The 72,089-nt window shown below is 47.9% G+C and overlaps 1 protein-coding gene across 1 annotated transcript; it reads right to left on the minus strand.

The window, feature by feature from the left end:
• Positions 1-1,279: 1,279 nt before the first annotated feature.
• Positions 1,280-22,605, minus strand: LOC141050791 (up-regulator of cell proliferation-like). The gene is made up of 4 exons (XM_073547446.1): positions 22,535-22,605; positions 20,337-20,636; positions 2,108-6,835; positions 1,280-1,770 (listed from the first exon to the last, which is right to left on the minus strand). The coding sequence occupies exons 2-3, from the start codon at positions 20,617-20,619 to the stop codon at positions 2,127-2,129; spliced, it is 4,992 nt and encodes a 1,663-aa protein (XP_073403547.1). The 5' UTR covers positions 20,620-20,636; positions 22,535-22,605; the 3' UTR covers positions 1,280-1,770; positions 2,108-2,126.
• Positions 22,606-72,089: the final 49,484 nt, after the last annotated feature.

Consider the following 72,089-nt stretch of genomic DNA (forward strand, 5'->3'; position numbering starts at 1 on the left):
TCAGCTCGCAGGGTGGAGAAGATCCGCGTGGGGTTACAGTCTCATTCGTCACTTCCTGTCCAACGGAATTTTAGCTTTTAGCTTACATTTCTGAAGATATAATAACTCCCCTTTATCCTGGATGTAGTATTTGTGGTGAGTAGAAGAAATGAAGGCATTTTCCAGGAGTATTTTTGGTTTTCTCTGAATGGAGGAAGAGCTGAGGTGTAATAATTGTGAAGCTGCGCTCCTGCTGCCCGGACTGAGAGGTGACAAAGCCACGCGGGGGAAGCCGGACATTTACTGCGATGTGTCCTCCTCTACAGACAGAGCTGATCCAATTCATATGGGGTCGATCTCACCTGTGAACAAGCCTCCCTGGCTGACAGATGTAGCAGAGCTGAGGTTTCCTTAATCACTAACAGGTAAATACAACATGTTAGTGATTCAGGAAACCTCAGCTTTGCTACATCTGTCAGCCAGGGAGGCCTGCTCACAAGTCGACACTTAAAAGCAACCCGCCATGTTTAGTTACTGCCCTCCAATTGCCACCGTGGCTCAGTTCCGAGTGACGGTTCTCTTCCCCCCCCCCATGTTAGAAGCCACAGTGTCATGTGGAGAAGAGCAGTAGAACTAAACCACACCTTCTCTTCCTTTTCTGTGCTATGGGATAGGACCGTCAGGGAAGGCATGGCTTCAACTTATCACTGCTCTCCACATGACATTGGTTATTTCCTCAGCCACAAAATGCGTGAGAAAGTTACTAGTCTGGCCCAGAGTAGAGTACCCCTTTAAGCAATAGCTTTACCATAAGGGCATGGAATCAAAACACTGACCAACAGCACGTCTTCAGATTGAAAACCGCTCTTGACATTAGTTCTGCTTCGGCACTGAAGTATACCCTGAATTAAAGTGCTTGGCTATTTCTCAATGCCAATGGGTTTTTAGCTGAGAACAGTGTCTTATTCTGGATGACCAGACCTTTACCCATCTAGTGTTAGTTCATAAAAGCTTTAGTCCTAAATCCTCATTTAAAGATTTTGTAGCAGACCCAAAATAGAAATTGAAGCCAGGACATCATGGCGAACAGCTCCAAAGATGAACGCCTCCTCACCAACTTGCCATAATTCACACAAGTTATGGCTAAGGATAGAGAGAGTATCCTCCAACACTTGGAAGAAAATACATTTTGAAAGTGGAAACCATTTTGGGTTCAGGATGCTGTGCCAAGCTTCAAATAAGATAAAGAGCATGGTTTCCAACCACCAAGATTTTCAGAATTAAAGGATGCACAAACTGCGAGTTTTTAAATATGCATTTAATACATTGGTGTAAAGCTTACATCATAGGAACATATTACCAGACATCACCAGAGACCTTAGAGAGCCATCAAAGCTTAGAAGTGCATTTACTATAATAGAGCAAAACTACAGAGAAGATGCGATTAGTGGAAAGTTAAATGGTTGGTGGAAGCACAGATCATGTCTTGCCCCAGTATCACATTCATAGAGCACCAAGAACTGGAGGAACCAACACTGATCTTCTGCCAATGAGACATCTATAGCTGGGACCAGACCATTGGCGAATACTTGAACTTGTCACAGAAGTAATAAGGATCCCCAGAACACCTGATCAGTGGTCACATCACTGCCAAACAAACATCTTAGTTATGCTATTGACCAAAGAATGATCATCCAGGAGACGAGTTCATGAATTCTGAGTTCAGAGGATGGCTTTGTAGGACAGTCCCATGTCCTCATCACAATATGCTTTCAGTGAGACTGATGGAGCCTAAAAGAAGGAAGGCAAAACTCAGTTTCTGGATTATTACATAGGAGCTCTCAATAGCAGTTTGATAAGTTAGATGTAAAGAGGAAAGATGACTTCGTATAGAGGGCAAGACGAGGCTTAATTATATACTGCATGGATTTCATTGCTGGGAGGAGCTATGAGCCTGTGAGTCCTACTGACCCCACCCACACTGCCGATTGGCTGCTCTCCTCAGATGAGTATACATGTGACGGGTCAGCAGGACTCAGGCTCACTAGTGGTCCGGACAGCAATTTAGACATACACATGGATTCACCTGATTAAAGCTGTTTATTTTGTTGCTGTGGAAATTACTTACAGTTCTTGTGTTGCTGATCCTAGGAGATATTAAACATTTCCTTTAAGCTGTTGAGGGCATCTTCTCCAGTCATTACCTTCCAGTCTTCAGGCAGTCTTGCAGGTTCTGCATAAAATTCTTTAGCAAATTCTCTGTTAAATTTGGCGAAAATGAATTTCCAGTAATCTGAGGACTTAATGCTGGGGTCGGGTTGGATGGTCCAGTCTGGATAGTACGTGCGATACTCTTTGTATAGGTGAAGTTTACAACCAGTGTCTAAATTACTGAATGAATTTTCAGACACAACAGATGACGTACAAATGTCGGTCACTAATTTTTTTCCTCCTTCCCATCTGTAATGTCCTAAACCTTGAGGTCTATGGACAGATGCAAAGTGTTCGGTATGGTCAGCACCTTCAGCCTCACAGGGGACTTTACAGAATGGACACTGATGTCCACATCCAATCACCTTACTGAACAGCTCATCCTGAGGCTTCAGCTTGAGTTTGGAGAGCAAGTCTGGGAAAGTCATGGACTTAAGCTGTGCCAAGATCTGTTGTTGTGTAGATGCAAGAAAATCCTGACTACTAGTGGAGAACTGACGAACATCAATTGTGTTATTGAAAGCCGTGATTGCCATTGCTTCCGGTGAAATCACAAGCTTTTCATCCAACGCCTTCTGGACATTTTCTAAGAATCGAGGAATGTCTTCACTCTCCAGAATGGTCTCATCTCTAAGGACGTCCTTCACATCTTTGAGGACCGAGCTGATGAGAACTGCCTGTAATGGTTGTAGAGTTGCTCGCTCCTCATACATTTCTTTAATTTTATTTTGGATCCATTCTTTACAGAAGGTTTCATAAAATTTTGTATATTCAACATATTTTTTCAAAGACAATTCATCCAGTAAGTCCTTCAGTAGACTGTACTGGAAAAAGCTTCGACTTTTGAATATTTGGTTGCTTGAATCCTCTAAAATGTCATCCACCATCTTCTTCCCCAGATGACTGTAAACGTAATCGATTATTGCGGGGCTTAGACACTTCGTGCAGAACTGTTTGACTCTGCTTTGTGATTCATCTTTTGCTTTGAAAACATCAAGAAATACAGTCAGATAATCCGGCTTCAGGTTGTCCAGACACGTTTTAGGGTCGTTCCTTTCTATAAAGCGATCGTGCATCTGTTGAAATCTGGTTGATGCTTTTCTAAAAATAAAGAGCTTGATGTCCAACTCAAACTGCAATGTGAAGTGGAGATTTTTATTCTGTTCATCTTCAAGTTTTCTATTAATCATCTGCAGAATTTCCTGGCAATAAGTGTCATCATAGTCCTCATTGGTGTTCTCCATCTCGCTGACGTTTCTGTCGCACATTTCTATAAGTGAAGTAGCAAGATGATCAAGCTCGTCATAAGATTCTTTTTTTTCCCCAGCCATTTGTTCCCATATTTTCGAAAACCAATGCTGATCTATATGGCTTTCATAAATAATAAAGTTACTGTGTTGATCAGCCAACGTATTCTCAGCCAACAACGCTTCATTTATATCCGGTCCTTTGTGGCTCATGTCATTTCTAAGTTGTCGGAGAATCGCATCACTCACTTTACATCTCTCCAGTTTCTCAATTTGTAAATCTGACAGAGTCTTCTCCCACATGGCATTAAATTCACGTTTTACTTCTTCATCACTCAGCTTACGGTCCTTCTCTCTGCAGGTTTTCAAGAGTCCATCGATTTTCTCTTCAATCAACGCCTGGTACTTCGTCTTGATGTCCCGAATCTTTAGGTTCCCCTTTTGTACAGAAAGTGTTTTTCGATACTTGTCTATCGCATTTCTCCTGAGCTCTCTTCTTAGACCTGTAATGCTCTTTTTAAAATCTTCCCGATGTTTTTCTATCAAATTAAGGTTTTCCAAATCCCCTTCATAATATTTCTCCAACCGATCGATCATTTTCTTCTCCTCTTTATGCAGCAGTTGATCCAGATCTTTGATTGTCTCGTTAGTGTTTTCATCAAAATTGTGAGTCGGTTGATTCTTAATGTTCGTTTCTTTCCTCATTACCCAATTATGGACCTCTTTAGTAAAATTCCATTCCCACTGAGAGAACTGCATCGACAGCTTATTATAAGCTTCAGCCACCAGACTGTTCCTGAAGCTGAAGATGAATTTCTCATTTTTGACAGCATTCCACAAGTTTTTCACCCACTTACAAAAGTCTGGTATTGTTAAGGCCTTGTCTAGTGTTTTGGTTTGTAGGAATTCTAACAGATATTTTTTAAGTTCTGAAACGTGTTCACTGTACCCAGAGTTTACAGGAGCCATTGGTGGGACCCCCTTCCACAGCCCGGGGATGTACCAGCTGTGTTTGTCCAAGTCATAGTCCATGACATCACTGAATTTGTCAAAGCCACTTTTCTTTTCCATTTTTGCAGCCACTTTTGTCATTTCATTTAATTGTTCTAGGAGTTTCTTCCGGTCTCTAATATTCTTGTCATGTGCGGACACGTCGCTCACGTTCTGATGGACAAACTGGCAATTTGGTTTCTTGCCAACTTCTTTCATCCTTAGAAATGCATGGACAACTATCTGTAAAATATCCTTCATCTCTGTGGTATTTTCCATGGCCATATTCACTATAGTGATGTCACTCAGCCCAACCACGAGTGTGGCCAACTCATTGTCATGTTCATAACTGTCCTCCAGAGAAAACAATTCAGGAGCCTTCAACCCTTCAGTGTCGATCACCAGAATAAATTCACAACCCATCATCTCCTGAAAGTTCTCCTTCACTTTAATGAGAGTCATGAAGGCTCCTCGTGTGCATCGTCCACTGGCCACAGGGAACTGTAGACCAAACATGGTGTTCAGGAGGGTGGACTTCCCTGTACTCTGCACTCCCAGCACAGTTATCACCCTCATCCTGCATTGTCCTCCAGTCTTCTTGTTCAGCTTAGTCAGGACATCAGTTATCCATTTTAAGGGAATATTGGAGGCATCTCCATCAATCAGCTCCAATGGAAACCCATCCAACAAGAGATCCGCAGCAGTGCCTGGAAGGTGACGGAACCTTTTAGCAGATTCATTTTTTACTGTAGAATATTCAGCTTCATAAAACTGTCCTAACTCCCGAATAAAATGCTCAATACCTAATGAACTCTCAGAAATTCTCTTGTCAAGCTGCTTCAGTTCTTGGGCATTGTCTGCTGCATAAGATTGGCTGCACATCTCTTTATATTCAGCCTGTAGCTTGGATACATTTATTCTTGCAATTAAATCAAGCTCAAACTTCATCCATTTAAGAAAATATTGTTTCTCATCTCTAGATAAATGTGCAAGTACATTAATAAATAGAGTCATGGCTCCAGGGAGAGCATGCTTATTTTGTTCACTATGAAGTAAATGACGTTTTGCCTTTATCTTTGACCGATATATTTCCTGATCTTCTTCACCTTGTTTTTTCATTCTGCAGAATTCCTTTTCTAATGTAGACAACTTTTTCCACAGATCTCCTTGCAGGGTTAAGCTTTCATTCTTAAACCTTTCTACACTTTCTATCATTGAGGTGATGTTCAGAGCATAGTCGCTTGTTCTCAGAAATTCGGGAGAAGCTTCGTCTATATGGATGTTAAGATCAGAGACTTCTTTAGTAATACCTTTTACTTTTACTAGTTTAGGATTTTTTCTCAGTAGACCATTAATGATTTTTTGAACCTTGTTCATGAACTCTGCATCGTTCATGGTGGATGATTTTAGAACAACATTAGCTTTCTCAATCTTTAGGAGAGACATTAGGTTTTGCATGTGTTGCTTTGTCTCTGGGTCAACACCTTTGTCTTTACCCGGAGTGACAATGAAATAAAACTTTGTGTCAGAGGGACTGAAGGAGGATAGTAACCTGAATTGTCTCTCACACATACTATCAATAAATATGAAGGTGGCCGATGAGATCCGAGTGAGGAAGGTGAACTGCTCCCAGTTGGACTCCAGGTCTCCACGTAGATTGGCCACAGCAATCGGCTCTGGGAAGGCATCAGATTTCCCACAAGGAAAGTACCAGGACATTTCCACCAGCCCGTCAGATATCTTCCTCTCAATGTTTCCTCCATCCATGTTGTCATGTATGAAAAACTCATGATGTTGTTGAGCTGGGTTAAGAACTTGGTTTAAGATCTTAGATTTGGATAACTTATTTGGCCCCAACCTGACAAATGAGAAGATTGGTATCTTAATATTCACCACGTTGTCTTCTCTGAACCCTTTACTATCTGCTAGAGACTGAGGTCTCCATTTCTTCACAATATCTCTCATTGCCCAACGCATGAAGATGGATCCTGAACCATCACCAGAGGGAAGCAAAAGAGGAACTGGAAACTGGCACATGGACATTTTGGATACGAGTTCTTGCTGGAGACATTCATCTGAACAGCTGAGGACAGCGCACAGAACATCCAGAGGGTGAATAGATTTCGATTTCTGATTTTGCATAGTTTTACTGGTGAACAAATCCAATGACTCATCATCTGCACTTGATCCCAGGTTTAATAGGTCATCAAGTTCTGTTTTTCTTGCATTTCTGTGCAAAGCTATAATATTCATTAGGAAATGTCCAGGAAGGTCTGCTGTGGTTTTAGGCTTCTGATAATGTAGATTTTCTGGACCGATGCTCAAAATGTCCCTCAGCGTAAACTTTGAATTTCTAGACTTCTCCATTCCCAGTTCAACCAGGAGCTCCTTAAATGTTTTTTGTTTGCCTATAAAAAAAAAAAAAAAAAAAAAATTACAAATCGTCTAAAGTTAGTATTTGATGCACCAAGTATAGAATAAAAAAAAAAAAAAAGTTATCCAGACCCCTTTAGTTTTTCTAACTCCATTTCTGTAGCTTACCACCATTTGTCATTTCAATAAGCCAACAGCAGAAAGGCTCGTCGTCCCATCTGCTCTGTCCCACAGACTAGTTCTACCAATACTGCCCCCACCATCTGTTCATTGCCATAAATGCGTTCAGAGCTCTCCTCCTACACAGTGTGAAGAGTTATGAACTTTGTATTTTTCTTGTCATTTCATTATTGCCCATCTCCATTCTTGGAAGTCCAGAGGGTTACTAAACAATATATAATAAAGCAACAGTTTTGTCTTGACAATCTGGGTGCAGAAATATTCTGCAACTAAAGTGTAAAGTTTCCATTTTTTAGAGAATAAGGAGCCAAAACAGCTCAATGAACAAAACCCATTTCTGACATTTCCACAGATCTCAAGATGAGAGAATATATATATTAGGAAAAAAACAAAACAAAATACCAGTAGTGATGATTGCCTTGGACAAGACTATTAACACTGTAGTGCCTACCTCAATAAACATGTGTCACGAATAAAGTCATGCCGGCTCAGACGATGCCCAGATTAACAAGGTCCGCGTCACATGTTGAAGAACCAGGACGATCTGATAAATGGGCTATTGGAACAAACCATTCATGGCCAAGGCACGAGAATCTGGATCTGATGAAATGCTACTATAACAGCAGACCAAGTGAGAGGATATATGAAGCGTATGAGGAAATCTGGATGTGGATACAAGACCTGCATGTCCACTGAGAAACAACTAGTCACCCAACATTTCAATGTCAAAGAAAAAGGCCATTATCACAACTTGAGATTGATGAACTGCACTGCAGATCCACCTAACATGAAGACCCGGAAGAACATGTGCAACTCCCTGAAGATCCTGATCCAAGCCTGCAACCAGAGAGGACTGCAGCCGATCTGAAACAGAAGATCTTAGATAAAAATTAATACCAAAGATAGACAATTGGGTCACCCTCCCAGGGCAGCGGGGTACTTGATACCAGGTCGGTGCAAGGGGGGGGGGGGGGGGAACGTGTCACAGCAGCGGTGACCCGGTCCATGGCCCTGGGCACCCAAATCAATGGTGGTTTTCAATGTAATAGTTTGTGACGCCACCTGTGGTGTTCGGCAAGCGAGATGTTAGGCCGACGCTGCATGCAGATCTGCTGGGACTGATGATATGGTGCAGCAAAGATGGTGTAGCTCCCCACAGGTGGAGCTGTAGTCCCAGGGCAGTGTAGCTGTGAGATTAGAGGAGAGGCACGAATGGTGTGGAGAATGGTACCCAGGTGTAGCAGTGCTGAAGGTTTTAGCACACAAATGAATGGAGGACACCAGGGCTTGCAGTTTCAAAGCTTTACTCACAGTCCGCGGTGCACACTGGTACCTGCTGTGTCCTCCGGGGCAGAGACTCAACCTCCCGGGCAAGTCAGGACTCTCCTCTCCAACACTCCGCCAACATGTACCCTTCTGAATGACTCCTCTATAGCGCCTTGTGGTGTGAAGCACCCCAGTACTTAGTTACCCTGGAAAGCCTCTTACTAGATGTTCCCTAGAACTCTCCTTGTACGGCAGACAGCTGTAGCCTACTTCGGGGACTCGCCCTCTCCCGAGCCCCAGCTCTCCATACAATTTCTGTTGTGCCCCAAGTCTTGGATGGGAGTAGTGCATTTACAGCCAACTACTCCACCAGTGTCTGCTGCAGAACCATAAGTGTCCATACAACCTCGGGGACCGGGCCCCAGCCTTGCACTGAGAACCTATAGGCAGGGTTCCTCTTCCAACCCACGTCTCCTCTGTTCTCTCTACTCCTTGGTTCTGTAGTGGTCTCTCTTTCCTATGGAATCTTAGGCTACAGTTCTAAGTCTTTCTCCTTCTCTCGGACCCGTCCTCAGACTCTCCCGACTGTCCTTCTCCCGCCTGACCTCCCAGACTGACTTCAGACTGAACTGTAATTCTAAACCTTCCCAATCTTTTATATGGATCTCAACTCCACCCACCTCCCAGCACATCCAGTGTTCCAAGCAGGGAACCACCAAAGGTGCTCTGCTACTCTAAACACTGAGCCGCAATGTGGTTGTGCAGAACTACCCTGTTGTGTTGGGTGTGAGTGTTGGAGCGTGGAAAGGAGTTTCCAACTTTCCCAGACGGTGGGGCACTACACCTTAGGAGAAGGTGCAGTACCTCTGTGGCGACTGAGCCTCAGGGGCACCACACTGCCAAGGCTCAGCTGAAACACCAGACAGTATGATAGAAGATGCGAATAGAGCATTTTTATCAATACCTACCACAACTCAAACTAATGTACTGATCTATGCTACTGCCTCATCAATCATGGAAATGCTTGACTATACAATCAGCAAGAAAAGTACATGCCCCCTTGGAAAAGGAGACTGGAGACAAAGATCAAGGTGACACAAAGGGAAGTCAGCCAACTAAGAAATACAGAAGGGTGTAAAGATCAAGAATAAGACCAAGCTGGACAAGTACAGAGGCCTGACCCCAACTGAGGCCCTAGAGACTGCTAAACAGAGGCTCACCGCACTCGCTGCAAGACTAGGGAGATACAATAGAGAAGCTGAGGCCAAGAAGATAAATGCTCTTTTCTCCAGAGAACTATGCAAGGTGTACTCCCAACTACAGAGGAACAGCACAAAAGCTGCAACTCCACCAATAGCAGAGACTGAATACTGGAGGAACAGATGGGAGAACACCAGTGCAACATGGTTGCAAGATCTGAGAATGAAACAGCAACCACCTAGAGCAAGTACCAGTCACCATTACAGAAGCGGACATCCAACAGCGGGTCAAGAACATGAAGAGCTGGACAGCACCTGGCCCAGACATGATCCTCACCTACTGGCTAGAGAAACATCAGTACATGAACACATGGCAAATCAGATAAACCAACTGCTAGAAGAAGGCCACCACACACAGGGGCGTATCCAGGGGGGGGCAGCCGGGGCATATGCCCCGGGCGCAGCTGTCAGGGGGCGCCATCTGGCCGCCTGATGCGGCAGTCCAAGGAGGAGAGTCGAGACTCCCCGTCAGCGGCATTCTGCCGCCCCCACACTCAGATGATTCTCCCGTTCTCTGTCTGAGCCGGCTGTCAAACTGACAGCTGGCGCAGAAAGTGCTGCGCGTCGGTGTACTAGCGTCTTCAGACGCCAGTACATACATGTGACTGTCTGTCAAATCACTTGTTCTGTAAGCGCCAGTGCCGCGGTGTCTCACCGCCGCTGGCACTTCCGCATCAATGAAGCACCAGCAGCGTGATCAGGTCACATGATCACACTGCTGACGTCACACGCCGGCGGCCGGCTCTTCAGAGGCGAAGACTCAGGCAGGGAGGCAGGGGGGGGACGCTAGCGGCTATATGGAGTCAGTGCAAGGGAAGATTGGGCCCAGACAGTGTGTGAGGAGCAAGGCCATGGATGGTGCAGACATATTCATGTGGTGTGGTGGAGAAAGATGAACATATGGGGGGGGGGGAAGGAGAAACCTAAGGACATTATGGGGGAACCTGAAGATCTTATGGGGGAAACCTGAGGACATTATGGGGGAACCTGAAGATATTATGGGGGGGGAACCTGAGGACATTATGGGGGGGGACCTGAGGACATTATAGGGATAAGGGAACATAATGTGTGGGGGGATTTTGAGTGGGGAGGGGAAAACAATGTGTGGGGGGATTTGGAGTAAGGATATTTAATGTGTGAGGATTTGGAGTGGGGATGGGGGATACTTGTGTGTGGGGAGATTGAGGACATAAATGAAGAGTATGTATGAGGGCATGTATGAGGAAACAGTATGGGGGGATGGGTGCAGGCACAGTATGGCGAGTGGGTGATGGGTGCAGACAGTATAGGGAGCCAAGCGGGTAAATGCATGTGGACACATTATGAGTAGCGATGGAAAAAAATCTATGTGGACACAATATGGGGAGTGAGGGTGATGGGATGTGTGCAGACACAGTATGGGGAGTCAGGGGGTATGTGTGAGCAGACAGTATAGAGTGTGAGGGGGTAATAATATGAGGAGACAGTATGGTGAACAGGGGGATGTTAGAGGAGACAGTATGAGGAGGGAGGGGAATAGTGTGAGGCAACAGTATATTGCAGATATTTTTATTTCGGAGCATTATAATGACACTATCTTTAAGGGCATCATGTGGAGATTTGCTGCAGAAGACCGGAGAAGATGGAAGTCTGCAGAGGCCGCTGTGGATGAGAAAACTCATCAAGGGGTCTGGACAAGAAGAAAAGAACAACTCCAGAGACGTCATCTATAAGGTACCTGGATGTAAATATTTGTGATACTAATTCTCATGTTTTTATTTGTCAGGAGCATTACAGGGGTTGTCCAGGTTTGTGCTGAGTCTGCAGACATTCTATGTGACTGCAGACTTCTGAATTCTCACAGTGCTCACTGAACGTGGTTAGGATTCTCTCGTGCCGGTAATTTACATACATGCGGTCACATGCTGACTAGACATGTGTGGCCTCACTCAATGATAATGACAGAGCGAGGCCGGGCACGTCTAGTCAGAATGTGGCCAGAAGTATATAAATCACATACTTGTGCTGACATGACCGTGTACTCTTGCCACCGGTACGGGAGAATCCTAAGTGTGCAGTGCATTTGTTGTGAGAATTCAGAAGCTGCAATGTCAGGATTCAGCTCTGCAGGCTCCAGTAGTTATCACATGGACACTTCACTATGAAAATCGCATACTTATGGTCTTGTGATGAGCTTCTCTTCCTGCTTCTTTCAGTTTTTCATTGAACATTGAGATCATTAGGGAGAACAGCTCGTCAGTACATGACTAAGTTTGGAAATCGCTTATGTACTGGGGAAGGGGGGGGGGGGGGCGGCCGAACCGACTTCTTGCCCCGGGTGCCAGAAAGCCTAGATACACCTCTGACCACACAGGTTGGCTAACACAAGGAACAGTGCTGATCATGAAGGATCCTCACGAAAGGAACAGTTCCATCTGGCTACCGCCCGATAACCTGCCTTACAACATGGAAACTCCTGTCAGGCATCATAGCCACCAAGATACAGAACCATATGAACCAGTACATGAATCCAGCTCAGAAAGGCATTGGGACCAACACCAGAGGCTCTAAGCACCAGCTCCTAGTAGATTGGTCTGTCTGGATCTTGAGTGACTGCTCTATCTCAGCACAGCCTGGACTGACTACAGGAAAGCCCATGACTCAAATGCCACACACGGATCTGTGAATGCTTGGCTCTCTACAATGTCAACAGGAAATTAAGAACCTTCCTCAAACTCAATGGGGCTATGGAAAAACATTGGAAGTCAACTCAAGACAACTAGCGCAAATGGCCATCAAATGCGGCATATACCAAGGTGATGCACTGTCCCCATTGCTGTTCTGCATAGGCTTGAACCCCCTCAGTTAGTTAATTACAGAGTCTGGCTATGGATACAAAGTTCAAGAGTGGAAGCACCATCAGCCACCTCCTCTACATGGATGACAAAGTTATATGCGAAAAACGAATGAGATATCAATATCTAACAAACCGAACATTCAGTGTCTGCCTCTCCCACACCACCTCCTCACCTTGCCCCCTGTGTCAGTGTTCCTCAAGGCTCAGTTCTAGGACCCCTACTCTTCTCCATCTACACCTTCAGCCTGGGACAGCTCATAGAATCCCACGGTTTGCAGCATCATCACTAAGCTGATGACACAGATTATTATTTATTATAGCGCCATTTATTCCATGGCGCTTTACATAATACATACAAGTACAGTAATCTTAAACAATACAAGTCACGACTGGTACGGGATGAGAGGACCCTGCCCGCGAGGGCTCACAAGCTACAAACGCAGATCTACCTATCTGCACTTGATCCTCACCTCCTTACCAAAATCCCACAGTGTCTGCTTTTTCAGCTTTCTTCTCTGCTCACTTTCTACAACTGAACTTGGACAAAACAAAAATTCATAATCTTTCACCCCCCACCCCCCATCTCACTCTACCCCTCCACCAGACCCATCCATCAATGTCAATGGCTGCTCACTTTCCCCAGTCCTGCACGCTCGGTGCCTTGGGGTGATCCTCGACTCTGCCCTCTTTCAAGCCACATAGCCAAACCCTTGCTTCCTCCTGCCATCTCAAACTCAAATATTTCCTGGATCTATGCATTCCTTGACACCACAAAAACACTAGTGCACACCCTTATCTCGCCTACCATAGAAACCTTCAAAGAGAACTTGAAGACCCACCTCTTCTGACAAGCCTACAACGATCCTCAGTCTACAGAACCGCCGTACGACCAGCTCTACCTGCTCCTAGAGAATCCTCACCCATCCCTTGTAGACAGCCCTTGCGGGCAGGGTCCTCTCCCCTTCTGTACTTGTGTCTTGTATATTGTACTTTTCTATATTTACCCCTTTTCACTTGTAAAGCGCCATGAAATAAATGGCACTATAAAAATGTATAGTTCACTGATCCACCTGACAAGGATCTACAGTGAAGACATCGGGATGTCCTTCGGACTGGAGACGTGCAGCCGGTGGGTAAAGTGAGGCAAGGTAGTCAAGACTGAGTGGAGTTACCAGAAGGGCATGTAGCAGATGTACAGACATGCTACAAGGACCTAGACATCCCACAGGGATACAGTAACCATGATGAGGAGGCAAGGAAAGCAGCAACATTCAAATATCAAAAGGTAAGACAAGTCCTGAAGAGCCAGCTCAATGGGAAGAATAAAATTCACACCATCAATACATATGCCATGCCAGTTATCAGATACCCTGCTGGCATAGTGTGCTGGCCAAAAGAATAGATGGAGGCTGCAGATGTAACGACACGAAAGCTCCTCACAATGCATGGAGGTCTCCACCCCAAGTCTAGCACCCAAAGATTGTATACCAACAGAAAGGAGGGTGGTCGAGGCTTGATAAGCATCTAAGCCACCATCACAGATGAAACAAGGAGTATTCAGGAATACATCAGAAGAATCGTACCAAAAGATGAGATGCTGATAGAAAGCCTAAGGCAACAACAAGTCTGGAAACAGGATCATGAAGCGCCATGGCTAGACAAGCCACTGCATGGGATGTACCATCGACAGAAAATGGTGGTGGTTGACATGGAGAAGTCCTACCAATGGCTGGAGAAAGCTGGACTCAGACAGCACAGAGGCGCTAATCATAGCAGCACAAGAGCAAGAACTAAGTAACAGATCCATAGAAGCAGGAGTCTACCACACAAGACAAGACCCAAGGTGCAGACTATGCAAAGAAACCTCAGAACCAGTCCAACACATAGTGGCAGGATGCAAAATGCAAGAACAGCATATACTGAATGCCACAACCAAGTAGAGGAAATTGTATACAGGAACATCTGCACAGCATATGGGCTAAGACCCCTCAAGACCAGGTGGGAGACCCAAGAGAAAGTGGTGGAGAATGAAAAGGCTAAAATCCTGTGGGACTTCAAAATCCAGATGGATAAGCAGGTGTTGGCTAACCAACCAGACATTGTGATAGTAGACAAGGATCAGAAGACAGCAATGATAATAGATGTTGCTGTCACTTGGCACTGCCACATCAGAAAGAATGAATATGAGAAGCTGGAGAAAAACCAGGGCCTCAAAGGAGAACTGGAGAAGATGTGGAAGGTGAAGGCCACAGTGATTTCAGTGGTGATAGGAGGACTTGGAGCAGTGACTCCTAAGTTGGAAGAATGGCTACAACAGATCCCAGGAGCAACAGCTGAGCTCTGTCCATAAAAGCGCAATGCTGGGAACAACTAAGAGCCTGTGCAGAACCCTCAAACTCCCAGGCCTCTGGTAGAAGATCTGAGAATGAGGAAGGACAACAAAGACCACCCCAGTGGGGGAGAGAAGGAAGTTTTTAATTATGTATTATATATTTCTGACCCTCCTCAGTGTGATATAGTATATAGTAATATGGCCACTTTGTTCTCTCTTGATATTCGCTTTGAGAAACTGCTGCGAGTCACCACTGCTGGTGAAATCACAGATCTGTGGTGATCGAGCTTTGAGGTGGACCTGCCCATCTGGAATCAAGTGGCTGACATATCACTTTCTAGCACCCTGGTTGAATACTTGTTTATACGCATCAATAACGGCCATTGTTGGGTTCAATAAATGCCGTGACAGACCTTCATCCAACAGCAAGGCTCATGTCATGAGTGGTCTTTTTGCATGACAGCCATCAGCACAGAAGGCCAAGGCCTTGTTTCAGCCTGGAGGCTCAGAGCTTTGGGAGCGGCACAAGGCAGTTATCCATGTTCCCTCACAATTTCCTGAACACTTTTTAAACTGTTCTTAATGCGGCCAAGAGACAAGATTGTAAGTGGGTGTAGCCGAGACGTACGTTTATTTTTGCCATGGTGGACATACCACACAGCATCACCGAGGCAGTTACCAGGCAGATTGCTTGGTGGGTGGAGCCTCCAGGTGACCTATAAATAGCTGTAATAGTTTTTCCAGTCAGTGTTTCAGCAAGGGCCCCGCCAGAGGGCAGCCACCAGCCCAGCCAGGGCCCCGCCAGAGGGCAGCCACCAGCCCAGCCAGGGCCCCGCCAGAGGGCAGCCACCAGCCCAGCCAGGGCCCCGCCAGAGGGCAGCCACCAGCCCAGCCAGGGCCCCGCCAGAGGGCAGCCACCAGCCCAGCCAGGGCCCCGCCAGAGGGCAGCCAGTGAACATGTGAGGAGATTATTTTTTCCCCCCTTCCAGTGGGCAGAGTAGAGATGGACCGACCAGAAGCCTTTGGATTGCATGAGAACTTGGACCCTTCAGGAAGATGGCATTCGTTGGTCTGCACAGCACCCTTAGGCTACCAGAATACTATGCTGTGGACACAGGAGGAGTACAGGCTGGGAGAGTAGTCCCCTATAATGGAGAATGGAAAACTGGAACCCTACAACATAAGGAAGGCCAGAGGAGGCCAGGATATGGGGGTCTGCTGGGGAACATCACCCTTGTGGGATAGAAGTAGACTATTGTGTCAGCTTGGATAACAGGATGAGCTCTGTTCACACTCGCCGTTTATCACGCCTCATATGTGCCGTTTCCTGCATCTGTCTAAGTGTTGCCCGTCTGAGGAACTTTGTCATCTGCACATGTAATACAGCTGAAAATATTACTAGTATCCATATGACCGCTGCAGCCAATTACTGGGCTCAGTGGTAATTCCCATAAGCCCCCAAAACGCTGAGTCTAGTTCTTAGAAAGCATTGTAACACCAAATCGTACCAGCATGTAACTGGGTCGCCCTCCCAGGGCTGTGGGGTACTCGGTACCGGGCCAGTGTCAGGGGGATGCGTGTCACAGCAGCGGTAACCCGGTCTGTGGCCCTGGGCGCTCAAATCAATGGTGGTTTTGTGGTTAATGTAATAGTTTGTGACGCCACCTGTGGTGTTTGGCAAGGGAGGTGTTAAGCTAGCGCTGCATGTAGATCCGCTGGGACTGATGGTGTGGTGCAGCAAAGATGGTGTATCTCCCCACAGGTGAAGCTGTAGTCCCAGGGCAGTGTAGGTGCAATGGATGAGGAGAGGCACAGAATGGTGTGGATGCTGGTACCCAGATGTAGCAGTGCTGAAGGTGTTAGCAACGAATGAATGGCGGACACCAGGACTTGCAGTTTCAAAGCTTTACTCACAGTCCGTGGTACACACTGGTGCCTGCCTCCACGCTGTGTCCTCCGGGGTAGAGACTCAATCAACCTCCCGGGCAAGTCAGGGCTCTCCTCTCCAACATGTACCTTCCTGAACGACTCCGCCAATGCGCCTTGTGGTGTGAAGCACTCCAGTACTTAGTTACCCTGGAATACCTCCTTACAGATGTTCTTAGAACTCTCCTTGTACGGCAGACAGCTGTAGCCTGCTTCGGGGACGCCTCGCTCCCGGCTCTGTGTTGCTGTTGTGCCTCAAGTCTTGGATGGGAGTAATGCATTTACAGCCTACTACTCCACCGGTGTCTGCTGCAGAACCATAAGTGTCCATACAACCTCAGGGACCGGGCCCCGGCCTTGCGCTGAGAACCTATAGGCAGGGTTCCTCTTCCAACCCACGTCTCCTCTGTTCTCCTACTCCTTCGTTCCGTACTTGTCTTTCTCTCCTATGGAAGCTTAGGTTGCAGTTCTACATCTCTCTCCCGTGCCAGCTGGCTCAGGTTACTGAGGCAGCTGCAGCACTCCTTCCTCCATCCCTTCTTCCAGGGATCCTCTCCTGTCTGAGTGACTTCCTACTCCACTGACCTCCAATTCTAAACCTTCCCAACCTTTTATATGAATCTGAACTCCACCCACCTAACAGCACATCCAGTGTTCCATGCAGGGAACCACCAAAGGTGCTCTGCTACTCTCTAAGCACTGAGCCGCTATGTGGTTGTGCAGAACTACACTGTTGTGTGGGGTGCGAGTGTTGGAGTGTGGAAAGGAGTTCCCAACTTACCAGGATGGTGGGGTACCACACCTTAGGAGAAGGTGCAGTACTTCTGTGGCGACTGAGCCTCAGGGGCGCCACATAACTCACTGAAGGATTTCGCTCTGCTCACCAGTTTATCATGAGATTCTCACATTCCCAGCCACATACAGACTAGCTTTTCTTCCTGCTTCTCAGTGAGGCACGGGCTGTAATGTTTCACTGAACATTTAGAGAATGATGAAGAGCAGCTCATCAGCACGTGACCAAGTGTGCAAGTCACATATGAGTGGTCACTTGTCTAATCAAACATATACCGTGTATAGGAGGAGGCTCCAAACTGAAAACCTAGATCTGGCTCCGATTCAGGATGATGGAGAAACTTCAGAAACCAATTTTATTATCCCCAAAGTATTTTTTTTCTTCATGCCATGCAAACAAAGTCCATTATTCAGGTGGAAGAATTCAAAATAATGGATGAGACAAAGGTCTCCTCCTCTACATCCAATGGTGGTGACACTTCCCCCCCCCCCCCCCATCAAGATTGAAAATCTTTCAAAATCGATTAGGTCATGGGACCAGATTGATAGGAGGGAGCTCCGGCGTCCTCCATTAGGGGATCTAGAGCCGTAAAGTGGATGTGCCGTAATAAGACAATGGTGGCTGCATGAAAGTGGGTCGCCCTCCCAGGGCTGTGGGGTACTTGGTACCGGGCCGGTGTCAGCGGGATGTGTCACAGTGGCGGTGACCCGGTCCGTGGCCCTGGGCGCTCAAGTAATGGGGGAATTGAAATGGTGGAATGTGGTTGAATAGTTCGTGACGCCACCTGTTGTGTTCAGCAAGGGAGGTGTTAAGCCGATGCTGCATGCAGATCCTCTGGGACTGATGGTATGGTCCAGCAAAGATGTAAAAGCTCCCCACAGGTGAAGCTGTAGCCCCAGGGCAGTGTAGATGTGGTTGGCACGGGGATGTAGCAGTGCCGGAAGGGTTGGAAGCAGACAGACACAGCGGGGTGCAATTTCTGTACCTTTACTTGATAAATGCAGACCAGGGTCCTGATTACAGATGGTACCGGAGCAGGCTAGCCTGGAAGCAACTCAGGGATTCTCCCTCAGCAGATGGGCTGTGCAGTCTCCTTCCTAGCGCTTATTTGAGGGATCTCCAGTACTGAGTTACACTGAAGTTCCTCCTGTCAGATGTTCCCAAGAACTCTACTTGTACGGCAGACAGCTGTAGCCTGTTCCAGGGACTCCTCACTCCTAAGTCCCAGCTTACTATCAGTGTTGCTGTTGTGCCCTCAAGTCTTAGATGGGAGTAGGGCATTTACAGCCTCCTACTCCTCTGGTGTCTGCTGTAGGACCATCAGTGTCCATACAGCCATGGAGACCAGGCTCCAGTTCATGCGCTCTTGCAGGAGACAAGCTCTTCCTCTCAGCTCTATCTCAGCGCTCCTTCCTCACGTCTGCACACTTCACCCTCCGCAGACTAACTGACCACTCCTTCCTCTTGGCCCTCAGAGAGCACTCCTCCCCTTAATTCCAGTTCAGAGTCCCCCTGCTGGCCTGGAGTGGAACTGTGTTGCATGTATTGGTTAACTGCGAGAGAGACCCTTCACTACTTCCAAGCCTGGCATTACCCTCCCTGGAGGAAGGTAAAGCCACTGTGGCAGCCATACTCCTGGGGGCACCACATTAGCATCAAGAAACCAACCATCTACAGATGCTTCAAGATCATGAATGCAGAGAAACAAGAGCTACCAATCATCAAGAGCCTAGTTAGAAACAATGCGTGGATAAACCCCAGAGGCCCCAATAAAAGATAAGTCAGAGTACTGAGGCCATGTCATCAGTAACAAGACTACGGTTGTTGGATGGCGTCTTTCCTACTTCATGGATAATTAAATCCGCATTGTCCATTCCAGCTACTAGACTGGTTTACTTCCATTAACTAGTTACAAAAAAAAATAAAAAATTCCTCCATCTCAGGAAGCAAATTGTTCTCAAAACCTCCATCCAGGATTTCTTTCAATAGAGGAACTTAAAGTTTGATGTGAGGGGAACGCTTCTTTATCCTCTTAATATATTGTAGTCATCATATTCTATAGCGCTGCGTACTTACAATTGCTCATTTTGCCTTTCTACCCAAATAATAATTTTCTATTCTCTGCTCTATGTAGACACAGGAGGTCTCTTGTTCCTGAAAAACCTCATTCTCCCCCTGACAAAGCTGCTCCCTCCTCCCCCTCATGTTCCCTTTTGCAGTGATGAGTCCTACTACAGGGAAAATTGACCTCATAGCTCCTCAGTTTTTTTTGTTTTTTTTAATCACTTGATTTCACAGACTTAATGGGAAAAAAGAATTATCCAGGTAGAAAGGAGGAATGGGCAACTGATGACTGCAATATTTTAAGAGGATAACAATTCTGATGGTAAGTGGGCTTCTTTAAGTTTAGCCAATTGGTGCAGAAAATCCAAAGAAACAAAAAGATAAAAAAAAAAAAAAAGCACCAAATCATGTACATTGTGTGTATAGTTCAACATGAAAAATTTTGGTGAAGCGTCCTCCAACAATCACAGTACACATTTTGTACAAGGCATTGTACTGAGGGGCATGAAACTAAAGTTCTTTATGCTGCCTAGAAGTATATGGTCGGCAGCACAAGGACAATCTATAGAACTACTGTACAGACTTTAACAACCGGCACCAGGTGACTGTCCAATAACAGCACAATTTGCATGAAGCCCCCGGATAATCCTTCAGGGCACATGATTTTCTATAAATATTTAAAAAAAAAAAAAAAAACGGTGACATTTCGGTCTAATTGGACCATGAGACTCAGATTTAAGTTTTTTTTGTGCTTCTGTTTTTCCTACATCCCTAAACTTATTCCCCTGCACCCCTCAACATAGTTTTTTTCCCCATATTTTGCCATTAATGGATTGTGCAAGTTTGATCTCCCCCAACATAATGGAAGTAGGATACTCACTGTCCTGGAGATGTTCAGATACAGATGACAATCCTGGGAATCTGGGAATCATGTTCTGTAGATGATTCAGGAACTTCTGGCAGGCCTCTTCTCCCTTGTGAAGAATCAGGTCCATCAGACTAAGGGTTTTCTCCACCGGACTCACAACTTCGCACAGATTTCCATGTTCTTCAGAAGTTATAAGCTGGAGAGAGTTCACTTCATCCATGAAACCATCCACGTCCTTCTCAAACACCTCGGAGAATTTCCATCTCAGACGGTGGATGGTCTTGGATGCCGCCATGATAACTGAAGGTCAGCCTGCGAAAAATGTAAGAGATCAGTTACTACTGCATGAACAGATGGACACCGTCCTAAAGAAAAGTATAAAAACTGAGCACTGTGCAATAATATAACGAGGCGCTCATGCCACAGCGAGATACGGACCTTCGAGAAGAGACAAGGGGACAACTAGGGAAGAACAGGGAAGAGTTTTCCTGGCTGACCAAGGGGAAGCCAGCAAAAGAGGCAACCATGGATGGACAAGGGGGTGGGAAGAAAAAAAAAAAGTTAGAGATGAGGACAAAGGGGTGGCTGCAGACAAATACCAATGAAAAAAACATGGTGGCTCAGTGGTTATTACTGTAGTCTTGCAGTCCTGGGTTCAAATCCCACCTAGGACAACATCTGCAAGGCGTCTATGTTCTCCCCCTGTTCCATGGATTTCCTCCAGGTTCTCCGGTTTCCTCTCAGTCTAAAGACATACTGATAAGTAATCTAGATTGTGAGCCCCAATGGGGACAGCAATGATAATGTCTGTAAAGCTGTGGAATTAATGGTGCCATACAATAGAGGAAAATAGATAAAAATAAGATTGGGGTGAGGGGCAAGCAAGATGGTTAGAGTAGATGACATAGTGAAAGACAAGGGGTGGCAACAAAGCAGGAGGCACCCTAGGGGGAATAGGGAAAGAGTGGAGAAGGCGGCCCTCAAGTAGAGATAAGGGAAGGATGCAGAAGAGGACAGAGGATATTTAAAAGAACGAAGGGAAAAAAAAAAAAACAAAACAAAAAAAAAAAAAAACACAAGCAAGGCCATGTGCCAACATAGTGATTCCTGAGCAGAATTGCACACGCTGCTCCCGTGAAGACACATGCGGTTTTTGACGCGCCTTTTTAAGCGTTTGTCAAGCGTTTTTGCCCATACAATTGATGGTATGTGGACTCGCACGCGATTCCACAAAATTGATGAACATGCTGCTCTTTACCGATAAGTGATTCCACAGCGGTAAAAAACGCACCATTGGCACAACATGTGCATTCTCAGTTAGGAATCCATGGAATGCATTTAAGCGTTTCTGCGGCAGAATCGTGCATTTAAAATCGCCGCGGAAACGCTTAATAAGCGCTCCGTGGGCACACAGCCTCAAGGTTTCAAAGGACAAGGTCATCGAAGAACAAGGGAAAAGGTTGGAGAAGAGAGACGAGCGCTGCAGAGGAAGACACTCCGGAGGAGGAGCCAACACTAGCGGGGTTTCACCACAACGCTCAGTTTATTCAATAGCTCTTGGAATAAAATAAAAGTTCCATAATTAGATGTGATTAACAAAAACAAAAAAAAACAAAAACAGATACATGCAATCTCAGGGGAGATTATAAAACCTGAACTAAAGCGATATTTGCAGCGCGGAGCTTTAACAGATCAGGTGCAGATTGAATTTTGTACGATAACTGAGAAGACACTGGATTAAAGACTTCATTGTTCGATGATCGTTAAACTCCCCAAGACCATGTTCACATGTTGCATTTTTTGCAGCTTTTTTAAATAAAAAAAATAAAGTCTGCGCTTAACATCTCCAGCAAAAGCCCTGAGGTCACAGATCTCCTGCACGCTGGGTTTTTGTTCCAGACTGAGAACTGAGATCTGCGGCACCTTAGAAATCAGTGAGAAAGTTAAGGGAAAAAAAAAAGTGACCCACAGGCTTCGCTGGCTGCATTTTGGGGTGATCAAATCATGCACTGTAATGAGTTACATAATCAGCACAAAAAAAACCAAAACACAACAACAACGTATGAACATAGTCCAAGGACACTGTGCAACACCACTGCACCAACAGGGGGCGCCACCCTGGTGCCTACAATCATACTGCAGGCAAAGCCCCCCCCATCTCTGGGTCACAGCAGAACCAAGAGCCCTGACCCACAATCCCCAGCACTCACCTTCTATGTGGAGTCCAGCACAAGGCTGAGGACAGAACGAACAGAACCGGCGCAGCCTCCTGCTGATTTATAGGCACCTGGGCCCAATGGGTGGAGCGCTGGTCTTAGGCCTCTTTCACACTTCAGTCTTTTTTGCATCAGTCACAATCCGTCAAAATGTGAAAACACGGATCCAGTGCAGATTGTCCAAAAATTGGTGCACCGGATCCGTTTTATTCGACGGATCCATTGCAGCAGCCACTGTAGGAAATTTAAAGGAATGGGAGTCGTTCGTTCGAGGGAGAGAGAGAGAAAGAGAACTTTCTGTGCCAGAACGGCTTCCTTCTGGGCATGCTCAGGTGAAAAAGCGGAATCCGTTGCTGGATTCCGTCATGTGACAGACGGTGACGGATCCGTCACACATAGGCGTCCATTACTGCAGACGACGGACGGCGATCCGTTGCTGTCCGACTTTTCAACAGAGACAAAAAATGTTCCTATGGGCGTTTCCCCCGACTTTCCGACGGATCAGTCGCATGATGGACGAAACAGATGTCCATCCATCGCAATCCGTCAGCAATACAAGTCTATGGGGAAAAAGACGGATCCAGCGGACAAATCTGTCGGATCCGTATTTTTCTCCTAACGACGGATTTTGACTGACGCCAAAAGACTGAAGTGTGAAACAGGCCTTAGGAGACAGAACATGTGCTCGGCTGCTCTCACATCTCTGTCTCGTGCTCCACCTCTCTCACATCTCTGTCTCGTGCTCCACCTCTCTCACGGCTCTGTCGTGTGCTCCTCCGCTCTCAGGGCTCTGTCGTGCGCTCCTCCGCTCTCAGGGCTCTGTCGTGCGCTCCTCCGCTCTCAGGGCTCTGTCGTGTGCTCCACCGCTCTCACGGCTCTGTCGTGCGCTCCTCCGCTCTCAGGGCTCTGTCGTGCGCTCCTCCGCTCTCAGGGCTCTGTCGTGTGCTCCACCGCTCTCACAGCTCTGTCGTGTGCTCCACCGCTCTCACGGCTCTGTCATGTGCTCCACCGCTCTCACGGCTCTGTCGTGTGCTCCACCGCTCTCAGGGCTCTGTCGTGTGCTCCACCGCTCTCAGGGCTCTGTCGTGGCTCCACCGCTCTCACGGCTCTGTCGTGTGCTCCACCGCTCTCACGGCTCTGTCGTGTGCTTCACCGCTCTCAGGGCTCTGTCGTGTGCTCCACCGCTCTCACGGCTCTGTCGTGTGCTCAACCGCTCTCACGGCTCTGTCGTGTGCTCCACCGCTCTCACGGCTCTGTCTCGTGCTTCACCGCTCTCACGGCTCTGTCTCATGCTCCACCAGTCTCACGGCTCTGTCGTGTGCTCCGCCGCTCTCACGGCTCTGTCTTGTGCTCCACCGCTCTCACGGCTCTGTCTCGTGCTCCACCGCTCTTATGGCTTTGTCTCGTGCTCCACCACTCTCACGGCTCTGTCTCTTGCTCCACCGCTCTCACGGCTCTGTCATGTGCTCCACCGCTCTCACGGCTCTGTCGTGTGCTCCACCGCTCTCACGACTCTGTCTCGTGCTCCACCGCTCTCACGGCTCTGTCTCGTGCTCCACCGCTCTCACGGCTCTGTCTCGTGCTCCACCGCTCTCACATCTCTGTCGTGTGCTCCACCGCTCTCACGGCTCTGTCGTGCGCTCCACCGCTCTCACGGCTCTGTCGTGCGCTCCTCCGCTCTCACGGCTCTGTCGTGTGCTCCACCGCTCTCAGGGCTCTGTCGTGTGCTCCTCCGCTCTCAGGGCTCTGTCGTGCGCTCCTCCGCTCTCAGGGCTCTGTCGTGCGCTCCACCGCTCTCAGGGCTCTGTCGTGCGCTCCACCGCTCTCACGGCTCTGTCGTGCGCTCCTCCACTCTCACGGCTCTGTCGTGTGCTCCACCGCTCTCACGGCTCTGTCGTGTGCTCCACCGCTCTCACGGCTCTATCTTGTGCTCCACCGCTCTCACGGCTCTGTCGTGTGCTCCACCGCTCTCACGGCTCTGTCGTGTGCTCCACCGCTCTCACGGCTATGTCGTGTGCTCCACCGCTCTCACGGCTCTGTCTTGTGCTCCACCGCTCTCACGGGTCTGTCTCATGCTCCACCAGTCTCACGGCTCTGTCGTGTGCTCCGCCGCTCTCACGGCTCTGTCTTGTGCTCCACCGCTCTCACGGCTGTGTCTCGTGCTCCACCGCTCTTATGGCTTTGTCTCGTGCTCCACCACTCTCACGGCTCTGTCTCTTGCTCCACCGCTCTCACGACTCTGTCTTGTGTTCTGTTGCTCTCACGGCTCTGTCTTGTGCTCCACCACTCTCACGGCTCTGTCTCTTGCTCCACCGCTCTCACGGCTCTGTCGTGTGCTCCACCGCTCTCACGGCTCTGTCGTGTGCTCCACCGCTCTCACGACTCTGTCTCGTGCTCCACCGCTCTCACGGCTCTGTCTCGTGCTCCACCGCTCTCACATCTCTGTCGTGTGCTCCACCGCTCTCACGGCGCTGTCTTGTGCTCCACCGCTCTCACGGCTCTGTCGAGTGCTCCACGGCTCTGTCTTGTGCTCCACCGCTCTCACGGCTCTGTCCTCTGCTCCACCGCTCTCACGACTCTGTCATGTGCTCCACGGCTCTGTCTTGTGCTCCACTGCTCTCACGGCTCTATCTTGTGCTCCACCGCTCTCACGGCTCTGTCGTGTGCTCCACCGCTCTCACGACTCTGTCTTGTGCTCCACTGCTCTTACGGCTCTGTCTTGTGCTCTGTTGCTCTCACGGCTCTGTCTCGTGCTCCACCGCTCTCACGGCTCTATCTTGTGCTCCACCGCTCTCACGGCTCTGTCGTCTGCTCCACTGCTCTCACGACTCTGTCATGTGCTACACGGCTCTGTCTTGTGCTCCACCGCTCTCACGGCTCTGTCGTGTGCTCCACCGCTCTCACGGCTCTGTCTTGTGCTCCACCGCTCTCACAGCTCTGTCTTGTGCTCTGTTGCTCTCATGGCTCTGTCTCCTGCTCCACCGCTCTCACGGCTCTATCTTGTGCTCCACCGTTCTCACGGCTCTGTCATCTGCTCCACCGCTCTCACGACTCTGTCATGTGCTCCACGGCTCTGTCTTGTGCTCCACCGCTCTCACGGCTCTGTCTTGTGCTCCACCGCTCTCACGGCTCTGTCGTGTGCCCCACCGCTCTCACGGCTCTGTCGTGTGCTCCACCGCTCTCACGGCTCTGTCGTGTGCTCCACCGCCTTCACGGCTCTGTCGTGTGCTTCACCGCTCTCACGGCTCTGTCTTGTGCTGCACCGCTCTCACGGCTCTGTCTTGTGCTCCACCGCTCTCAAGGCTCTGTCTTGTGCTGCACCGCTCTCACAGCTCTGTCTTGTGCTCCACCGCTCTCACGGCTCTGTCATGTGCTCCACCGCTCTCACGGCTCTGTCGTGTGCTCCACCGCTCTAACGACTCTGTCTTGTGCTCCACCGCTCTCACGGCTCTGTCTCGTGCTCCACCGCTCTCACGGCTCTGTCTCGTGCTCCACCGCTCTCACGGCTCTGTCTCGTGCTCCACCGCTCTCACATCTCTGTCGTGTGCTCCACCGCTCTCACGGCTCTGTCGTGTGCTCCACCGCTCTCACGGCTCTGTCGTGTGCTCCACCGCTCTCACGGCTCTGTCGTGTGCTCCACCGCTCTCACGGCTCTATCTTGTGCTCCACCGCTCTCACGGCTCTGTCGTGTGCTCCACCGCTCTCACGGCTCTGTCGTGTGCTCCACCGCTCTCACGGCTATGTCGTGTGCTCCACCGCTCTCACGGCTCTGTCTTGTGCTCCACCGCTCTCACGGCTCTGTCTCGTGCTCCACCGCTCTCACGGCTCTGTCTCGTGCTCCACCGCTCTCACGGGTCTGTCTCATGCTCCACCAGTCTCACGGCTCTGTCGTTTGCTCCGCCGCTCTCACGGCTCTGTCTTGTGCTCCACCGCTCTCACGGCTCTGTCTCGTGCTCCACCACTCTTATGGCTTTGTCTCGTGCTCCACCACTCTCACGGCTCTGTCTCTTGCTCCACCGCTCTCACGACTCTGTCTTGTGTTCTGTTGCTCTCATGGCTCTGTCTTGTGCTCCACCACTCTCACGGCTCTGTCTCTTGCTCCACCGCTCTCACGGCTCTGTCGTGTGTTCCACCGCTCTCACGGCTCTGTCGTGTGCTCCACCGCTCTCACGACTCTGTCTTGTGCTCCACCGCTCTCACGGCTCTGTCTCGTGCTCCACCGCTCTCACGGCTCTGTCTCGTGCTCCACCGCTCTCACATCTCTGTCGTGTGCTCCACCGCTCTCACGGCTCTGTCTTGTGCTCCACCGCTCTCACGGCTCTGTCGAGTGCTCCACGGCTCTGTCTTGTGCTCCACCGCTCTCACGGCTCTGTCCTCTGCTCCACCGCTCTCACGACTCTGTCATGTGCTCCACGGCTCTGTCTTGTGCTCCACCGCTCTCACGGCTCTATCTTGTGCTCCACCGCTCTCACGGCTCTGTCCTCTGCTCCACCGCTCTCATGACTCTGTCATGTGCTCCACGGCTCTGTCTTGTGCTCCACCGCTCTCACGGCTCTATCTTGTGCTCCACCGCTCTCACGGCTCTGTCGTGTGCTCCACCGCTCTCACGACTCTGTCTTGTGCTCCACTGCTCTCACGGCTCTGTCTTGTGCTCTGTTGCTCTCACGGCTCTGTCTCGTGCTCCACCGCTCTCACGGCTCTATCTTGTGCTCCACCGCTCTCACGGCTCTGTCGTCTGCTCCACTGCTCTCACGACTCTGTCATGTGCTACACGGCTCTGTCTTGTGCTCCACCGCTCTCACGGCTCTGTCGTGTGCTCCACCGCTCTCACGGCTCTGTCTTGTGCTCCACCGCTCTCACAGCTCTGTCTTGTGCTCTGTTGCTCTCATGGCTCTGTCTCCTGCTCCACCGCTCTCACGGCTCTATCTTGTGCTCCACCGCTCTCACGGCTCTGTCATCTGCTCCACCGCTCTCACGACTCTGTCATGTGCTCCACGGCTCTGTCTTGTGCTCCACCGCTCTCACGGCTCTGTCTTGTGCTCCACCGCTCTCACTGCTCTGTCGTGTGCTCCACCGCTCTCACGGCTCTGTCATCTGCTCCATCGCTCTCACGACTCTGTCATGTGCTCCACGGCTCTGTCTTGTGCTCCACCGCTCTCACGGCTCTGTCGTGTTCTCCACCGCTCTCACGGCTCTGTCGTGTGCTCCACCGCTCTCACGGCTCTGTCGTGTGCTCCACCGCTCTCACGGCTCTGTCGTGTGCTCCACCGCTCTCACGGCTCTGTCGTGTGCTCCACCGCTCTCACGACTCTGTCTTGTGCTCCACCGCTCTCACGGCTCTGTCTCGTGCTCCACCGCTCTCACGGCTCTGTCTCGTGCTCCACCGCTCTCACATCTCTGTCGTGTGCTCCACCGCTCTCACGGCGCTGTCTTGTGCTCCATCGCTCTCACGGCTCTGTCGAGTGCTCCACGGCTCTGTCTTGTGCTCCACCGCTCTCACGGCTCTGTCCTCTGCTCCACCGCTCTCACGACTCTGTCATGTGCTCCACGGCTCTGTCTTGTGCTCCACCGCTCTCACGGCTCTATCTTGTGCTCCACCGCTCTCACGGCTCTGTCGTGTGCTCCACCGCTCTCACGACTCTGTCTTGTGCTCCACTGCTCTCACGGCTCTGTCTTGTGCTCTGTTGCTCTCACGGCTCTGTCTCGTGCTCCACCGCTCTCACGGCTCTATCTTGTGCTCCACCGCTCTCACGGCTCTGTCGTCTGCTCCACTGCTCTCACGACTCTGTCATGTGCTACACGGCTCTGTCTTGTGCTCCACCGCTCTCACGGCTCTGTCGTGTGCTCCACCGCTCTCACGGCTCTGTCTTGTGCTCCACCGCTCTCACAGCTCTGTCTTGTGCTCTGTTGCTCTCATGGCTCTGTCTCCTGCTCCACCGCTCTCACGGCTCTATCTTGTGCTCCACCGCTCTCACGGCTCTGTCGTCTGCTCCACTGCTCTCACGACTCTGTCATGTGCTACACGGCTCTGTCTTGTGCTCCACCGCTCTCACGGCTCTGTCGTGTGCTCCACCGCTCTCACGGCTCTGTCTTGTGCTCCACCGCTCTCACAGCTCTGTCTTGTGCTCTGTTGCTCTCATGGCTCTGTCTCCTGCTCCACCGCTCTCACGGCTCTATCTTGTGCTCCACCGCTCTCACGGCTCTGTCATCTGCTCCACCGCTCTCACGACTCTGTCATGTGCTCCACGGCTCTGTCTTGTGCTCCACCGCTCTCACGGCTCTGTCTTGTGCTCCACCGCTCTCACGGCTCTGTCGTGTGCTCCACCGCTCTCACGGCTCTGTCATCTGCTCCACCGCTCTCACGACTCTGTCATGTGCTCCACGGCTCTGTCGTGTGCTCCACCGCTCTCACGGCTCTGTCGTGTGCTCCACCGCTCTCACGGCTCTGTCGTGTGCTCCACCGCTCTCACGGCTCTGTCGTGTGCTCCACCGCTCTCACGGCTCTGTCGTGTGCTTCACCGCTCTCATGGCTCTGTCTTGTGCTGCACCGCTCTCACGGCTCTGTCTTGTGCTGCACCGCTCTCACAGCTCTGTCTTGTGCTCCACCGCTCTCACGGCTCTGTCTGAAGGAGCTGGAGTCATAGCAGCTTCTGGGGGACGGGACAGAGACTTTTTACTGTGGACTTTTCTTCTTGACTTTGGCTAAACACAAAACCTCTAAAACTGCATTAAACATTGTCCTAAAACTGCATCAAATCTGCCAGAGATTCCAAGCTAACGCCTTGATCACATGCAGTGTTTTTTCACCCATAGAAAGCTATGAGAAAGTGAAAAAACACAGTAAGGGTATGTGCACACGTTGCAGATTTGCCTGCGGAATTTTCTGCTCAGAATCTGCATCTCTTGGCAGAAAACTCAAATAAAAATCCACGCAGATTTGATGCATTTTTGATGCAGATTTGATGCGTTTTGTAAGCTAAATAAAGATGTTATTCAGCAAAAAAAAAGTTGTGATGTTATTTCTTTGTCCAACCTCTTATTTTGCATACTCCATTGAAGATTAATGTTTACACACACACATAGATATATGGATAGATGTATATATAATACCAAGGCCGATGTTTATTACTGAATGATATGTTCAATTTGGCGTGGGCTCCCGTGCAATTTTCTGCGCTTGAGAGAGAAAGCCGGTGACTGGCGACAGATATTCATAGCCTTGGAAGGGACCATGGTTATTGCCCCCCCGCAGCTACAAACATCTGCCCCCAGCCACCCTAGAAATGGAGCATCTCTAAGATGCGCCAATTCTGGCACTTAGCCTCTCTCTTCCCACTGCCGTGTAGCGGTGGCACATGGGGTAATATTTGTGGGGTTGTTTTGTAAGGTGACATCAAGCCCGGTTAGTAATGGAGAGGTGTCAATAAGATACTTATCCGTTACTAATCCTATAGTTGTTAAGGGTTAAAAAAAGACACAGCCAGAAAAAGTATTTTAATGAAATAAAACACTACACAGTTTTGCCATATTTATTAGACGCCTAATCCATGCGACGCCCTCGATCTCCTGCAAAAAAATAAAATAAACAAACAAATACTCCCTGTTCTGACGTAGTCCATTTAATAACGAGTGTCCCATGATGATCTCCCCTGTAGAACAGTGACATCGGGTGATGTGACCGCTCTACAGGCCTCCCGTGATGCACTGACAGGAGACAATGGCTCCTGCAGTGCATCACTGAAGAGGTTACCTGAGTTCAGGCTCTCACTTTACGGCAATGCTGCATGAGAATTTTCTCCCACAGCGTTGCAGGTGACAGAATGAAGTTAGGGTTAGGGGACCTCTCTCCCAGCAGTGGAGGATTACCTCCGCCTGTCAGTTCATTGCGGGAGCCCCTGTAGAGCAGTGATATCACCTGATGTCACTGTTCTACAAGGGAGATCATCATGGGAAACTTGTTATTAACTGTACTATGGCAGAAAGGTTTGTATAGGTTGGCTTATTTGTTATATTTTTGTTACAGGAGATCGAGGGCTTCGGGGACTACGTGATTGGTGAGTATGTACTCTATGTTATATGTTGTATGTACTGTATGTGTATATGTCTGTACAGTATGTTGTATGTTTGTTTTTTTACACTTGACAAGCATCGAGTGATGGAACTACCATCATCGGCGAATGCTGTTACTGTCATATGTGACAGACACACACATCAGCAGACACACAGACCCGCACACACACATACACGCAGAGCCCCGCACACATTCTCCGCACACACGGCACCCACACTCTTCCTCCTTCCGATCTGCAGCGTTTCTCACACCCACATGCGCAGCAAATCCGCAGATCTTTTTTACACCTGCGGTTTTTGCTGCGGATGTGCCTGACTCAATGGAAGTCAATGGGAGCCGAAACGCTGCAGATCCGCAAAAAGAATTGACATACTGCGGAAAAAAACTCGCTGCGTTTCTACGCGGCATGTGCACAGCACTTCTTAATTTCCCATTTACTATCATTGGCTGTGCACTATACTGCGGATTTGATGCAAATCTGTGCGGCCAAAAACGCTGCGGATCTGCATCAAAATCCACAACGTGTGCACACAGCCTAAAAAAACCACGACAAATGTTTTGAGTTTTTTTGCTGCATTTTTGAATTTGTGAATAAACCAAAACTTTATGAACAGGGCGATTTTCCAGCTGCTGGCTCTCGTTCATAGGAGATGGTGATTTTCGCTATATACAGCAGTACTATGGTATTGCTGTACAGTGGGGAAAATAAGTATATGATACGCTGCCGATTTTGTTTGTTTTCCCGCCTACACAGAATGGCGAGGGCTGTAATTTGTATCATAGGTCGCTTCACCTGTGAGAGACGGAATCTAAAATTAAGATCCCGAAAATCACATTGTAGGATTTTATACAATTAAATTGCATTTTTATTGCATGAAATAAATATTTGATCACCGACCAATCAGCGAGAATTCTGCCTCTCACCGACCTGATAGTTGTTTTGTAAGAAGCCTCCTAAACTGCAGTCTTTAGGCTAGTTTCACACTAGCGTTTGCAGGCGCAGCGCAGGGCCGCCGCTAAGCCCCACCCCCGGCCACACCCCCTCCAGTCATCTCCTCCTCCTATCGCATTACTGTGCATGCGATCAGCGTACCCTATACTTAGCGTTGGGTGCGCTGGTCTGATTTTGCTGGCGCTGTGCCCAGTGCACAAAAATGAAACACAGCTAAGTATAGGGTACGCTGATCGCATGCACAGTAATGCGATCGGAGGAGGAGATGACCGGAGGGGGCGCGGCAGGGGGCGGGGCTTAGCGGCGTCCCTGCGCTGTGCCCGCAAACGCTAGTGTGAAACTAGCCTTACCTGTATTATTTGTACCTGTTTGACCTCGTTACCTGTATAAAAGACACCTGTGCACACAATCAATCACACTCCAACCTCTCCACTATGGCCAAGACCAAAGAGTTGTCTAAGGATACCAGGAACACAATTGTAGACCCGAACAATGCTTACATGGGCTACAGGACAATAAGCAAGCAGCTTGGTGAGAGGCGACAACTAATGGTGCAATTATTAGAAAATGGAAGAAACACAGTATGACTGTCATCTTCCTCGGTCTGGGGCTCCATGCAAAAATCTTGCCTCGTGGGGTAAGGATGATTCTGAGAAAGGTCAGGAATCAGCCCAGAACTACACGGGAGGACCTGGTCACTGACCTGAAGAGAGCCGGGACCACAGGCTCAACCGTTACCATTAGTAACACACTACGGTTTCTGGACCAAATATTAAGCTCAGTTTTTCTATTGTATCAAATACTTATTTCCTGCAAATTAAATTATGTAATTATCATACAATGTGATTATCTGGATTTTTCTGACGTGTATATTGGGGGCACATACAATTCAATCACATATTATTACAGTTTTTAGGGAGGAGAGTTAAAAAACCCCATAAAATCTGGGGATTTGATTATTATCCAGTTTATGGCATTTACTGTAGGGGTTAATTAATTTTACAATTGATAAACCGGAATTTTACGGATGCGACAATGACAAAAAGGATAAATTTATTTTGTTCGACTGATTATTTCCCCTCGCGCCTCCTCCTGTTATTAGGCTCTTCCTCTGCCGTTCGTTATATCTGTTCTGTGGTCATCACCCGATTTCCCAGGAACAGACAGAAATAACAGGACCCGAACAACATCCCCTCCCGCTGACGGTAATCACTGTAATCAGAGCCGGCAATGGCCGCCGGCGCTGCGATCACTGTGATTATCTGTGAGCGAAAGTCCAGGAGCCATCAAAAACAAAGAAGCGCGAGAACATGACAAACCGAGGAGACAACAACCACGAAGTCAAAAGCGAGATATAAAAGTAAAAGATCTCAGCGGATAGCTGCAGAAAATCCACAACGTCAAAAACTCATGGTGGAAACAAGGCTTTACACACTCGCAAATAAAAATGGTAGTAATGACACACAACTTTATACGTCTTCTCCTGACCTTACCCCCCTGCTGCTACAGAATGCCAGTGACTGTCTGTCCGTAGTCTCCAGCATCATGTCCGCTCTCTATCTGAAACTCAACCTCTCCTCTGACATTTCCCTCTCCGTGAGTGGTACCACAATAACACCCCGGCAGCAGGCGCGCTGTCTGGGCGTTATGTTTGACACCAATCTCTCCTTCACATCCCATATACAATCTCTTGCCCGCTCTTGCCGCTTACACCTAAAGAACATCTCTAGAATCCGCCCTTTTCTCACCATGGAAACAACAAAAACCCTCACTGTAGCACTGATCCACTCCCGCCTGGATTACTGCAACGCTCTATTAATTGGCCTCCCCGTCACTCGACTCTCCCCTCTCCAGTCCATACTTAATGAAGCGGCCAGGATCATCTATCTGACTAATCGGTACTCGGACACGTCCGCTCTTCGCCACTCCTTACATTGGCTGCCCATTCATTATAGGGTCCAATTCAAAGTACTTGTTCTCACCCACAAAGCTCTCCACAGTGCGGCACCCCCCTACACCTCCTCCCTCTTTTCTGTCTATTGGCCTAACCGACCGCTGCGCTCCGCAGACGACTTTCGACTAACCTCTGCACTAATCCGTACCTCCAACTCCCGACTCCAAGACTTCTCCCATGCTGCTCCTATCCTCTGGAATGCTCTACCCCAAGAAACTAGGACTATCGACAATTTGCATAGTTTCAGGCGCTCCCTCAAAAAACATTTGCTCAGAGCGGCCTATCACATTCACTAATCACAGTCATTCTATGTGTAAGTGTGCGGGTGTAGCCCATTCACTATCTCCATCCATTCCTCACTCCCTCAAGATGGCTGGACCATCATTGGAAATACACATGGGTCGCCCTCCCAGGGCTACGGGGTACTCGGTACCGGGCTGGTGTCAGCGGGATGTGTCACAGCAGCGGTGACCCGGTCCGTGGCCCTGGGCGCCCAAGTAATGGGGAAAATTTGTATTGTAGTTAATTTGAATGAATAGTTCGTGACGCCACCTGTGGTGTTCGGCAAGTGAGGTGTTAAGCCGACGCTGCTTGCAGATCCTCTGGGGCTGGTGGTGTGCAGCAGCCAAGATGGTGAAGCTCCCCACAGGTGGATCTGTAGCCCCAGGGCAGTGTAGGTGTAATGGATGAGGAGAAGCACAGGCAGTGTAGGAGCTGGTACCCAGATGTAGCGGTGCTGAGGGTGTAGGCGCGATAATGAATGGAGGACACCGGGGCTTGTAGTTCCAAAGCTTTACTCACAGTCTGTAGTACACACAGGTGCCTGCCTCCGGGCTGTGTCCTCCGAGTCAGAGACTCAGTCAACCTCCAGGCAAGATGGTAGGCTCCCCTCCAACACTCGGCCAACATGTACCTTCCTGAACGTCTCCTCTATAGCGCCTTAAAGTGTGAAGATCTCCTAGTACTGAGTTACACTGGAGTGCCTCCTGACAGATGTTCCCAAGAACTCTCCTTGTACGGCAGACAGCTGTAGCCTGCTTCGGGGACTCCCTTCTTCCTGAGTCCCGGCTCTCTATCCAAATGCTGTTGTGCCCCAAGTCTTAGATGGGAGTAGTGCATTTACAGCCAACTACTCCACCGGTGTCTGCTGCAGTACCATAAGTGTCCATACAACCTCGGGGACCGGGCCCCGGCCTTGCACTTAGAGCCTATAGGCAGGGTGCTTCCTTCCAACCCACGTCCTCTCTGCTCTATTCTCCTTCGTTCCGTACTATTCTCTCTTTCTTATGGATACTTAGTTACAGATCAGTGTCCTTCTTCCTTCCTTCCTTTCCCGTGCCAGCTGGCTCAGGTCACCGAGGCAGCTGCAGCACTCCTTCCTCCATCCCTTCTTCCAGGGATCCCCACTCCTCTCCGAGTGGCTTCCTTCTCAGACTTCCCTCATGGACTCCCCTAAGGGACTGCCTTCGGAGACTGAACCCCTAATTCTAAACCTTCCCGGTCTTTTATTTATTCTAACTCCACCCACCTCCCAGCACGTCCAGTGTTCCAAGCAGGAAACCAACCAAAGGTGCTCTGCTATTCTCCAAGCAGTGAGCCGCAATGTGGTTGTGCAGAACTACCCTGGTGTGTGTCGGGTGTGAGTGTTGGAGCATGGAAAGGAGTTCCCACCTTACCTGGATGGTGGGGCACCACACCTTAGGAGAAGGAGCAGTACCTCTGTGGCGACTGAGCCTCAGGGGCGCCACATACACCTGTACTCTGTATCTCCCCCACCTCATTGTAGAGTGTAAGCTCTCACCAGAAGGGGCGGCTGATTGTGCTTTAATTATTGTATTAACGTTGTTACTTATGACTTGTGTTTTGAAACTGTTAAACTGTAAAGCGCTGCGGAATATGTTGGCGCTATATAAGGATTATTATTATTATTTATTATAGTAAAAAAAATAATGAAAAAATATTACAACAATTCCTGTTGTAGTGTAAAAAACAAAGATAATCAGATAATTACAAATTATTAATAAAATTTAAAAAAAATTAGCGATCCACTTCATTTAAACCACCTGGGAAATTTTAATTTGTCTTAAATACTTTTTTTTCTATTTTCTGCTGTTCAGACCCGAGGTCTTAGGGTATGTGCATGTAGGGGAGTGGGTCCAGGAAAGAGGACCGACTGTGCTTATGGGCCGGAACTAACAGGGCTGTCACCCGTGTTCCCGGGGGGTACGATTGCAGGCCAGGACCGACCTTTGACCAGGCAAACAGGGGGTGGGTCAACTATAAAACGAGTGGTGCAGGTAAACAAGGGAGGCAGGGCGGGAACAGAGACGGGACATAGGAGGGAGGAGCCAAACGGAACTCTCCCCTCAGATGTGAGTCAGCACTTCCAAGCGAGAGGAGTCAGCGCCCAACCTGACCAAGCGGACGGCCCTGACTGCGTGCCCGGAGCAGAAGTCTCATCCGGTGCCGCTACAGAACGCAGGACATGGTGCACCCTCAGGTGCGGTACTCCTCGTGCATTAGGTGGCTCTTCTCCACGGACAGTCCGCCCGCTGCCATCGACCCCGTCATCAGGAACCACGGCCGCCTTTGATCCGCTACACACCGCTGCTGCATCCTCCACATCGGGACCCGCGGCCGCCTCTGTTCCGCTACACCCCGCGGCTGCGTCCTCCACATCGGGACCCGTGGCAGCCTCTGCTCCGCTACACCCTGCGGCCTACACATCAGGACCTGCGGCCGCCTCTGCCCCGCTACACACCGCGGCTGCAGCATCCACCTCAGGGCTCGTGGCCGCCTCTGCGCCGCTCCACACCGCGGCTGCGGCCTCTTCACCGGGACCCACGGTCTCCTCCGCTCCACTCCCCACTGCAGAAAGCACGGCGTCAGGAGGGCTACGCGTGGCCCGTGTATACCCCGCGGTACTGGAGCGCAAGGACTTTCAGACGCTCCGGCAACGCTTCCTCGGCTGGACACGTCGACTGAGGCACCACCAGGGCATTCCTCATACACCAGCTCTGCAGGACGTCAGAGACCGATAAGTGACTCTGTTGTTCGTTCCCCCATTCTAGCCCCCAAAGGTCCTTAGTTGCCCAGTCCGTGGCTGCCTAACGGTCACTTCCCGCCCCGTATTGTTTATTCTGTTTGAGATTGTGTATTTGTGTTTTACGTCCCTTCGTGGAAAATTCTTTGTCAGCTTTAACCTATATTTCTATATATAAAACCTGAGTTTAACCTTTGTTCTGCCTCCTGCTCGTCACTGCATCCTGCGTACCTGCTAGTTACCACATTTGCCATAGTTGGCAGGATGCAGTCTACCAGCGTGTAGGCGGCAGACCAAGGGGCAGGGGGTGGCCCACAGTCTAGCATATCATTGGGGGCTATGTTGAATAACTTGTCGAAGTTCACGGGCAGCAATACTATGCTCTGGAGCTGGACGGCGCGGATGCGGGGGTTGTTGAGGATGCACCCGATGACCCCTGACTTGGAGGCCGAGGTGGCTATTATGGCGTTGGACGGGGAAGCCCGGGACTCGGTAATGTTACGATCCCCTGGGCAGCAGAACACCTTTGCAAGGGTATTGCAGATCCTGGAAGAGACCCATGGGGACCCCACCGAAGTAGGGGAACTGAGGACCCGGTTGTTTAGTCGCATGCAAAAAGAGAGGGAGACGGTGACACAATATATGAACTGTATACAGCCATTGACAGGAAAGATGGGGTCGGTGTGGGTCCCGTGGATGTGACATTACGTGACCTTTTAGTGACCGGGCTACGAGACACCCTGACGAAACAGGCCCTGCGAGAGTGGGTACGAGTGAACCCGCGTCTGACTTTCTCGGAGATAGGGAGGCGCGAACACGGGAACGGGAGCAGGGGGTGACAGGCCCCTTGAGGAAGGCCCGGAGCTTCCGTAAACGTTGTGGGTGAACCCCAGTGGGTGGAAGAAATGAGGTGGGAGCTGCAAAGTATCAAAGGCCGCTGTCTATGAAGGACACACAGTGCGTCACCCAGCTTTGCACATAGACTTGCCTCTGCACCTAGCATTCACATGGTATGTCCATCCACCCAGCTCTCCTGCTCTCCTGCTGTCTGTCTATGAAGGACACACAGTGCGTCACCCAGCTTTGCACATAGACTTGCCTCTGCACCTAGCATTCACATGGTATGTCCATCCACCCAGCTCTCCTGCTCTCCTGCTGTCTGTCTATGAAGGACACACAGTGCGTCACCCAGCTTTGCACATAGACTTGCCTCTGCACCTAGCATTCACATGGTATGTCCATCCACCCAGCTCTCCTGCTCTCCTGCTGTCTGTCTATGAAGGACACACAGTGCGTCACCCAGCTTTGCACATAGACTTGCCTCTGCACCTAGCATTCACATGGTATGTCCATCCACCCAGCTCTCCTGCTCTCCTGCTGTCTGTCTATGAAGGACACACAGTGCGTCACCCAGCTTTGCACATAGACTTGCCTCTGCACCTAGCATTCACATGGTATGCCTTTCAGCTAACCCCAGCTTACCCCAGTGTTATTTATGACCTTGTTTACTCTGGCTTGATCATATACATCTGGTCCACTCTTAATTGTCTGGCCAAGATGAGCAGAGACCACTCCTCTCTGCTTCACACCTGACTGCACTTAGTTGTACATATATTGCAGAGCACAAGTCTGCATAGACTTCAGTCTGCATTGTGATTGCTATAAGTGTGTGCTAGAAGTGTGAAGATTAATTTAAGAATTAAAACCAGAATTGAACCAGAAGGGAACTGAAGGTAACTGGACACAGTCACTGTAAACAATGTTTCTGTTTGTTTTCACTTTCACCCCAATAATCCTTCACTTTCTGCTAATTCCCCTAATCCCTACTCCTAGTAAGGAACTGTTCATCTCTTCTTCAATCCTCCCCATCCACCTCACCTCCGCCTCAAAACTGTTCCTTAACATACAATCCTCTGTCTCCAAACACAGACAGCCCCCTCATGCCCTCTCCTGCTCCCACCTGCTAACACTTTCTCTGCTCCTTCTCACTGCTGGTGATATCTCTCCAAATCCTGGTCCTCCTCACCACATTCCCACAGTCATTTCTACCTCCCATCCACGCTCTATCACAACCTTCCGTAACCTCTCCAACCTTATACCCATTCACCCAGCCCCCGCTTCCCCAGTCCCACTAACAGGAGCTCTGTGGAACGCTCGCTCTGTCTGCAACAAGCTTTCCTACATCCATGATCTTTTCGTTACTACCAAACTCTCCTTCCTCGCCATCACCGAAACCTGGCTCACCCCTTCTGACACAGCCTCTCCTGCTGCACTTTCGTATGGCGGCTTCCACCTTTCTCACACCCCCCGCCCCAGCAGCAAACATGGTGGAGGAGTTGGTTTTCTCCTGTCAGATACCTGCTCCTTCACCCCAATCCCACTGCCACCCTCTGTTACCCTCCCTTCCTTTGAGGTGCACTCTGTGCGCATCTACTCCCCCTCCAACCTCCAACTGGCTGTCATCTACCGCCCCCCAGGGCCAGCCACCACCTTCTTTGACCACTTCACCACCTGGTTACTTCATTTCCTTTCCGCGGACATCCCTACTATCATCATGGGCGACTTCAACATCCCCATTGACACTTCCCTCTCAGCTGCCACTAAACTCCTATCTCTCACTTCCTCCTTCGGCCTCACTCAATGGTCTTCTACAGCCACCCACAAAGATGGCCACACACTGGACCTCATCTTCACCCGCCTCTGCTCCCTATCTAACCTCTCTAACTCACCTCTTCCTCTCTCTGACCACAACCTGCTCACATTCTCTTCCCTCTTCACTCCATGTCTACAATCCCCACCCCACAAACTTTCACACCCTCGCAGGAATCTTAAACACCTTGACCTACACTCATTCTCCGAATCCCTCCTCCCTCTTACAGATATAAGTTCCTTACACAATGCGGATGACGCTGCCGCTCTATATAACACCACAATAGCTGTAGCTTTGGAATCCGCTGCCCCACTTACACATACCAAAACTCGCAAAATCAACAGACAGCCCTGGCACACCAGCCTGACCAAAGAGCTGAGGCGAGCTTCCAGGGCTGCTGAGCGCAGATGGAAAATATCCCACTCCAACGAGCATTTCATCGCATTCAAACAGTCCCTCACTACTTTCAAGACCACACTCGCCACAGCTAAACAAACCTACTTCTCATCTCTCATATCCTCCCTGTCTCACAACCCTAAACAGTTATTCAACACCTTCAATTCTCTCCTCCGCCCCCCAGCACCTCCTCCCTCCCCACTCATCTCAGCTGAAGACTTTGCCTCATTTTTCAAGCAGAAAATTGATAACATCAGGGACAGTTTTGGTCAACAACCCCCAGAGCCCATCCTCCCGACTTCCCAGCCCTCCACCTTCAAAACCAACTTCTCCACCATTACAGAAGATCGACTCTCCACTCTACTCTCAAGATCACATCTCACCACCTGTGCACTCGACCCGATCCCATCCCACTTCATCCCAAACCTCACCACAGTCTTCATCCCAACCCTAACCCATCTCTTCAACCTATCACTAACAACTGGTGTTTTCCCCTCAAGCTTTAAACATGCCTCCATCACACCTATCCTCAAAAAGCCCTCTCTTGACCCATCCTCTGTATCTAGCTATCGCCCTATATCACTTCTCCCATACGCCTCCAAGCTACTGGAACAACACGTCTACCTTGAACTGTCCTCCCATCTCTCTTCTTGCTCCCTCTTCGACCGCTTACAATCTGGCTTCCGGTCACACCACTCCACTGAAACTGCCCTTACTAAGGTCACCAATGACCTCTTAACTGCCAAGAGCAAGCGACACTACTCTGTCCTCCTCCTCCTGGACCTGTCGGCTGCCTTTGACACAGTGGACCATTCCCTATTATTACAGACCCTCTCATCCCTCGGCATCACAGACTTGGCCCTCTCCTGGATCTCATCATACCTAACAGACCGGACATTCAGCGTCTCCCACTCACACACCACCTCCTCACCTCGCCCCCTATCTGTCGGAGTCCCACAAGGTTCAGTCCTAGGGCCCCTGCTGTTCTCTATTTACACCTTTGGCCTGGGACAGCTCATAGAATCTCATGGCTTTCAGTATCATCTTTATGCTGATGACACACAGATCTACATCTCTGGACCAGATATCACCTCCCTACTAACCAGAATCCCTCAATGTCTGTCCACTATTTCATCCTTCTCCACTAGATATCTGAAACTCAACATGGACAAAACAGAATTCATCATCTTTCCCCCATCTCACGTGACCCCCCCTACGAACCTATCAATTACAGTAAATGACTGCCCACTCTCCCCAGTCCCACAAGCTCGCTGCCTCGGAGTAATCCTTGATGCTGATCTCTCCTTCAAACCACATATCCAAACCCTTTCCACTTCCTGCCGACTTCAACTCAAAAATATTTCACGCATCCGTTCATTCCTCACCCAAGAATCTGCAAAAACCCTAGTCCATGCCCTCATCATCTCTCGCCTTGACTACTGCAACCTCATGCTCTGCGGCCTCCCCTCAAACACTCTCGCACCCCTCCAATCTATTCTAAACTCTGCTGCCCGACTAATCCACCTGTCCCCCCGCTATTCCCCAGCTTCTCCCCTCTGTCAATCCCTTCACTGGCTCCCAATTGCCCAGAGACTCCATTACAAAACCCTAACCATGACATACAAAGCCATCCACAACTTGTCTCCTCCATACATCTGTGACCTCGTCTCCCGGTACTTTCCTGCACGCAACCTCCGATCCTCACAAGATCTCCTTCTCTACTCCCCTCTTATCTCCTCTTCCCACAATCGCATACAAGATTTCTCTCGCGCATCTCCCCTACTCTGGAACTCTCTACCACAACATATCAGACTCTCACCTACCATCGAAACCTTCAAAAAGAGCCTGAAGACCCACCTCTTCCGACAAGCCTATAACCTGCAGTAACCACCGATCGACCAAACCGCTGCACGACCAGCTCTACCCTCGCCTACTGTATTATCACCCATCCCTTGAAGATTGTGAGCCCTCGCGGGCAGGGTCCTCTCTCCTCCTGTACCAGTTATGACTTGTATTGTTTAAGACTATTGTATTTGTTTTTATGTATACCCCCCTCACATGTAAAGCGCCATGGAATAAATGGCGCTATAACAATAAATAATAATAAATAAATAATAATAATAATAAAAGGCGAATTGGCTGAAGTGAAGAAGAAGGCCGAGGCCACGGGGAGCTGGCCTGGGCCGGGTGAGGAAGTCATGAACCGTCGCGGCCCTCGCCTAAGCAAGTTTCCACGATCACTCGCCTGTTATGATTGTGGAGAAGTGGGACACTTCACCCGGGAATGCCCACGGCGCGGGAGGAACCCTGTTGTGAGTTCATTTTCCCCTCCGTCACTGAGGCCTGGTGAACTCCCTATTCTAGTGAAGGAAGGTAGTGAGCCTGATTATCAGACACCTGGGACTGATGAGGACGATTGGCTGAGTGGAGTCACTGACTGGATTTAAGGCAGCCTACGCCCTATCTGCCCTGCGGGTGATTTCTCTGTGGACTCTTGGACTCCAGTCTGATTCCTGCTTTCCTAAAGCTAAGTTTTTTATTTTGCCTTTTTGCATCTAAGATTTGTTTTTGTTTTTCTTGCTTTTTGGATTCTGCCACTCCCTGCTGGAGTGTGCAGTGTTCCGTGAGCTCTGTCTTCTGAAAGTACCTGAGTGCTGATTTAGTTTTTGAAGCTTAGTTGCTTCAGGGCCATTTTTATATCAGCTTGTTGGCTTTTGTCTCTGATAGGGTTTTGGCAGATTGCAGACAGCAGCCTTCCTATCCGTTCCTATCTAGGTAGTTTTGGGCCCCTTCTTTGCTCAGCCTGTCTTTCTGTCTGTGTAAGTGTTTTCATCTTGCTTCACCGTCATTATATGTGGGGGGCTGCCTATTGCTTTGGGGTCTGCTCTGGGGCAGTTAGATTTCCCCTTTCCTTATTTAGGCCTATGTATCTCTCCGGCTGTGATCGAGGGGTCTAGGTCATCGTAGGAACCTCCCACGGCTACTGCTAGTTGTGTTGATAGGTTCAGGGGTCTGCAATCTGATAGTTGCCAACTTCTCTGGTTTTCTGGACTTAGCTAGCATTTCTGGTTTTTGCCTCCTACGGTGACTCGATCATAACAGAATCACCCGCCTAACCGCAGATCCTGGGGTACTCAATAGCAGGAAAGAATTGTGTTTAAAAAAAAAAAAAAAAGTGTATATTCTTTCCTCTATATCTCTGAGGCCGTAGGGGGAATTTTTTTTTCTCTCAATGGAGATAAAGCAAGTGTCTGATTGTGTGGAGCAGCTCGCTGCTGAAGTGCGAGGAATTTCTGCCTATCTTGCTCGTTCACATGCTGTTGAACCAAAGATCCCCACACCTGATGTATTTTTTGGGGATCGATCTAAATTTTTGAGTTTCAAAAATAATTGTAAATTATTTTTTGCTTTGAAGCCTAACTCGTCAGGGAGTCCCGCGCAGCAGGATAAAATTGTCATCTCTTTGCTGAGCGGCGATCCCCAGGATTGGGCGTTTTCTTTGAAACCAGATGACCCTATTCTGACTAATGTGAACGCATTTTTTCAAGCCTTGGGGTTGCTGTACGACGAACCTAATGCTATTGATCAGGCTGAAAAGACCCTGTTAGCATTGAACCAGGGTCGAGAATCTGCAGAGTTGTACTGTCAAAAGTTCCGAAAGTGGGCGGTCCTTACTACCTGGAATGATAGTTCCTTGGCTGCTCTCTTTCGGAAGGGGTTGTCAGAAGCCGTCAAAGATACTATGGTGGGATTTCCTGTTCCCTCTGGTCTGGACGATTCTATGTCTTTAGCCATTCAGGTTGATCGGCGTTTACGTGAACGCAAGATTACATGAGAGGTGTTGCCACCGGTTGAACAGACGTCTGAACCTATGCAATGTGATAGAGTTTTGTCTAAGGCGCAACGTCAGGAATTCAGAAGACGTAATAAGCTGTGTTTTTTCTGTGGAGATGCCTCACATGTTATTCCTGTTTGTCCTAAACGTGAGAAACTCTGGCTTGATCATATGCATCTGGTCCACTCTTAATGGTGCGACCAAGATGAGCAGAGACCACTCCTCTCTGCTTCACACCTGACTGCACTTAGTTGTACATATATTGCATAGCTCAAGTCTGCATAGACTTCAGTCTGCAGTGATTCCTATAAGTGTGTCCTAGAAGTGTGAAGATAAATTTTAGAATTAAAACCAGAATTGAACCAGAAGGTAACTGTACACAGTCATTGTAAACAATGTTTCTGTTTGTTTTCACTTTCACCCCAATAATCCTTCACTTTCTGCTAATTCCCCTAATCCCTACTCCTAGTAAGGAACTGTTCATCTCTTCACCCATCCTCCCCATCCACCTCGCCTCCTCCTCAAAACTGTTCCTTAACATACAATCCTCTGTCTCCAAACACAGACAGCCCCCTCATGCCCTCTCCTGCTCCCACCTGCTAACACTTTCTCTGCTCCTTCTCACTGCTGGTGATATCTCTCCAAATCCTGGTCCTCCTCACCACATTCCCACAGTCATTTCTACCTCCCATCCACGCTCTATCACAACCTTCCGTAACCACTCCAACCATATACCCATTCACCCAGCCCCCGCTTCCCCAGTCCCACTAACAGGAGCTCTGTGGAACGCTCGCTCTGTCTGCAACAAGCTTTCCTACATCCATGATCTTTTTGTTACTACCAAACTTTCCTTCCTCGCCATCACCGAAACCTGGCTCACCCCTTCTGACACAGCCTCTCCTGCTGCACTTTCATATGGTGGCTTCCACCTTTCTCACACTCCCCGCCCCACCAGCAAACATGGCGGAGGAGTTAGTCTTCTCCTGTCAGATACCTGCTCCTTCACCCCAATCCCACTGCCACCCTCTGTTACCCTCCCTCCCTTTGAGGTGCACTCTGTGCGCATCTACTCCCCCTCCAACCTCCAACTGGCTGTCATCTACCGGCCCCCAGGGCCTGCCACCACCTTCTTTGACCACTTCACCACCTGGCTACTCCATTTCCTTTCCGCGGACATCCCTACTATCATCATGGGCGACTTCAACATCCCCATTGACACTTCCCTCTCAGCTTCCACTAAACTTCTATCTCTCACTTCCTCCTTCGGCCTCACTCAATGGTCTTCTACAGCCACCCACAAAGATGGCCACACACTGGACCTCATCTTCACCCGCCTCTGCTCCCTATCTAACCTCTCTAACTCACCTCTTCCTCTCTATGACCACAACCTTCTCACATTCTCTTCCCTCTCCACTCCATGTCTACAATAACCACCCCACAAACTTTCACACCCTCGCAGAAATCTTAAACACCTTGACCTACACTCATTCTCTGAATCCCTCCTCCCTCTCACAGATATAAGTTCCTTACACAATGCGGATGACGCTGCTGCTCTATATAACACCACAATAGCTGTAGCTTTGGAATCTGCTGCCCCACTTACACATACCAAAGCTCGCAAAATCAACAGACAGCCCTGGCACACCAGCCTGACCAAAGAACTGAGGCGAGCTTCCAGGGCTGCTGAGCGCAGATGGAAAAGATCCCACTCCAACGAGCACTTCATCGCATTCAAACAGTCTCTCACTACTTTCAAGACCACACTCGCCACAGCTAAACAAACCTACTTCTCATCGCTCATATCCGCCCTGTCTCATAACCCTAAACAGCTATTCAACACCTTCAATTCTCTCCTCCGTCCCCCAGCACCTCCTCCCTCCCCACTCATCTCAGCTGAAGACTTTGCCTCATTTTTCAAGCAGAAGATTGATAACATCAGAGACAGTTTTGGTCAACAACCCCCAGAGCCCCTTCTCCCGTCTTCCCAGCCCTCCACCTCCAAAACCAACTTCTCCACCATTACAGAAGATCGACTCTCCACTCTACTCTCAAGATCACATCTCACCACTTGTGCACTTGACCCGATCCCTTCCCACTTCATCCCAAACCTCACCACAGTCTTCATCCCAACCCTAACCCATCTCTTCAACCTATCACTAACAACTGGTGTTTTCCCCTCAAGCTTTAAACATGCCTCAATCACACCTATCCTCAAAAAGCCCTCTCTTGACCCATCCTCTGTATCTAGCTATCGCCCTATATCACTTCTCCCCTATGCCTCCAAGCTACTGGAACAACACGTCTACCTTGAACTGTCCTCCCATCTCTCTTCTTGCTCCCTCTTCGACCGCTTACAATCTGGCTTCCGGTCACACCACTCCACCGAAACTGCCCTTACTAAGGTCACCAATGACCTCTTAACCGCCAAGAGAAAGCGACACTACTCTGTCCTCCTCCTCCTGGACCTGTCGGCTGCCTTTGACACAGTGGACCATTCCCTACTATTACAGACCCTCTCATGCCTTGGCATCACAGACTTGTCCTTGTCCTGGATCTCATCATACCTAACAGACCGGACATTCAACGTCTCCCACTCACACACCACCTCCTCACCTCACCCCCTATCTGTCGGAGTCCCACAAGGTTCAGTCCTAGGACCCCTGCTCTTCTCCATTTACACCTTTGGCCTGGGACAGCTTATAGAATCTCATGGCTTTCAGTATCATCTCTATGCTGATGACACACAGATCTACATCTCTGGACCAGATATCACCTCCCTGCTAACCAGAATCCCTCAATGTCTGTCCACTATTTCATCCTTCTTCTCTACCAGATTTCTGAAACTTAACATGGACAAAACAGAATTCATCATCTTTCCCCCATCTCACGTGACCACCCCAACGAACCTATCCATTACAGTAAATGGCTGCCCACTCTCCCCAGTCCCACAAGCTCGCTGCCTCGGGGTAATCCTTGATGCTGATCTCTCCTTCAAACCACATATCCAAGCCCTTTCCACTTCCTGCCGACTTCAACTCAAAAATATTTCACGAATCCGTTCATTCCTCAACCAAGAATCTGCAAAAACCCTAGTCCATGCCCTCATTATCTCTCGCCTTGACTACTGCAACCTCCTGCTCAGTGGCCTCCCCTCGAACACTCTCGCACCCCTCCAATCTATTCTAAACTCCGCTGCCCGACTAATACACCTGTCCCCCCGCTATTCCCCAGCTTCTCCCCTCTGTCAATCCCTTCACTGGCTCCCCATTGCCCAGAGACTCCAGTACAAAACCCTAACCATGACATACAAAGCCATCCACAACCTGTCTCCTCCATACATCTGTGACCTTGTCTCCCGGTACTTCCCTGCACGCAACCTCCGATCCTCACAAGATCTCCTTCTCTACTCCCCTCTTATCTCCTCTTCCCACAATCGCATACAAGATTTCTCTCGTGCATCACCCCTACTCTGGAACTCTCTACCACAACATATCAGACTCTCACCTACCATCGCAACCTTCAAAAAGAGCCTGAAGACCCACCTCTTCCGACAAGCCTATAACCTGCAGTAACCACCGATCGACCAAACCGCTGCATGACCAGCTCTACCCTCGCCTACTGTATTTTCACCCATCCCTTGTAGATTGTGAGCCCTCGCGGGCAGGGTCCTCTCTCCTCCTGTACCAGTTATGACTTGTATTGTTCAACATTATTGTACTTGTTTTTATGTATACCCCTCCCTACATGTAAAGCGCCATGGAATAAATGGCGCTATAACAATAAATAATAATAATAATAATAATAACGCTTTGCACACACGTTTTCTGTTGGTGGGGTTCAGCCTAAGTTTCTTTTGGCGATTACTCTGATCTGTTCCCTGTCCACATTTTCCGCCAAGGCTTTTGTGGATTCGGGAGCAGCGCTAAACCTAATGGACTTGGATTTTGCTAAACGTTGTGGATTTCCGTTGACACCTCTGCAGACGCCTATCCCTTTGAGGGGGATTGATGCTACCCCTCTGGCAAAAAATAAACCTCAGTTTTGGACCCAGTTGGTCATGCGGGTCGCCCCAGACCACCAAGAAAATTGCAGATTTTTGGTGTTGCATGGTCTGCATGATGCCGTTGTTCTGGGGTTTCCCTGGTTGCAGATTCATAATCCAGTTTTGGATTGGAAGTCTGTGTTGAGTTGGGGTTGCCGGTGTACCTTTAGTGAGGCTCCGGTTTTTTCCACCTCTCCTCAGTCGCATGAGGTGCCTGACTATTTGGCAGACTACTATGATGTATTTAGTGAGAATGAGTCTGCGTCCTTGCCTCCTCATAGGAGTTATGACTGTGCAATTGAACTAAACCCGGGGTGTAAGTTTCCTAAGGGTCGGCTCTTCAATTTATCTGTACCCGAGCACGAGGCCATGCGGTCCTATATTAAGGAGGCGTTGGAGAAGGGTCATATTAGACCATCCTCTTCACCCTTAGGTGCCGGGGGTTTTTTTGTGGCCAAGAAGGATGGTTCTTTAAGGCCTTGTATTGATTATCGCGCCCTCAATAAAATTACTATTAAATATCAGTATCCGTTACCCCTGATTTCGGATCTATTCTCTAGAGTCAGAGGTGCTTGCTGGTTTACCAAGCTTGACCTCAGGGGGGCGTATAATCTTATCCGCATTAAGCAAGGGGATGAATGGAAGATGGCGTTTAATACTCCGGAGGGACATTTTGAGTACCTGGTGATGCCTTTTGGGCTCACTAATGCCCCTTCTGTCTTCCAGTGCTTCATGAACGATATTTTCCGAGACTTTGTCGATAAATTTTTGATTATCTATCTGGATGATATTTTGATCTTCTCCAAGGATTGGGATTCTCATGTGGAACATGTTCGGACTGTGTTCCGGATCTTGAGAGAGAATTCTCTGTATGTCAAAGGATCAAAATGCCTTTTTGGAGTACAGAGAATTTCTTTTTTGGGATTTATCTTGTCTCCGTCAACTATTGAAATGGACCCGGCCAAGGTACAGGCCATTTATGATTGGGTTCAGCCCACTTCTTTGAAGGCCCTCCAGAAGTTTTTGGGTTTTGCTAATTTTTATCGGAAATTTATAGCAAAATTTTCTAGTATTGCCAAACCATTGACTGACCTGACCAGGAAGGGTGCGGATGTGTTGAATTGGTCTCCGGAGGCGGTTGCTTCCTTTCAGGAGCTGAAGCGTAGATTTACCTCCGCCCCGGTTCTGCGGCAACCTGATGTCTCACTCCCGTTCCAGGTAGAGGTGGACGCTTCTGAGATTGGTGCAGGAGCTGTTTTGTCCCAAAAGGATCCTGTAACATCTAAAATGAATCCCTTGGCTTTCTTTTCCCGAAAGTTCTCCCCATCTGAACGTAACTATGATGTGGGGAATCGGGAACTGTTAGCCATGAAATGGGCATTTGAGGAGTGGAGACATTGGTTGGAGGGAGCTAAACATCAAGTCGTGGTCCTCACTGACCACAAGAATTTGATTTACCTGGAGTCGGCCAAACGCTTGTACCCTAGACAGGCTAGGTGGGCCTTGTTTTTTACACGTTTTGATTTTGTGGTCTCTTTTCTTCCTGGCACTAAGAATGTCAAGGCTGACGCTCTTTCTAGGAGCTTCTTGGCTGATTCTCCTGTGGTGACCAAGCCTGCTACCATCTTAGGCGAAGGGGTAGTTCTTTCTGCCATCTCGCCCGATTTGAGACGTGCTCTGGAAGAGTTCCAGGAGGACAAACCTAAGCGTTGTCCCAGTGGAAAGTTGTATGTTCCTGACCAGTGGAAGAAGAGAGTGATGTCTGAAGTTCATTGCTCTGCATTGGCTGGTCATCCAGGTATTTTTGGTACTAGAGATCTGGTGAGTCGCTCTTTTTGGTGGCCCACCTTGTCTCATCATGTCAGGAATTTTGTGCAGTCCTGTGGGACTTGCTCCCGGTCTAAATCTTGTTCTCGCTCTAGTGGGTTGTTGATGCCTTTGCCGGTCCCCAGGAGGCCATGGACCCATATTTCAATGGATTTCATCTCTGATATGCCGGTCTCTCAAAGAATGACTGTTATTTGGGTGATTTGTGATAGGTTCTCTAAGATGGTTCATCTTGTACCACTCCCTAAATTGCCATCTTCCTCTGAGTTGGTGCCTCTGTTTTTGCAACAGGTGGTTCGCTTGCACGGGATTCCTGAGAACATTGTATCTGACAGAGGAGTTCAATTTGTGTCTAAATTTTGGAGGACGTTCTGTTCCAAGTTGGGAATTCAGTTGTCCTTCTCCTCTGCTTTTCACACTCAGACCAATGGGCAGACAGAGAGAACAAACCAGACCTTGGAGTCGTATTTGAGATGTTTTATTTCCGCTGATCAGGATGATTGGGTTTCATTTTTGCCCTTGGCCGAATTTGCTTTAAATAATAGAGCTAGTTCTGCCACTTTGATGTCACCTTTTTTTTGTAACTTTGGTTTTCACCCTCGATTTTCTTCAGGGCAGGTGGAGCCTTCTGCCTGCCCAGGTGTTGACACTGTGGTGGAGAGAATGCACCAGATCTGGGACCAAGTGGTGGATAAGTTATCTCTCTCCCAGGAAAAGGCCCAGCGGTTTTCCAATCGACATAGGACCATTGGTCCCCAGTTTAAGATTGGTGATATGGTGTGGTTATCATCAAAAAATATTGCTATGAAGGTGGCTTCTCCTAAGTTTAAGCCTAGATTTATTGGACCTTACAAGATTTTGGAGATTATTAATCCGGTCTCTTTTCGTTTGGCTCTTCCTGTCACATTTAAGATCCATAATGTGTTCCATAAGTCCTTGTTGAAGAGGTTTGTTGAGCCAGTTGTGCCTGAGGTGGCACCTCCGGACCCTGTATTGGTTGAAGGTAACTTGGAATATGAGGTAGAGAAAATTCTGGATTCCCGTCTGGCTAGACGGAGACTCCAGTATTTGGTTAAGTGGAAGGGTTATGGTCAGGAGGATAATTCCTGGGTCTCTGCCTCTGATATTCATGCCAAAAGATTGGTGCGTGCCTTTCATCGGGCTCACCCTGATCGCCCTGGTAGCGTTGTTGAGGGTTCGGTGACCCCTCCTCAAGGGGGGGGTACTGTTGTGAGTTCATTTTCCCCTCCGTCACTGAGGCCTGGTGAACTCCCTATTCTAGTGAAGGAAGGTATTGAGCCTGATTATCAGACACCTGGGACTGATGAGGACGATTGGCTGAGTGAATTCACTGACTGGATTTAAGGCAGCCTACGCCCTTTCTGCCCTGCGGGTGAATTCTCTGTGGACTCTTGGACTCCCGTCTGATTCCTGCTCTCCTAAAGCTAAGTTTTCTGTTTTGCCTTTTTGCATCTAAGATTTGTTTTTGTTTTTCTTGCTTTTTGGATTCTGCCACTCCCTGCTGGAGTGTGCAGTGTTCCGTGAGCTCTGTCTTCTGAATGTACCTGAGTGCTGATTTAGTTTTTGAAGCTTAGTTGCTTCAGGGCCATTTTTATATCAGCTTGTTGGCTTTTGTCTCTGATAGGATTTTGGCAGATTGCAGACAGCAGCCTTCCTATCCGTTCCTATCTAGGTAGTTTTTGGGCCCCTTCTTTGCTCAGCCTGTCTTTCTGTCTGTGTAAGTGTTTTCATCTTGCTTCACCATCATTATATGTGGGGGGCTGCCTATTGCTTTGGGGTCTGCTCTGGGGCAGTTAGATTTCCCCTTTCCTTCTTTAGGCCTATGTATCTCTCCGGCTGTGATCGAGGGGTCTAGGTCATCGTAGGAACCCCCCACGGCTACTGCTAGTTGTGTTGATAGGTTCAGGGGTCTGCAATCTGATAGTTGCCAACTTCTCTGGTTTTCAGGACTTAGCTAGCATTTCTGGTTTTTGCCTCCTACGGTGACTCGATCATAACAGTACCCGCCCCACCGACCATTAAACTAGAGGACTCCGAGCTGGGGGGACGCCGCTTGGAGCCAGAACCCACGCAAAGGGGTGGTGGAAGTCCCGAGGATTTAGTAGCAAAGTGCCCGCTAATCTGGGTGGAGTTTGAGGGTCATGCCGTGCGCTGTCTGGTGGACATGGGTTCGCAAGTCACGACTATGCCAGAGGCCTACTTCCAGCGGCACTTCCCCGAGGCCATAAGGCCCTAGTGGGGGCCCGTAATTAAGCTGCTGGCCGCCAATCAGTTACTGGTTTCGGTCATCGGAGTAGCATGGATGCAGGTCTCTATGTGCGGCAAAGAACTGGTCTGACGAGGTGTGGTCCTGACCCGAGGGGAGGCGGGTGGCGGACACACCGTCACCCTGGGAATGAACGTACTAAAAGAATTCGGCAGCCTCCGTCTCAATGAAACGGCCCAAGAGACTCTGAAACAATGGAGCACCCACACCCCCCAAGGAAAGGTCTTTCAACAGTTGATGCGTAGCGTGCAAGTCCAGGAGATCTGTCGAAAGGGGGAAGTGGTAGGCAAGGTGATCGCTCCCGTGGCGGCACAGCTCGTATAAATGGGTCGCCCTCCCAGGGCTGTGGGGTACTCGGTACCGGGCCGGTCTCTCAGAGGGGAATGTCACAGCAGCCGTGACCCGGTCCGTGGCCCTGGGCGCCCATGTAAAAGGGAATTAAGGGATGGAATAAAGTTTATGAGTGAATGATTCGTGATGCCACCTGCCATTCGGCAATGGAGATGTTAAGCCGACGCTGAGGACAGATCCTCTGGGACAGATGGTGGGGTGCAGCAATGATGGTGTAGCCCTCTACAGGCAGGGCTGTAGTCCCAGGGCAGAGTAGATGAAGAGGGTAGGTGTTGAGGAAGAGGGTGTAGTGTTTGGCACAGAGATGTAGCAGTGCTGGAGAGGTTGCAGGAAGAAGGCAAGGACACAACAGGGTGCAGTTTCTTTACCTTTACTTTGCTTGGCAAATGCAGTCCAGGGTCCAGATTACAGATGGCACAGGAGCGGGCTAGCCTGGAAGCAACTTAGGAATCTCTCTATGCAGATGGGTTGTGTAGTCTCCTTCCTAGCGCTTATTTTTAGGTACTTGCAGTACTGTGTTACACTGAAGTTCCACTTGCTTATTTTCTTTAGAACTCCCTCATATGGCAGACAGCTGTAGCCTTCCTCTTCTGGCTCACACGTCGCTGTTGTTCCTCCGAGTCTTATGTGGGAATAGAGCATTTACAGCTTCCTATTCCTCCGGTTTCTGTTGTAGGACCATCAGTGTCCGTACAGCCTTGGAGACCGGGCTCCAGATCATGCGCTATCGTTGGGATTGAGCCTGAACTCTCTGCTCAATCCCCCAGCTCTTCTCCTCACGTCCACACACTTTGCCCTCCGCACACGAACGCCCTGATTTCCCCTTTCCGGCCCCCAGAGAGCAGCTCCTTCCCCAGTTTTGGTTCAGAGCTCCCTCTGCTGGCCTGGAGTGGGAACTGTGCTGTGTGTTGTGATTAACTGATAGAGAGACCCTTCATTGCTTCCAAGCATGACATCACACTCCCTAGGAGGAAGGTAATGCCACTGTGGCGACCATACTCCTGGGGGCACCACATTACCACCTGGCCAAACAGTGATCTTGTTGCCCATCCGAGCCCATGTATCCTTGGACGGAATGGAGGTGCAGGTGGAGCCATCGTTTCCCGAACAGTTACCCCCGGGGCTCCTGGTGGCCCGTGCCCTGGCTACCTGAGGCAGGCTGTGTCAATCTGGAGGACTAAGATATCATCGTGAGACCTCGCAGCGAGGTAGCCAAGGTGGTGAAGCCACTGGAGGTGATGCAGCTAGGGATATACCTGGAGAACCCCTGGGCCGTGACTGTAAACTCAACCCAGACTTCGGGGCCCTCACCTGCCCAAGAGGGCCGAGCAATATTGAAAGAAATGCGAGCAGAGCTCTCCGGCCAAGGCCAGTCTCAGGTGCAACAGGTGGAGGCTCTATTGGGCCAATACAGGGATGTATTTGCCCGCCACGAAGATGATTTTGGCTGCACGACAACCATTACTCACGGAATTCCCACCGAAGGCGCAGCCCCTATCAGGGAACGCTACAGGCAGATTCCCCCACAGCTATATCAGTAGGTGAAGACACTGTTGGGCCAAATGTTGCAAAAAGGGGTTATCCGAGAAAGTGAAAGCCCCTGGGCCGCTCCCATCGTGCTGGTACGGAAAAAGGATGGCACGTTGCGTTTTTGTGTGGACTATCGAAAGCTAAACGCCTGCACCATCAAAGACTCATATCCGCTTCCCCGTATAGAGGAATTCTTATCTGCCTTGGGAAAGGTGAAATACTTCTCCACCCTGGACCTGGCCAGCAGATACTGGTAGGTGCCCATGTCAGAAGAAGCCTGGGCCAAAACAGCTTTCATCCTGCCCATGGTGCTGTTTGAGTTCAATTGCATGCCCTTCAGCCTAGCCAATGCCCCTGGGACCTTCCAACGGTTAATGGAAGAAAACACACCAACACTGGATGTAATATATTATTGTATATTATAATAAAAATAACAATAATAATAATAATAAAAATTTATAGAATATACCACCAGTGTCCAGTGAAATCAGTGATTACACACTGTTAAGGATAAAATACACCAACCAACCAATCAAAAGACCTCTTTACCAAAGAAAACCAGACAGGGTGTACTTATTAAATATTATTTTATTATATTTATATTATACAGGTGGTTAAATTAAAACCAATTAAAACAAAAAAAGTGCACGTATAGGAACAATTAAACAATGTTCAGAAGAATAATAGGACCCAATTTATATATCAAATATGTATTCCTCATATATTATGAAATGACCACCTGATGAAGGAAAGATTCCGAAACACGCGTCGGGGAGCGCGTGATAGGGACGTGGTGACCCCTATAGGTAATGATCTGTTTATGTTATACCGCGCTATATATGAACTAATTGCAATTTTCCAGAGAAAAAGGTGGCACTGTTTGTTTATTATATTGTGCACAGTTCTTATTGCACAGGCACTCTGCACTTTATTTTGGACATGTGAAAAACTCTGTGAATATATACAAATGTGGTTTTAAAGGCACATGTGGTTTTTTATTATTTTATTCTTTTGTGTATAACATCACTATGTGACAATTTTGCACATCGCACTTTTTTATGTGTGTTATTTATTTATTATTATATTATTATTTTTATGTATTTTTTGCACTTTTTTATAATCTTTTTTGGAAAATGGTCATTTCATAATATATGAGGTATACATATTTGATATATAAATTGGGTCCTATTATTCTTCTGAACATTGTTTAATTGTTCCTATACGTGCACTTTTTTTGTTTTAATTGGTTTTAATTTAACCACCTGTATAATATAAATATAATAAAATAATATTTAATAAGTACACCCTGTCTGGTTTTCTTTGGTAAAGAGGTCTTTTGATTGGTTGGTTGGTGTATTTTAACGGTTAATGGAGCGGTGCTTGGGTGACCTAAATTTCGAGGCCACTCTTATCTACCTGGACGACATTATCATCTATGCCGCCACGTTTGAGGACCACCTGTACTGCCTAGGCCAGGTGCTTGGCCGACTACAGAAATACGGGTTGAAGGTGAAGCCCCAGAAATCTCATCTGTTCTGCACAGAGATTGAGTATCTGGGACATGTCGTCTCCGCCGAAGGCATAAGGCCGTCTAGGGAGAAGATCGCTGTGATACGGGAGTGGCCTACTCCCGAGACGGTAAGGGATGTGCGTGCATTTCTGGGTCTGGCCGGATATTACCGTCGCTTCATGAAGAATTTTGCCCGCCGAGCCCGGCCACTGCAAGACCTGTTGAAAGGAACCCCGGTCGGCGCCAACAGCTGGAAGATTCAATGGCAAGAGTCTCAGGAGGAGGCCTTCCAAGATCTCAAAGCAGCGCTTATGGAGGCCCCTGTGTTGGCTTACGCGGATTTTTCACAACCGTTTATCCTACACACCGACGGGAGTTTACACGGGCTGGGGGCTGTGTTGTCCCAGATGCAGGAAGGAAGAGAAAAGGTGATCGCTAGTCTGTCCCTTCACGACTCTGAACGAAATCCGGACAACTACAGCTCCTTTAACCCCTTTCTGTTATGTGACGTACTATCCGGTCCATGTGCCCTGGGACTTAATTCCCAGGGACGGGATAGTACGTCACAGCGATCAGCGGCGCCCATGTGGTGAGTGCCGCTGATCGCGGCCGGGTGTCAGCTGATTATCACAGCTGACACCCGGCACAATGTGTCAGGGGCGGTCACGGACTGCTCCCGACACGTTAACCTCTTGCACACAGCGATCAAACACGATCGCGGTGTACCAGGGGTTAAAGGGAAGCATCGGCAGGGAGGGGGCTCCATCTCCATTGCGCTGCTGCGGGGGGCTCCATCCCTGCAGGTCCCCGAATCCAAGATGGCGACGGGGACCTTTGGGGGCCTGCAGGGAGCTGGCTTCCTCATGCCTGCAAAGCGCAGGCAAGGAGGAAGCCTTGTGCAGTACCTGTGACAGATCGCTGATCTGTCACAGTGATCTGTGATGTGACAGATCAGCGATCTGTCACAGGACAGTGATGTCCCACCTGGGACAATGTAATAAAGTTAAAAAAAAAAAAAGTGTAAAAATAATTTGAAAAAAAATCGCTAAATAAATTAAAAAAAAAATATTCCCTAATAAATTCATTTTTTGGAAATAAAAAAAAAAACAATAAAAGTACACATATTTGGTATCGCCGCATCCGTAACGTCCCGCCCTATAAAACTGTCCCATTAGTTAACCTCTTTAGTGAACCCCTTAAAAAATAAAAATAGAAAATGAAGCAAAAAATAATGATTTATTATCATACCGCCGAACAAAAAGTGCAATAACGCGCGATAAAAAAGACGCATATAAATATTCATGGTATCGCTGAAATCGTCATCTTGTCCCGCAAAAAACGAGCCGCCATACAGCATCATCAGCGAAAAAATAAAAAAGTTATAGCTCGCAGAATAAAGTGATGCAAAAATAATTATTTTTTATATAAAATTGTTTTCATTGCATAAAAGCGCCAAAACATAAAAAAAGACCTAAATGAGGTATCGCTGTAACCGTACTGACCCGAAGAATAAAACCGCTTTATCAATTTTACCGCACGCGGAACGGTGTAAACGCACCCCCCCAAAAGAAATTCATGAAACGCTGGTTTTTGTTCATTCTGCGTCCCAAAAATCGGAATAAAAAGCGATCAAAAAATGTCACGTGCCCGAACATGATACCAATAAAAGCGTCAACTCGTCCTGCAAAAAATAAGACCTCACATGACTCGGTGGGTCAAAATATGGAAAAATTATAGCTCTCAATATGTGGTGATGCAAAAACTATTTTTACAATAAAAAGCGTCTTTTAGCGTGTGACAGCCGCCAAACATAAAAACCGCCATAAATAGTAAATCAAACCCCCCGTTATCACCCCCTTAGTTAGGGAAAAATAATAAAATTAAAAAAGTGTATTTATTTCCATTTTCCCATTAGGGTTAGGGCTGAGATTAGGGTTAGGAGTGTGTTGGGGTTAGGGTTGGAGTTAGAATTGGGGGTTTCCACTTTTTAGGCACATCAGGGGCTCTCCAAACGCAACATTGTGTCTGATGTCAATTCCAGCCAATTCTGCGTTGAAAAAGTCAAACGGTGCTCCTTCCCTTCCAAGCTCAGTATTTTACCCCCACATATAGGGTATCAGCGTACTCAGGACAAATTGCAAAACAACTTTTGGGGTCCAATTTCTCCTGTTACCCTTAGGAAAATAAAGAATTGGGGGCAAAAATATCATTTTTGTGGAAAAAAATGATTTTTTTATTTTCACGCCCGGGCGGTATAAACTTCTGTGAAGCACTTGGGGGTTCAAAGTGCTCACCACACATCTAGATAAGTTCCTTAGGGGGTCTAGTTTCCAAAATAGTGTCATTTGTGGGGGGTTTCCACTGTTTTGGTACATCAGGGGCTCTCCAAACGCACATGACACCCGCAGACCAATCCATCAAAGTCTGCATTCCAAAACGTCACTACTTCCCTTCCGAGCCCCCATGTGTGCCCATACAGTAGTTTTCTCCCACATATGGGGTATCAGCGTACTCAGGACAAATTGGACAACAACTTTTGGGGTCCAATTTCTCCTGTTACCCTTGGGAAAATAAAAAAATTGGTGACTAAAAGATCTTGTTTGCGGAAAAAATACGATTTTTTTATTTTCACGCCCGGGCGTTATAAACTTCTGTGCTCACCACACATCTAGATAAGTTCCTTAGGGGGTCTAGTTTCCAAAATGGTGTCATTTGTGGGAGGTTTCCACTGTTTTAGTACATCAGGGGCTTTCCAAACGCGACATGGTGTCCGATCTCAATTCCAGCCAAAAACGTCAAATGGCGCTGCTTCCCTTCCGAGCTCTGCCATGCGCCCAAATAGTGGTTTACCCCCACATGTGGGGTATCAGCGTACTCAGGACAAATTGCACAATAACTTTTAGGGTCCTGTTACCCTTGGAAAAATAAGAATTGAGGGTGAAAAGATCATTTTTTTGGAAAAATATGATTTTTTAATTGTACCACTGTACGTTCTAAACTTCTGTGAAGCCCTTTGGGGTTGAAAGTTCTCACCACATATCTAGATAAGTTCCTTGGGGGGTCTAGTTTCCAAAATGGGGTCACTTGTGGGGGGGTTTCCACTGTTTAGGTACATCAGGGGCTCTCCAAACGTGACATGGCGTCCGATCTGAATTCTAGCCAATTTTGCATTGAAAAAGTCAAACGGCGCTCCTTCCCTTCTGAGCTCTGTCATGCGCCGAAACAGCGGTTCCCCCTCACATATCAGGTATAAGCGTACTCAGGACAAACTGCACAATAACTTTTGCAGTCCTACTTCTCCTGTTACCCTTGGTAAAATAAAATTTTTTTTACCTGAAGTATTTTTTTTGTGAAAAAAAGTTAAATGTTCCTTTTTTTTAAATATTCAAAAAATTCCTGTGAAGCACCTGAAGGGTTAATAAACTTCTTGAATGTGGTTTTGAGCACCTTAAGGGGTGCAGTTTTTAGAATGGTGTCACTTTTGGGTATTTTCTATCATATAGACCCCTCAAAGTGGCTTCAAATGTGATGTGGTCCGTAAAAATAAAATGGTGTTGCAAAAATGAGAAATCGCTGGTCAAATTTAACCCTTATAACTTCCTAAGAAAAAAAAATTGGGTTCCAAAATTGTGCTGATGTAAAGTAAACATGTGGGAAATGTTACTTATTAAGTTTTTTGTGTGCTGTATCTCTGTGATTTAAGGGTAGAAAAATTCAAAGTTGGAAAATTGCGAAATTTTCAAAATTTTCGCCAAATTTCCATTTTTTTCACAAATAAACGCAAGTTACATGAATGAAATTTTACCACTAACATGAAGTGCAATATGTCACGAGAAAACATTGTCAGAATCACCGGGATCCATGGAAGCGTTCCAGAGTTATTACCTCATAAAGGGACAGTGGTCAGAATTGTAAAAATTGGCCCGGTCATGAACGTGCAAACCACCCTTGGGGGTTAAGGGGTTAAGCTAGTGTCACGATCTATTTTGGATATGTGGCAGATTTTGCTTTGCATATTAAACCTTTTTTCCTTTCAGGCCATCGGGGGTTAATATCAGTTTTCCCCCCGGTGGCCGCTGGTGTAATTGCATGGCTGGTCTGTTTGCTGTGCAGGTGGCTGACCACTCCCACTTTCATTTAAAAGGTCACCAGGTGCTGCAGTTCACTGTTGGTGATACACTTCCTTTTGGATACCAACCATGGTCAAGACAGGAGCTGGCTGAGAGCAGTGGTGCTTCTGCTGAGCGCTGATCTGGTGCCTTACTCTGCTGTTCGGTGCGTTGCAGCAGAGAAAGCTAAGTTTTGTTTTCTAGTTGATTTAACCCCGAGGTGTCTGTCTTATCTTTCCTTTGGTTTTTGGTGCAGTTCCCTTTTTTCCCTGTCTCACCTCCTGGGGTGAGGGTTGGGGGTTTAGCTCAGGGCTAAACAGGAGATAGGGAAAGGTCGGTGACTTGGGCCTCACTACTGTTATGAGCTCATTTTCTGCTCCTCCAGTTGAGAGTTCTCCTTCCGTTCTCCCTCTAGTGGTAGTGATCTGCCACCTGATGAGAAGGATAACGATTGGATCTCTGGAGTATCAGACTGGATATAAGACAGCCGACACCCTATCCTGATGCTGGTGATTCAGTCTCCTTCTCAGGTCTTGGACTTCAGCTCTCTTCCAGTCTTCTTAAGTTAAGTTTGTTTTTTGCTAATGTTCACACTTGCGCTTGTTGGTCAATTCAGTTTCTTGTGTGGTCCGCTTGCCCCTGCTGGGGCTATGCTGAACTTCCACTCCTATTTATCTGTATTTGCCAATTTGCCTTTTTGTCCCTTATTAGATTGGCCTCTTTTTGCTCTGTTTCTGAATATTTCAGAGTGCTGATATAGTGGGAGAAGTCTAGTGACTTCAGGGTTAATTTTGCTATCAGACGTGTTGGACATTATTTTTGGTAGGGGTTTTTGGCAGATTGCAGACAGTAACATAGTAACATAGTAACATAGTAATTAAGGTTGAAGGGAGACTTTAAGTCCATCTAGTTCAACCCATATCCTATCCTAACTTGCCCTAACATGTTGATCCAGAGGAAGGCAAAAAAAACCCATGTGGCAACAGTAAGCTTTACATTGGGGAAAAAAATTCCTTCCCGACTCCACATACGGCAATCAGACTAGCTCCCTGGATCAACGCAATATTAAGGAGACTAGTGTATATACCCTGTAATATTATACTTTTCAAGAAAGGCATCCAGTCCCTTCTTAAATTTTAGTAGTGAATCACTCATTACAACATCATATGGCAGAGAGTTCCATAGTCTCACTGCTCTTACAGTAAAGAATCCGCGTCTGTGAGTATGCTTAAACCTTCTTTCCTCCAGACGTAGAGGATGCCCCCTTGTCCCCGTCACAGGTCTAAGAGTAAAAAGATCATTAGAAAGGTCTTTGTATTGTCCCCACATATATTTATACATTGTAATAAGATCACCCCTAAGCCTTCGATTCTCCAAACTAAATAACCCCAAGTGTAATAACCTGTCTTGGTATTGCAGACCCCCTAGTTCCCTAATAACCTTGGTCGCTCTTCTCTGCACCCGCTCCAGTTCAGCTATGTCTTTCTTATACACCGGAGACCAGAACTGTAGACAGTATTCTAAGTGTGGTCGCACTAGTGACTTATATAGAGGTAAAATTATGTTCTCCTCATGAGCATCTATGCCTCTTTTAATGCATCCCATTATTTTATTTGCCTTTGCAGCAGCTGCTTGACTCTGGCCACTAAATGTGAGTTTGTCGTCCACCCATACACCCAGGTCTTTTTCAGTGACTGTTTTGCCCAGTGTTTTACAATTAAGCACATAATTATACAACTTGTTCGTTCTACCCAAGTGCATGACCTTACATTTATCCCCATTAAAGCTCATTTGCCATTTATCAGCCCAAGCTTCTAGTTTACATAAATCCTCCTGTAATATAAAATTGTCCTCCTCTGTATTGATTACCCTGCAGAGTTTAGTGTCATCTGCAAATATTGAAATTCTACTCTCTATGCCCCCTACAAGGTCATTAATAAATATGTTAAAAAGAAGCGGGCCCAAAACTGACCCCTGTGGTACCCCACTGCTAACCGTGACCCAGTCCGAGTGTGCTCCATTAATAACCACCCTTTGTTTCCTATCCCTGAGCCAGCTCTTAACCCACCTACACATATTTTCCCCTATCCCCATTGTTCTCATTTTATGTATCAACCTTTTGTGTGGCACCGTATCAAAAGCTTTTGAAAAGTCCATGTACACCACGTCCACTGCATTCCCTTGTTCCAGTCCGGAACTTACCTCTTCATAAAAGCTTATCAGATTAGTCTGACAGGAACGGTCTCTTGTAAACCCATGTTGATATTGGGTCATAAGGTTATTCTTCTCCAGATACTCCAGTATAGTATCTCTTAGAAAACCCTCCAGGATTTTACCCACAGTTGAGGTTAAACTTACTGGCCTATAATTTCCAAGTTCAATTTTTGTCCCCTTTTTGAATATTGGCACCACATTTGCTATACGCCAGTCCTGTGGTACAGACCCTGTTATTATGGAATCTTTAAAGATTAAAAATAGTGGTCTATCTATGACTGTGCTTAATTCCTGCAGTACTCGGGGGTGTATCCCATCCGGGCCCGGGGATTTGTCAATTTTAGTGATTTGTAGACGCCGCCGTACTTCCTGCTGGGTTAAGCAGGTGACATTTAATGGACAATTTTTATCCCTGATCATGTTATCCGTCATGGGATTTTCTTGTGTAAATACTGTTGAAAAAAAGTCATTTAGCATATTGGCTTTTTCCTCATCCTCCTCCACCATTTCACCCAGACTATTTTTAAGGGGACCAACACTATCATTTTTTAGTTTCTTACTATTTATGTAGTTAAAGAATATTTTGGGATTATTTTTCCTTTCTCTGGCAATGAGTCTCTCTGTCTCAATCTTTGCTGTCTTGATTTGCTTTTTACAGAATTTATTTAATCTTCTGTATTTAGTTAATGCCTCATCACTACCTACTTGCTTTAATTCTCTAAATGCTTTATTTTTATCTCTTATTGCTCCCCTTACAGCTCTATTTAGCCATAGTGGTTTCTTCCTATTTCTCGCAGGTTTATTCCCATACGGTATATATTGTGCACAGGTCCTATTCAGGAGGATAATAAACGTCTCCCATTTTCTTTGTGTATTTTTATGTCTCAGGATATCGTCCCAGTTAATTGCACCAAGATCATCTCTCATCCGTTGGAAATTTGCTTTCCTGAAGTTTAGTGTCCTTGTAACCCCTCTACTACACATCTTATTAAAGGATACATGAAAACTTATTAATTTGTGATCACTATTCCCCCAGTGACCCCCAACCCTTACATTTGATATGCGGTCTGGCCTGTTGGTTAATATTAGGTCTAGCAGTGCCCCCCTCTTGTTGGGTCCTGAACCAGTGGTGAAAGGTGATTGTCTCTCATAGTTGTCAGAAACCCATCACCTTTGCTGAACTGCAGGTTTCGGTTCCCCAATGTATTTCAGGGTAGTTGAAGTCCCCCATAATGATGACTTCTCCTTGAGTCGCTGCTTCATCTATTTGCTTTATGAGGATATTCTCTGTAGCTTCCATTATTTTTGGAGATTTATAACAAACCCCTATCAGTAATTTATTATTTTTCCCCCCTCCCCTTATCTCCCCCCACAGGGACTCTACATTTTCATTAGATTCATATATATTATCACGCAGGATGGGTTTTAAGGATGATTTTACATATAAACACACGCCTCCCCCTCGCTTATTTGTACGGTCATTTCTGAACAGACTATAGCCCTGTAAATTATCCCCCAGTCATGGCTCTCATCCAGCCATGTCTCAGATATCCCCACCATGTCATAATTATGTTCCAACAACATTAACTCCAATTCCTCCATTTTGTTGGCGAGACTTCTGGCATTAGTATACATGCACTTTATGTATCTCTCTGTACCTCTATTCTTTCTTAAATTATAAACTGTTCTAACCCCACCCCCCATGCCACCCCCACCCCCAATTTCATTATTTGTGCCCAGGTCTCTATCTGCACTGTCTTCCCCTCCTATAAAAGGAATACCCTCCCCCCGTCCCTAGTTTAAACACTCCTCCAACCTTCTAGCCATTTTCTCCCCCAGCACAGCGGCACCCTCCCCATTGAGGTGCAGCCCGTCCCTAGCGTAGAACCTGTAGCCAACTGAGAAGTCGGCCCAGTTCTGCAGGAACCCAAACCCCTCCTTCCTACACCAATTCCTGAGCCACTTATTAACCTCCCTAATCTCCCGTTGCCTCTCTGGCGTGGCACGTGGTACAGGAAGTATTTCCGAAAATACCACCTTGGAGGTCCTTGCTTTAAGCTTACAGCCTAATTCCCTGAAATCATCTTTAAGGACCTTCCACCTACCTCTAACTTTGTCATTTGTGCCAATGTGCACCATGACCGCTGGATCCTCACCAGCCCCTCCCAGTAATCTGTCAACCCGCTCAGCGATGTGTCGGACTCGAGCGCCAGGTAGGCAGCACACCGTTTGACGATCCCTGTCTTTGTGACAGATTGCCCTATCTGTTCCCCTAATAATTGAGTCTCCCACTACCAGAACCTGTCTGGCCTGCCCTGCTCTCCTATTTCCCCCCTTACTGGAGCAGACACTCCTCCGGCTTTCAGAGGACTTGCCTTGCTGCAGCAGTGCTACTCCTGCACTAACACTCCCCTCATCTGCCAACTTAGCAAACTTATTGGGGTGTGCCAGATCAGGACTAGCCCCCCTGGTGCTCTTCCCTCTACCCCGCCTTCTAACTGTCACCCAGCTAGCTGCTTCACTGTCCTGCAGCTCCAACCTAGCATCCCCCCCCTCATCTATCCCATTGAGCGTCTGCTCAGTGAGCAGGAGACTCCTTTCCATATTGTCTATGGATCTCAGTGTTGCCAGCTGCACATTTAGATCCAGTATCTGGGCTTCCAAATGCACAACGTGCTCACATCTTGCACAGCAGTATGCACCCTCCACCGGCTGTTCAAGGATTTCATACATGCGGCAAGAAGTACACTGGATGGCATTGGCAATAGTGGAGCACATCCTAATCGGGATTGCACCAGACAATAAGATAAGCAAAAATAAATTTAAAAAAAAAAAAAAAGTATTAATATAATAGCAATTCAGTAAGACCTCCCTTGGAAACTCCCTGAATCTAAAGTCACTGAATTTCAAGTCACACACTTACCACAGTTCGCACTTACACTCAGGTCACACTCAGCTCGTTCACACTCGCTCAGGAAGAAGATTTAAAAGAGTTTTGTTTTTTTTTCCCCTTTCACCAGCACACCACCTTGCTGCTCAATGCACTTCCAAAAAAGGCTTTCCTTTCCTATCCTTTCTTGTTAGTTTGGGCCCCATCGTTTGCTCAGCCTATTTTCCTGCCTGTGTTTGTGTTTTCATCTTGTTTCACCGTCAATACATGTGTGGGGGCTGTCTTTTCCTTTGGGGTCTTGTCTGGGGCAGTTAGTTTTCCCTTTTCTTGCTTTAGGTTTATGTAGTCCTCCGGCGGTGACGAGGCGTCTAGGAACAACGTAGGCAAGCTCCACTGCTACTGTTAGTTGTGTGGTTAAGACCAGGGATCTGCAATCTGCATAGTGACCAACCTCTCTGGCTTTCTGGGACTTAGCTTTTTGTTGTTCCTCCTCAGTGACCCATTCATAACAGAATCACCAGCCATACCACAGATTCTAGGGTACTCAAAAGCAGGGAAGGATTGTTTAAAGGAAAAGAAGAAAAAAAGTGTCAGAATTTTTTTTTTTGGGGTATATTTTTTCCTCTTTTTTTCTGGGGCCGTAGGAGGATTTTTTTTTTCTAATGGAGATTAAGCAATTGTCTGATCGTGTGGAGCAACTTGCTGCTGAAGTGCATGGAATTTCCACCTACCTCATTCAGTCACATGCTGCTGAACCCAAGATTCCTACTCCTGATGTGTTTTCTGGGGATCGGTCTAAATTTCTGAATTTTAAGAATAATTGTAAATTATTTCTTGCCTTGAAGCCTAATTCATCGGGGAGCTCTGTGCAGCAGGTTAAAATTGTCATCTCCTTGCTGCGCGGCGATCCTCAGGATTGGGCTTTTTCTCTGACACCTGAAAATCCTATTCTGACTAATGTGGATGCATTTTTTCAGGCCTTAGGGTTGTTGTATGATGAACCTAATGCCGTTGATCAAGCTGCGAGAACTCTGTTGGCATTAGACCAGGGTCAGGATCCTGCAGAGTTGTACTGTCAAAAATTCCAAAAGTGGGCGGTCCTTACTACATGGAATGATAGTGCATTGGCGGCTCTCTTTCGGAAAGGTTTGTCAGAGACCGTAAAAGATGTTATGGTGGGATTTCCTGTTCCTTCTGGTCTGGATGGCTCTATGTCATTAGCCATTCAAGTTGATCGGCGTTTACGTGAACGTAAGACTACACGGGAGGCGCTGCCACCTTTTGAACAAATGTCTGAACCTATGCAATGTGATGGGGTTTTGTCTAGGGCACAACGTCAGGAGTTTAGAAGGCATAATAAGCTGGGTTTTTTTCTGTGGAGACGCCTCTCATGCGATTTCTGTCTGCCCTAAACAAGAGAAACGTTTTGCTCACACGTTTGCTGTGGGCAGTGTACAACCTAAGTTCCTTTTGGCAATTACTCTGATCTGCTCCTTGTCCACCTTTTCCACTAAGGCTTTTGTGGATTCAGGAGCAGCTCTGAATCTGATGGATTTGGACTTTGCTAAACGTTGTGGCTTGTCCATGATGCCTCTGCAGACGCCTATTCCTTTGAGGGGTATTGATGCCACTCCTTTGGCGGAGAATAAACCTCAGTTTTGGACCCAGGTGATAATGCGAGTTGCCCCAGTCCACCAAGAAAATTGTAAATTTTTGGTGCTGCATAATTTGCATGATACTATTGTTCTGGGTTTTCCCTGGTTGCAAACTCATAACCCAGTTTTGGATTGGAGATCTGTGTCTGTGGTGAGTTGGGGTTGTCAGTGTGTTCTTAGGGACGCTCCTGTTTTCTCCACCTCTCCGCAGTCTCACGATATTCCTGATTATTTGGCCGATTTTTCTGATGTATTTAGTGAGAGTAAGTCTGCGTCTTTGCCTCCTCATAGGAGTTATGACTGTGCAATTGAGTTGATGCCTGGGTGTAAATTTCCCAAGGGTCGGCTTTTCAACTTATCTGTACCCGAACATGATGCTATGCGATCCTATATTAAAGAGTCATTGGAGAAGGGTCATATTAGACCATCCTCATCACCTTTAGGTGCTGGGGGTTTTTTTGTGGCCAAGAAAGATGGTTCATTAAGACCGTGTATTGATTATCGTTCCCTTAACAAGATGACGATTAAATATCAGTACCCGTTACCTCTGATGTCTGATTTATTCTCCAGAGTTAAGAGTGCCTGCTGGTCTACTAAGCTTGACCTCAGGGGGGCGTATAACCTTATTCGCATCAAGCACGGGGATGAATGGAAAACGGCGTTTAATACTCCGGAGGGACATTTTGAGTACCTGGTGATGCCTTTTGGGCTCTCTATGCCCCTTCTGTCTTCCAGTCCTTTAAGAATGATATTTTCCGAGACTTTGTGGATAAGTTTTTGATCATCTATCTGGATGATATTTTGATCTTTTCTAGTGATTGGGATTCCCATGTGGAACATGTCCGGACTGTGTTCCGGATTTTGAGGGAGAATTCCCTGTTTGTTAAGGGATCGAAGTGCCTCTTTGGTGTACAGAGGATTTCATTTTTGGGATTTATCTTGTCTCCATCGACTATTGAAATGGACCCGGCCAAGGTACAGGCCATTTATGATTGGGTTCAGCCTACTTCTTTGAAGGCTCTCCAGAAGTTTTTGGGTTTTTCTAATTTCTATTGTAAATTTATAGGTAATTTTTCTAGTATTGTCAAACCACTGAGTGATTTGGCCAAGAAGAGCGCCGATGTGCTGAATTGGTCTCCTGAGGCTGTCTCAGCATTTCAGGAGCTTAAGAGGAGATTTACTTCAGCTCCAGTTTTACGGCAACCTGATGTCTCACTTCCATTTCAGGTGGAGGTAGATGCTTCTGAGATTGGTGCAGGAGCTGTTTTGTCCCAAGAAGACCCTGTGACTTCTAAGATGAATCCCTGTGCCTTCTTTTCTCGAAAGTTTTCCCCATCTGAACGCAACTATGACGTGGGGAATCGGGAATTGTTGGCCATGAAATGGGCATTTGACGAGTGGAGACATTGGTTGGAGGGAGCTAGACATCAATTTGTGGTCCTCACCGATCATAAGAATCTGATTTATCTGGAGTCGGCCAAACACTTGAATCCTAGACAGGCTAGATGGGCCTTGTTTTTCACGCGTTTTAATTTTGTGGTCTCTTTTCTTCCGGGCACTAAGAATGTTAAGGCAGACGCCCTTTCTAGGAGTTTCTTTGCTGATTCTCTTAATGTGACCGAGCCTACTACTATCCTAGGTGAGGGGGTAGTTCTTTCTGCCATTTCGCCCGATTTGAGAGGAGGAATTTCTGGAGGAATTTCAGGAGGATAAACCTGAGCGTTGCCCTATAGGAAGATTGTATGTTCCTGACCAGTGGAGAAAGAGAGTGATGTGTGAAGTCCATTGCTCCGCATTGGCTGGTCATCCGGGTATTTTTGGTACCAGAGATTTGGTGAGTCGGTCGTTTTGGTGGCCTGCCTTATCTTGTGATGTCAGGTATTTTGTGCAGTCCTGTGGGACTTGTTCGCGGTCTAAATCCTGTTCTCGTTCTAGTGGGTTGCTGATGCCCCTGCCGGTGCCGAAGAGGCCATGGACCCATATCTCAATGGATTTTATTTCTGATCTTCCTGTCTCTCAGAGGATGACTGTTATTTGGGTGATTTGTGATAGGTTCTCTAAGATGGTCCATCTTGTACCACTCCCAAAGTTGCCATCTTCCGCTGAGTTGGTACCCTTGTTTTTACAACAGGTGGTTCGGTTACACGGGATTCCTGAGAACATTGTGTCCGATAGAGGGGTCCAGTTTGTTTCCAGATTCTGGAAAGCCTTTTGTTCCAATCTGGGAATTCAGTTATCCTTCTCCTCCGCGTTTCATCCCCAGACCAATGGGCAGACTGAGAGAACAAACCAGACCCTGGAGTCTTATATCTGCTGATCAAGATGATTGGGTCTCATTTTTGCCCTTGGCCAAATTTGCGCTGAACAATAGAGCTAGTTCTGCCACTTTGATGTCACCCTTTTTCTGTAATTTTGGGTTTCCTCCTTGATTCTCTTCAGGGCAAGTGGAATCTTCGTCCTGCCCAGGTGTGGACACTGTGGTTGTGAGAATGCAGCAGACATGGCACCAAGTGGTGGATAAGTTGTCACTCTCTCAGGAAAAGGCCCAGCGTTTTTCCAACCGGCATAGGACCATTGGTCCCCGGTTTAAAGTGGATGATATGGTTTGGTTGTCGCCTAAGAATATTCCTATGAAGGTTGCATCTCCAAAATTTAAGCCCAGATTTATTGGACCTTATATGATTTTGGAGATTCTTAATCCTGTTTCTTTTCGATTGGCTCTTCCAGTTACATTCAAAATCCATAACGTTTTTCATAAGTCGCTGTTAAAGAGGTTTGTTGAGCCAGTAGTTCCTGTGGCGGCACCTCCTGACCCTGTATTAGTTAAAGGCAATGTGGAATATGAGGTAGAGAAAATATTGGATTCTCGTTTGGTTAGACGGAGACTCCAGTATTTGGTCAAATGGAAGGGTTATGGCCAGGAGGATAATTCTTGGGTCACTGCCTCTGATATTCATGCCCATAAATTGGTTCGTGCTTTTCACCGGGCCCACCCTGATCGGCCTGGTGGCATGGATGAGGGTTCAGTGACCCCTCCTCAAGGGGGGGTACTGTTATGAGCTCATTTTCTGCTCCTCCAGTTGAGAGTTCTCCTTCCGTTCTCCCTCTGGTGGTGACAGGAGGTAGTGAGGTTGGTTTAAGTGGTAATGATCTGCCACCTGATGAGAAGGATAACGATTGGATCTCTGGAGTATCAGACTGGATATAAGACAGCCGACGCCCTATCCTGCTGCTGGTGATTCAGTCTGCTTCTCAGGTCTTGGACTTCAGCTCTCTTCCAGTCTTCTTAAGTTAAGTTTATTTTTTGCTAATGTTCACACTTGCGCTTGTTGGTCAATTCAGTTTCTTGTGTGGTCTGCTTGCCCCTGCTGGGGCTATGCTGAACTTCCACTCCTATTTATCTGTATTTGCCAATTTGCCTTTTTGTCCCTTATTAGATTGGCCTCTTTTTGCTCTGTTTCCGAATATTTCAGAGTGCTGATATAGTGGGAGAAGTCTAGTGACTTCAGGGTTAATTTTGCTATCAGACGTGTTGGACATTATTTTTGGTAGGGGTTTTTGGCAGATTGCAGACAGTGGCTTTCCTTTCCTATCCTTTCTAGTTAGTTGGGCCCCATCATTTGCTCAGCCTATTTTCCTGCCTGTGTTTGTGTTTTCATCTTGTTTCACTGTCAATACATGTGTGGGGGCTGTCTTTTCCTTTGGGGTCTGCTCTGGGGCAGTTAGTTTTCCCCTTTTCTTGCTTTAGGTTTATGTAATCCTCCGGCGGTGACGAGGCGTCTAGGAACAACGTAGGAACGCTCCACTGCTACTGTTAGTTGTGTGGTTAAGATCAGGGATCTGCAATCTGCATAGTGACCAACCTCTCTGGCTTTCTGGGACTTAGCTTTTTGTTGTTCCTCCTCGGTGACCCATTCATAACACACTACCATCAAGGGTACCCCCAAGTTAAGGAAAGTTAGGGCACCCCCTTAGCCTGAGGGGCAGTTCAGGGGCCCAGGTTCCTCGTCCCATATTTTCCCACTACTGCCCCGTGACATTATCACCAACCACCCATTTTTTCTGGTGAGCCATGGCCCTAATGCAGAGCTGTGTCCAATTGCTTCAGACCCTCACTGAGGAGCGTGGGTTGCTGCGTTGTGTGACGGAGCAGCAGCTGCAGCTGTTCGTGGGGTTCAGGCCTCAGCTCAGGTTCAGGCTCACCAGAACCCAAGTTATCTCTCCCAGATAGGTTTTCTGGAGGAAGAGAGAATTTTTTGGTTTTTCAGGAGGCCTGCAAGCTATACTTCAGGCTCCGCCCTCGTTCATCAGGGAGTGAGGAACAGCGGGTGGGATTCATCATATCCCTTCTTAAGGGTGATTCCCAATCCTGGGCCTTCTCCCTGCCGGCCGATTCACCATCTCTACAGTTGGTGGACGAGTTTTTTGCGGCTTTGGCGAATATGCCCCCTGTAGTCCTCGCTAGGGAGGAGGACTCACTGGTGCAGGCGGATGTGCCCAAGCATGTGGGAGGAGTTGGTTCCCCAGCGGTGTTGCCTGTGGTTCGTCGTGGTTTGGGGGCATGTTTTTGCTGTGGACAGGCTGGCCATTTTTTTAGGGTCTGCCCGGCTCGCGCCCAAACTTCTGTACCACCTAAGAAGCCGCGTCGCCCTGGTCGTGTGGAGGGAGGCGACCAGGGAGTGTATATTTCCTCCATTTTGCCCTCCCAGTGTACTTTGTCAGCAGAGGTGGTGGTTGGCGGGGTACCTGAGTGCATACCGGTGTTTGTGGACAGTGGAGTGGGAGTCAATCTGGTGGATGCTCACTTTGTCCAGACTCATGGCCTGAAGTGTAGGACGCTGGCCAAACCCCTAAGCGTCCAGGCCATTGACTCTGTCCCACTGAGCCAGGGGAGGTTGACCCAGGTCATAGAAAATACACATCTGCGTATAGGGACTCATCATGAAGAGTCCCTGTCATGGTACATCTTGGGGGGAATGCCATCACCTATTGTTTTAGGCCTCCCTTGGTTGGAAAGACACAACCCGATTCTCCTCCTTGTTCTCTTATTTTGAATTTGTTCACTTCTAAGCCTTTGTCACAGTCGGATCATCCGATTTTTATAGCCACTCTTGAGGCACGGAGGAAATTTCTTAAACTCAAGAGCAATTTTTCTAGGTTGGATATTACGTTAAGGCTTCACCTGTCTTTTCTTGCTACTGTATATTCGTTTGATTTGTGTCCAACTTGGGCTGACTGGGGTATTTCTAAATTTATTGACATTTTTGATGGTCACAAATTTGTATAATTTTCTCATCTTAAGGACAGGTTTGGCGTTCCCTCATCTGCTTTTATACAATTTATTATGCTGAAAGAATCTTTGACTCCACAGGTGACTCGTCGCCCTCCTTTATCGGAACCAGCCATCAATATTTTATGCAACTCCTGCCATAATATATTTTGGTCCACTCATTACATTTATCATTGGTTCAATAAAGATTCTACAATTGTCAAATCCCCATATATGTGTAAATGGGAATCTGTGTTGAATTTGTCTGTAAATATAGATGATTGGGAACTGGCCATGTCATTGACCTACTCTGCTACCATGTCTATGGCTCTTCATTAGTCCTACTTTAAAATTATATCTAGATGGTATTATTCGCCATCTCATGATGTGCCACAGTCCGCGCTGCTGAATCCACAAAATCACCTGGGATGCAAGATGTAGTAACAAAGTACTGCTTTATTCCTTCCTACGCGTTTCGGCGCCCTTCCTGGCACCCTGAGGAAGGTGCCAGGAAGGGCGCCGAAACGCGTAGGAAGGAATAAAGCAGTACTTTGTTACTACATCTTGCATCCCAGGTGATTTTGTGGATTCAGCAGCGCGGACTGTGGCACATCTTGCTTCCCATATTCTCTGGCAGTTTTTCCACTTTGGAGTGGTCGGTGGAGGTCCTGCAGCAGCTGATACTGTGTTATGTCTTCAAGCCAGTTGTGGGTCACACAACCGGAATAGGTGAGTGGAACTGCATTACACCACTCACATCGTAGTGTCACTAGTGATAGGGCACTATTGCACCTCTTGTTCCCCCACCCTTTTTGTATTTATTCGCCATCTCGTCTCGCATATATTAATCCTTCTACTTCCCCGCTCTGTTGGAGAGACTGTGGACATTATGGTAGCCTTTCCCACCTATTTTGGTTTTGTCTGTGTTTAAGGCCTTTCTGGGACGACATCTCCTCTCTTATTT

Source organism: Dendrobates tinctorius, unplaced genomic scaffold (genome assembly GCF_039654945.1).
Source record: "Dendrobates tinctorius isolate UK_male_01 unplaced genomic scaffold, ASM3965494v1 ptg000152l, whole genome shotgun sequence".
Classification (NCBI taxonomy): domain Eukaryota; kingdom Metazoa; phylum Chordata; class Amphibia; order Anura; family Dendrobatidae; genus Dendrobates; species Dendrobates tinctorius.

Bases quoted from the DNA above. Each gene is read 5' to 3' on its own strand.
- LOC141050791 (XM_073547446.1), bottom strand. From the start codon at position 20,619: ATGGCGGCATCCAAGACCATCCACCGTCTGAGATGGAAATTCTCCGAG. The intron at 6,836-20,336 runs GTGAGTATCCTA...TTTTTTTTATAG, and splicing joins ATCTGAACATCTCCAGGACA to GCAAACAAAAAACATTTAAG.